Consider the following 71,496-nt stretch of genomic DNA (forward strand, 5'->3'; position numbering starts at 1 on the left):
CATATTGACATATGGGCAGCACAAAATGATATGGTTCTTAGGCTAGTGGCTTGCTAGTGAGCAGTAATTACCTGCCAAGGCTCTATATTTAGTGTACTAAGAGCCCCTCTTGGTCTGTGCCTGAGTCTAGATGAATACATGAGATGCAAGGCATGTGCCACAGCATGGACAGCATTATAGATACTGTAGCTCTGACCGGTCATGTCCATTTCAAATGACGGTGCAGGGATGGTCTCCAGCTCTTCCTCTCCGGTACAGGGTTCTCTACTCTTTGTTGGTGAGTCCAGCTTTGGAAATGAGCAGCTGAATGCCTGCTCCCAGAAATTCCTGATAAAACCATCTCCTTTTGCCTGCAAGGGGTCTAGATCATGAAGAAATTCAGTGAAGCCCTGATGCTCACTTGAATGAATTGCGAAGGAAAGAGCACCATGGAACATACCATCACAGAATGGTTGTATATTGAACATCCTGTAATAGGTGTTGCTTGTGAAATCAATTTGGGCTGTTGTAATCCACACTTTCCCAGCAGGGATTTCATAGTCAGGTAGAGCTGTTGCGGTCAACCATAAAGTACATGTTAGCCAAATGATGGTTGAGATTTCCCCATAGATAACAATGGCATTGGCGTTGCTCTTCATGAAAACCGGCACATTTCTCCACATCTCTTTGAAGAATGCCTCTACGTTTAGATTAGGAACTCTGTTTTTAGCTCTCTGCGTGAACGCTGTACAGATCCCCCTCTGGGAGAAAATGGGTTCCAAGACTTGCAAGAAGTTGTCCCCAGCTTCATTGTTTATGGCAATGAGTCCAACCCATTTCCAACCGAAATGCAGAAGTAACTGGACAATTCCCCAGTACTGAAGGGCTTCGCTGGGGACCATACGGTAAAAGGAAGGGATGTTGGATTTATCATTTGTTGCTGTTTGAAATGAGCCATATGAAAACTTTGAAGAAAAAAAGGCATTTCCTTTAGGGAAGGAATGGGATATTAAAGGTTCTCTTCCTTTTTTTTTTTTTTTTAACAGTATGATTGTTATGCATGCATTTTTTTACTCCCAATGTTGTGAATAGGAACCACCCTAGCAACCAGTGGCATAGTTAGAAGGGGTGCATAAGAACCCCGCTGGATCAGCCAAAGGCCCATCTAGTCCAGCTTCCTATATCTCACAGTGGTCCACCAAATGCCTGAGGGAGCACACAAGACCACAGACACAACCTGCGTCCTGGTGCCCTCCCCTGCATCTGGCAGTCAGGGCAGCTTGCCTCTAAGACCAAGAGCTTCCACATACCTACTATGACTTGTAACCTGTGATGAATTTTTCATGATGAACCCGTGATGAACTCAGTGCAAAGCAGAGAGCCTCACCACAGCATGCAAGTGGCCGCTCTTCTTCCCCTTCAGAGCCATTCCAGACAGGGAAGCAAAATGGAGGCATTCACTTTTGTTTTGCTCCCCCTGCCTGGAATGGGTTCTAAGGGGAGGGGCCGCTTGCCCGCTGCTGTGCGCTCCCTGAAAAACTTAGTGCTTCGTACCCGCTCTAGCCATGCTACTGCTGGCTCCTTACCCAGAATTAACAAATGCAGTTGCATTTTCCAAGCCATCAAAAACAGTCACATAAAACTGTCTTGGACATGATCAACGTATTTTCAGGGCTTTTTTTCTAATGGAACGCGGGGGGATGGAGTTCCGGCACCTTTTTGCAGGGGCCCCTCCCCTTTGGAGGCATTCCAGGAGGGGGGAGCAAAACAGATGCATTCGCTGGATGGGTGCTGGGGGGTGCAGGATGGGCGGGCACCTGGCCCCTGCCTGACTGCACAACGACCCCCTCCTGCCCCCTTCTCCAAGCTCTCAACTGAGCCCAGCCCGCCTCCCCTCCCCCCATGCTCTGCTTCCCCGCGCAGCTTCCAAGCCGGTGGAGGGCGTGGGGCACATGCACCGATGCCGAGGACGGACAGCCAGCCAGCTGCACCTTTTTCTTTACAAAAAGAGCACTGCATATCTTGTACTCTATTTTAAAGATGCAGTGCAAGTCCATGGTCATGACCTCAATACAATCATAGTTGGAAGGCACAGAAGAGATAAGTGAAGTCCACTTGTCTGATGAAGGGCTGACTTGTTTCTTGCAGACCTGTTTCTGCAGTGAGGCCAACAAGGCCTTCTTTCCCCTTGTGGGTGGATGGTGGTCAAGCACTAGGCTGACTCCCCAACCCCACCCCCAGTATGGTAGGTTAGTGCAGGCACGAAGGCTGGAGTCGGGCATTTGGTGTGCACGTGGAGCTCAACAAAAACAGGTGAGGAACCCAGTTTCCACTCCTCATTGGCTTGCCAGGATAAGCAATAGGTGGAGTAGCTCCAGGCCTGGTTAACAGAGAGCATCTTAAAGGCTTCCCAGCTTGAGGGGGCCTGTGTGGCCCAACTGCCTCTGCCCCTTACAGAGCCGTAATCCATGGGTTGAATTCCAATTGTGTGCAGACCCCAAGAAAAGAGCCTGCTGAATTAGAATAAGGTAAGCAGGGAACCAGCCATGTGCTGAAAGAGTGCCCTGCCCTGCCCTGCACTGGAAAATTGTACCGGTCGTCTCTCCGAATATTAAGACTGGCTGCTGTGCAAGGCTCAGACAGTGCTAGACGGCCATGTCATACCTCCCCTATTTGCAGCATCCAATGGAGTAAAAGCCCCATTGACTGGCCACTTGCATGAGTGGCGCTGCAGGGATCGGGATTCCCCTTGACACACACCTTGTTAGATCTGTCCACCATCACATTTCATGCATTAATGTGCTTACTCGCTACTGACATGTAGATAATATCAACCCATCTATCAATTCCAATATCACACACACACAAAATCCTCCCTCTCATTCTGAGCCACATAGTTTTCAAGATGAGAATAGCGAAATATATGTGAGATTAGGCAAAATATCCCTCCACCCTGCATAGATCTCACCTGTGGAATCTTGTAAATACTCAAGATGTCTGCCATATATGAGGAGATATCAGAATCAAGTCCCCCAATGGTTCCCACTACATTTTTGAGGATCCCACATTTGTAGTTGGGGACAGTCTTCTGTGATTTGAAGAGAAGGTCCAGAGTGGCTCGGTAGGTCATCCTTGCATCAGAGTAGCTGTCACAGATGTGGAACCCAAGAGTGACATTGGGCAAGATCTCAGGGTTCTCATTGGTCTCATCTACAGCAAACGCCAAGGCTAGGGTATGTTGGTAGAGCTTTGTCACCACACTGCAAAGACAAGTGTACAGTTGCAGTTGTACAAGGAGAAATTCATGGTGCTTGAAATCACTAACTGTCCGCTCTGGACTTAAGGATTCAACTGACTTGCTATAAGGCAAATGGGCAATCCAGCATAGTGAGTCATGGTCGAGTTCCACCAGAAACAAGCTCATGACGATCGTTTGCTGATAACTGTTCCCACATATTTGCATACCTCAAAGTCATTTCTAAAGTCAGGAACAAAACCATCTCCATTACAAATCATGTCTAAAATATATCAAAACATAAACCAATTGCAAAGTCGTCTACACCAGTTGTTTGGGAGTCACGACCTGCCAGCCTGGGAAGCACTGGCCAATGCCCCTGGCAGGAAGGGAGGAAGGCAGCAACACATTCCCCAGGATTGTACTGCTGGCAGAGACGGGATGGGGGTTTTCTACTTACTTGCAGCCAGCGCTGCAGTCCTGGGGGGTCCAGGGGGTGCAGGGAGCGCTCCTCAGGGCTTCCCATGCCTTCAAAAGTGTAAAAAAAGAAGAAAAAGAAAAGAAGGGAACTTCCAGTTTTGTCTTGAAAATCAGAAGTGCCGCTTTTAATTTTTTTAAACACTTTTGCAGGCATGGGGAGCCCTGCGGAAGGCTTCCCGCACACACCCCCTGCCCCCCAGAACTGCAGCGCTGACGGCAAGTATATAGAAAAACTCCTTCCCATCCCCAGCAGCAGCCCGACCCTGGGGATCACGTTGTTGCTTCCCCCCTCCCCCACAACAACTCACAGTGGTCCCAACTCCCTTGTAGGAGTTTGGGAAGCACTGACGTATGCAGAATGGGATTAAACATTCTGGAGGGTGAGCTTTAGGGTAGACATAGTGCAGTTATGTTAATCCTGATCCATATATATTACCTATCATGCATGGTAAAAAAAAAAAAGTATACTTCTAGACCAGGGGTGTCAAACCGAGGGCCGAATAGCATTCATGATGCCTGCTGAGGGTTGGAAGTGATGTTATTAGGCAGGAATTGATGTCATTAAACAGGTCATAATAAAAAAAAAATAAGCACTTTTTTCTTACTTAGGAACTCATTAACTGCAAACAACAGAAAATACACAAATCTTGATCATATTTCAAGATATGAGAGAGTCTGATTTTCACGTTGGCTGCCCTTTCAGCAGTTACACCATAGCACTGCTCAGCAGATGAGAGTCTGAGGGCCAGATAAAAAGCTTCAGCGGGCTGCATCCAGCCCCCGGGCCTTATGTTTGACACCCCTGTTCAAGACAGAAAGGACATATATTGGATATATGCAAATTAGGACAGTTTCTTAAACAGAACAATAAACAGTCAATATATATATTGACTCTGCAGGAACAGCACAATCCTGTATACACTTACTATGGAGAAAATGTGTTTTGGATTGTGCTGTAGGTATAGGCTATACCAGATCTGTAGTTGGGATAGTTCTAAGAAGCCTGTTGGTCCCAGACCTAGGTTGGGATAGGTGTTCCAGTTATGGTGGATGCCAGCACTGCTGAGATTCACCCCATCCCACCCCTGATCTGCCCCAGATTCCAGCCTTCTGCAGGTGGTTTCTTCTCTGCTGGTGCCTTCTTCTGGCCCTATATCAGGAGTGTGACACAGTCTGTTGGAGCGGCTGCTTTGATGATAGACCTCATGGTATGCCAGTGTATCAAGAGGAAAGGACAGGGCTATTAATGTGGTTCTCCGTATTTCATTAATTAGAATTCAATCAGTCATTTCATTCACTGATTTATTTCCCTTAAATAGTCCCTCTTCTTTCAAAGCAATCAAATAGTCCACATCCCCACAACTATAAGAAGCGTGGAACTAAAATCAAAAAGTGAACTCCAGGACGAGAGAGGAAGGAGAGTTACTTACAGTAGAAGATTCTTCACCCATTCCTGAGAAGGGTGTTTCTTGAAAGGGCATTTGGGTAACACGTAATAGATGTGAGATGCAATCCCCCCAATGAGAAAGTCACCTGGCTGGTCCCACTGTTGTGGAATGTGCACAGGATCATTTCCAGTGCACTTAGCAGTATATACCTTGCCAGTATATACCATTTGAGGGAGCAGCAGCAGCAGCAAGAGGAACAGCACAGACTCCGTCATGCTGATCAAAAACATTTCCCCCAGTGCTTGAATCTACAGTGTCTATCTACAGCATCATTGCTAGCGTTGGTCTGGTTTGAGCATGGTGGTATGCGTGGCAGCTGACCTTGGCACTGCACACCTTCAAAGACTAGGATCTGCCTTACCCTAATCTCAACTGGGTTAGAATAGCAAGCCTGGAATCCTAGAAGGGAGACAAGGATTTGAAGCCTGACATACACGGCAAGTGGGAAGGGGTTCAAAGAGACAGAGTCCTGCCCACCTCTTAACCCCTAATATTAATTTTTAATGGTTCATGGGGGTATTTATAGGTATTTCAAACTGGTCCTATGTTTACATTTTCCTGGCCCCTTCTTGGAAACCACTGGATTTTGGCCAAGTGAGCTGATTATAGTGTTGGGATAATTACAGAGTGGAGAATAGATTCTGTTTTGTTCTCCTTGTGACACCTTCAGTAGAAGGACTGGATGAAGCAAACATGTTTGTCTGAAGTGGTGGCTCCTTCTCGCTGCTCCATATTGGGGTGGAAAGTAGTAATAAGATCAAAATGTTCAAAGTGATCTTCATGCATACAGTTTTTGTGGCGTGCATCCATGGAAACACAGTGGCAGGCATTGTTCATTCAGTTTTATTAGAATATCTAAAAATATCTGAAGACATGGTGTGTACAGCCTTTTGCCAGCCCCAGAGGCCTCTGCCTATATTGGAGAACACTGTCCTTTCCAAGTATCCTAACTACATGGCGAGAGCCCTCTGTGAATTAAGTTGGATGTAGGGGGGAGGGTTGAGCTTCCATATCAGTTACCAATTTGTTAATAATTGCATATAAAAATTGTTAAAATGCATGTCCTACCCTTGTTAAAAGAGTCTTTTATACTACATTGCCACCAAGTTAAAAAAAACCCAACATCTAGATACTTCATATTTCAGGTACACAGACACCTTCTTGGACAAGGATTTTCTTCCGTTATATATAAAGAAGCCAAGTTCTATGTGAATGTGCACCGAGGTGGAGCATGGAAAGGGAGCAGGGTGGGAGGAGATGGGATTCTGGGACTGATGGAGCTCTGGGACTGGTGGATTCAGAGCCCCTGCACCTGTATGGTCTGGTATGGGAGGAGGTCCATCAAGGGGGTAACTCAATGAGCTCACACCAGGTGATGCAAACCTGAGTGATACCTCTAAGAGCAGGGACTTCATTTCTGATTTTTCTTTGAATTCCAACTGACCATGGTCTATTTCCCATACTTTGTCCACTGCCTTTTTTCTTCAGGAATTCCCTTCTATCCATTCAGACCAACATACCTATATGTCTAGCAGGAAAGAGCTGAGAGTTATTTTCTTCCTCAGATAGACAGTTTTGGGTCTACCACTGCAAGGATTTGACATGCAAATGAGTATTTTGAGTAGGGTGTAGGCTCAGGAGCAAAGGGCAGCATGGTCAGTTTTGGCCCTGAGGTAATTTAAAGGGGGGGAGGGGTAGGACTTTGACTATTCTACAGTTCTATGGAAAAGTTCAATACTATTATTATAGAAGGAAACTTCTGTTTTCTATTCAGCATTTCCCATCAAAAAAGAGACAGACAAGGCAAAAAGTTCTAAAATAACAGACAATTGTAGATATTCCCTGAATGTGCTACCTCCAGATGCAAGGGAGGGCACCAGGATGCAGGTCTCTTGTTGCCTTTTGTGCTCCCTGAGCCATTAGGTGGGCCACCGTGAGATACAGGAAGCTGGGCTAGATGAGCCTATGGCCTGATCCAGCGGGGCTATTTTTATGTTCTGGTTTAGATTATTGTTATGGTTTTAGGCTTTAAGGATCTCAGACTCAAAAGTAACCAGACACCTTTACTGAAGTAGTTCACTGAAGAGATAAAGAGAATATTCCAATGGAAATTCTTAGATACTTTCCCCCCCCCCCCAAATATGTCACAACTAAGCCACATGAAATCAGCCCTGACTATTCATTGGAAGAACAAATGCTGAAACTTAAATACTTTGGTCATCTCATGAGATGGGAGGACTCTCTAGAAAACACCCTGATGCTGGGAAGAATGGAAAGAAAAGGAGAAGGGGACGGCTGAGGGTGAGATGGTTAGATAGCGTCACGGAGGCAGTGAACATGAATTTGGACAAACTTTGTAAGTTAGTGGTAGATATAAGAACATAAGAACAGCCCCACTGGATCAGGCCATAGGCCCATCTAGTCCAGCTTCCTGTATCTCACAGCGGCACACCAAATGCCCCACGGAGCACACCAGATAACTAGGGACCTCATCCTGGTGCCCTCCCTTGCATTGGCATTCTGACATAGCCCATTTCTAAAATCAGGAGGTTGCACATACACATCATGGCTTGTAACCCATAATGGATTTTTCCTCCAGAAACTTGTCCAATCCCCTTTTAAAGGCGCCCAGGCCAATCGCCATCACCATATCCTGTGGCAAGGAGTTCCACAGACCAACCACACGCTGAGTAAAGAAATATTTTCTTTTGTCTCTTCTAACCCTCCCAACACTCAATTTTAGTGGTTGTCCCCTGGTTCTGGTGTTATGTGAGAGTGTAAAGAGCATCTTTCTATCTACTCTGTCCATCCCCTGCATAATTTTGTATGTCTCAATCATGTCCCCCCTCAGGCGCCTCTTTTCTAGGCTGAAGAGGCCCAAATGCCGTAGCCTTTCCGCGTAAGGAAGGTGCCCCAGCCCGGTAATCATCTTAGTCGCTCTCTTTTGCACCTTTTCCATTTACGCTATGTCTTTTTTGAGATGCGGCGACCAGAAATGAACACAATACTCCAGATGTGGCCTTACCATAGATTTGTACAACAGCATTATAATATTAGCCGTTTTGTTCTCAATACCGTTCCTAATGATCCCAAGCATAGAATTGGCCTTCTTTATTGCTGCCGCACATTGAATCAACACTTTCATCGACCTGTCCACCACCACCCCAAGATCTCTCTCCTGATCTGTCACAGACAGCTCAGAACCCATTAGCCTATAGGTAAAGTTTTGATTTTTTGCCTGGCGTGTTGTGGTCCAGGGGGTCATGAAGAGTCGGACATGGCTTAACGTTTGAACAACAAGTCACATGAAGGAAGAAAGCAAAAAGCAGTGCACTGGCAAGGATTGGATACATTAGACGTCCAATCAGAAGCATTATTTTACACATCACATCTGTTGATTAGGTTGGGACTAACAAGAAAAGATTGTTGAATCTGTTCAGACAGGAGCATGGGCTCATTTCACAGCCTTTTCCACAGAAGACAGCTGTGTAAAATAGATTGATTACACAGGCCAACACATTTGCTTCTTTAAATGTTACACCAATTCCTGGGTATATCTGGGGTGCTTATTCCAAAAATGGCATCTGTTTTGCCCTATCACATATAGTTTTGGAGACATGGCATAGCCTCTTTAGTGAATGGTTCAAGAAGCTTCCTCATGAGGAAGCCTACACCATGGCTGGTGTAAAAAGTCTGGTTTCTTTGTAGCTATTTTAATTCCTTATAACTAAATCTGCAGGTACAGAATCCATGGATATAGGAGCACCACAGTACGTCCACATACTACTACTGACACCTTAAAGCTTTCTTCTTCCTAGCTGCTCCCTTTTGTTCAAATCAGGCCTCAGTACAATGATGTAGCATTTGGGAGAGAAGATGCAGCCCAGAAGTCCAGCACTGGAGGCCAAGATGGAGAAGATCTCCACAGCCACCATGGCTTTTCCGCTTGTGCTCAGGTAGGTTGGCACAAAGGACAGCCACACACTGCAAAAGACCAGCATGCTGAAGGTGATGAACTTGGCTTCATTGAAAGTGTCTGGCAACTTCCTGGCTAAGAAAGCCACAGTGAAGCTGACCGAGGCCAGAAAGCCCATGTAGCCCAGAACAGAGTAAAACATGACAACTGATCCTTCATTACATATCACAGTGATTTTTTCAGGCACTGAGAACATGTCCAAATCTGGGAATGGAGGAGAAGTGACCAGCCAAAGAGCACAAATGCTGACTTGAAGAAGAGAACAGGACAAGACAATAACATGTGCTAATCTTGTTCCCACCCACTTCCGGAAAATGTTGCCTGGCTTGGTAGCCATGAAAGCCACAATCACTGTGGTGGTCTTGGCCAAAACAGAAGCAATAGCCATGGAGAAGATAGTGCCAAAAGCTGTTTGCCGGAAGAGGCAGGTCAACTTATTAGGCTCTCCAATGAAGAGCAAAGAGCAGAGGAAGCAAAGGAGAAGAGAGATGAGGAGAAGGTAGGTGAGGCTGCGGTTGTTGGCTTTGACAATGGGAGTGTCCTGTTTCTTGATGAAGATTCCCAGCACCAGAGCTGTGATAGCAGTAAAGAACAGAGTCAAGGCAGTTAATGTGATGCCCAGAGGTTCTTGGAAAGAGAGAAAACTTGGAATCTTGGGAATGCACTGATCTCGACCCTGGTTTGGATATTGATCTTCTGGGCAGCGGATACAGAAATCCATGTCTGAAAGAGGAACACATTCCCACTTTAAATATACAAGAATATACAAGAACAATGACTTGAATATTGATCTTTTGGGCAGTGAATACAATAATCCATATCTGAAAAAGGAACACATTACTCTTTAAATGTACAATACTAATACTCGTCAGCTTGTCCTCTGTTTCAAGAATATGCCATTCTTGAAAGTGTGACTAGCAACAAATTTTTAAAACTTTCTTAGGCTTAGAAGAAAATCCCAGATCTTCTGAGAAGAAACAGTTGAGAGAAAGGACTTACTGAAATTCTCTTACTTCCTGAAGTACCGTACTGCAGCGGTTCCCAAAGTCCAAGTAGTCCAAATAAGTCCTGGCTGCAGTGGGGGTGACTATTATGTAGTGGGTTCATGCGAATAAAGGAAAGTATAGCGATAACAGCTCAATACGTTTATTCCATCTTCAGAACAGGACCTGGCAATGAATCTGAATGCATCTGACTCAAGACAAACACCCCTGGCATTTTATAGCCTATAGCTCCTCCCAGACTTCCCATGATTGGTACAGTTGAAACATTAACTAGAGGGCCAATCGGATGGTAGGATTTCGATCCGTCATCCGATTGGCCAGCAATAAGTCTGATTTCGATCCTGCATAACTGGCATACATAACAGTAATGATGCAATCCCCAGGGGTGCACTGCTACTGGGGCCAGAGGGAGGCTGTTTTTGCTCACAATAGCAAGCGCTGGCGACCTGGGGATGCAGGGACCCCTGTGGACACCTCCACAGAGCTCTTCAAGCCTATAGGGAAAAAGTGTGATTGCAGACCATGTCCACAATCCACTTTTTTTCTAATGTAAAGAGGTTGTGTTTCCCTTGGCTATAATCTTTGATAGAGGTATTACAACACGGTTTGTTTCACTGCAGTCTGCATGAAATTCCTCAGTGAAATTCCTCAGTGAATATAACATGGTGGTATGGTACGAAAATACCAAGATTTTCACAATTTTGACCAGATGTGGTGTCACCCCACCCAAGTGAGTCACCCAGTGCAGCCCTTACCCTTATTTATTTATTTATTTATTTATTTATTTATTTATCGTATGGCATAAAATAGATGGACATGTATAAATTAGACTAGATCAAATGTCATTGAGCTTGACTGTAATTGATCTACAGGCCCTTACCTTGTAGCGATGCCACTGCCAATTGGCCATGCTCTCTTTTTGTTTCCCTCCAGTCAAATCCAGCAATTTCTGACCATCTTTTCCTTATCTGCATCCCTTCCCCATTTGGTTTAATTCCATTTTCTTTGGATTTAATGGTTGCCATCCTTCAGTCTCGAAAGACTATCGTGTAAGCCTACAGCACCCCGTATTCCGAGGCGGTCTCCCATCCAAGTACTAACCAGGCCCGACCCTGCTTAGCTTCCAAGATCAGATGAGATCGGGCATGTGCAGGGCAACGGTGTGATGCCAATAAACTGGCTATATCTTGACATTCTGCCTGCCTTCTCCATGCTTACTGGTAAATTAGCAGGCTGCCATGTCTGACTGCTCAGAGCCATTGCTATAACTTAGGTTTAAATAAGAACCACTGGGTTCTTTGTTCTCCAGAAAGGGAAGGTTATCCCAGATGTCGTGTCCTCTGCCTGGTTACTTGAGTCTGGCATGGTGACTGTGAATACTGACCAATTTATTCTGATGTTTCTCACTGATCCACTAAGGGTGCAAACCTGACTGCGCCTTGGACTGGCACATGTCCCTTGCGTTGGCCCAGGAGGGTTGCAAATGTGCCGTAAAGCATGTTTGCGCCTCCTTGAGAGTTGGCTGGGCCAGCGCAGGGAAGCCTGCTGGCCTGCAGAGGTTGAATCCAGCCTCCGTGCCTACTCGGGCAGGGAGGGTTGCATTGGCCAAGCTCGTCTGATGCAAGTATCTGGTGAGGGTGAGAAGGAGGTAGGAGAGAGGTATTCTAGGGTTGGGGGAGGACAGGACGGTCCCGGGGATGGGTGGGCGGGGAGTGGGAGGCGGGGCTGGAAACTGGGCGTTATGTTGGATCCCAATCCTGTTCCCCGAGTAGCGTGGAGTGGCTTCAACCTCCGCTCCACCATCTCTGCTGCTACCTCTGCTCCACTGCTGCAACCTTATGCCATGTCCAGAGGTGGAGGAGACCCAGAGGAGGAGACCCAGAGGAGGCACAAGTCAGAGGAGACCCATTGCGGATGTGGTAGCTTACCCGGGGGTAAGGGGAAAAGTTTCCCCTTGCCTCCGGCTGAGACACTTCTGGTTCCAATTTTGCCCTGGATATAGGGCAGGCCTATAGTGCTTGCCTGTTCCAGCACTAAACAGGATTGTGCTGCACATCAGTGAAACAGAGAGTAAGAGGGGTGTGCCAAGGACTAAACCTTGTACGCAACTTCCCTTGGTCATTCTCCAGGTTGCAAAGAGTATGAATACCATTTGGTTTTTCTTGTTGCTAATTGGTGATTAACATTCATTCATTCTCATTTATTTTGAATATGTTTCTATCTAGAAGCTAGACAAAACAGATGGGCAGCCCGTTCCTAACCAACGCTGTCTAATCAGGGCCACACAGTTGTATCCAGTGCTGAGAAGGAGCAGGCTGGAGGTCTCCTTGGATCAAGGAACATTTGTTCCCTTAACCCATCTAGAGCTCCAGCTTGAGCAATGGGGCTACTTCGATCTGGTGCATGCCTGAGAAGCCAAAATTCAGGCCCAGCACAGGGAATAGGATTCAGCATATTGCATACCATATAGACAGCCTTAATGCAGTGGTGTCACTGGGGTTGGGTCACCCTTATTCACTTTGTTTTTAAATATATAACAGTTCAGGTTACCCATCAAATCAGTAACCAACATAACACCAGTGGCCACCTTGATGACACTCACACACCTTGATGACACTCACAATAAGAGTTCTAGCTCTAATGCACGGAAATGAAAGCTGAGTCATCCAAACAACTTATTGGTTCCCTGCTGTGTCATAATAACAGCTCATTGGCTCCCAGAACAATCAGTCTCATTGGTCGGTTTTGAATTGAGTAAATCTGTTTTTTGTGACATAAGGCATTTGTGTTTTTGTTTTCTGCTTAATTGGCCATAATCTTTGATACAATACAGGTAATACAACATGGTTTCTCTCATTACGTTCTGCATGAACCTTCCTTTCCAATGATATATAACATGATGGGATTTTTCATTAGTACACATTTTCCCAAAGGTTTCTAAAATTTTGGCCACTAATGGCCACTAATGGCTAAAATTTTGGCCACTAATGGCCAATAATGGCCACTAATTTTGGCCACTAGTGGCCACTAATTTTGGCCACTCCTCCAAGGGTGTCAACTGGTGTGGTCCATGCCCCCTGCACCCACTACTTACCCCACTAGGCTCTGTCCTCCATGCCCCCGACTGGACACTGGCTGAACTGGCACTTTTCAATTGGACACTTTGTTCCTGTGTAATGATGTGTCTGCATACGTGAAGGGTACATTACCTTCTTGATCTGCGATCATCCCTTCTGCACAGGAAGCACAATCATAGCAGCAAAATTTCTGCCCTTCCTTCCTTTCTCGATGGGAACCAGGGTGGCAGTGCTCATTACAGATAGATAAGGGAGGCACCTATTGATAAACAAAGGGACATGTTTTTTTTGTTTTTTTTCCTGGGAATTTTGCTATATCAATGTTTTGCTGGTTAAAAAGAGTGATTATGGCATTAAATAATAACATCTGTGATCTCAATCGTGGCACATTCACTGGGAAAATATGTATTATAGTCTGCATAAATACAAATGGACAATGATTACAATTTTCATTCATTGACAGACCAATGCTACATCTAGATGGAAACAGTGCTAGAGAAATACCTTTGAGAAGTTCAAAGGCAAGATATGGTGGAAAAGAATATCTGTTGCCTCGTAGCCACCAACTCTTGGTGGTCAGAGATGATCCATACTAAGCCCACACTAAGCCCACACTAAGGCCATACTAAGCTTCCTTTGATTCTATAATCACCTTTGACTCCATGCTAAGAGCTAATCTTTGCACAGGCATCCACTCTGTATAATCATTCAGTTAACAAATACGCACATCTGTTCTTGAGCTACCCTTTATTTCAAAGGTGAGTGCACAAGAGGGGGTTCCAATTTCCAAGTATAGCTGTACATAGTCAGCCCAAAATCATTATTGGTCTAGATTGGGGTGCCCAAACCCCAGCCCGGCGGCCACTTGCGGCCCTCGAGGATCTGGCCCACGGGGAGCCCCAGTCCCCAATGAACCTCTGGCCCTTGGTAGAATTGCCAGAGCCTGCGCTTGCCCGATGCAACTGCTCTCAGTGTGAGGGCGACTCTTTGACCTCGCACATGAACTGTGGGACAAGGGCTCCCTCCACTGCTTGCTGTTTCACTTCTGTGATGCAGCAGCAAACAAAAGGCTGGTCTTGCTTTGTGCAAGGCCTTTTATAGGCCTTGCGCTATTGCAAAACCTTCATTCATTCATACAAGTTCCATCTCTCAGATATCCATTTATGCAAATTTATTCAAATTTGAAATGTAAGTTAATTCTTTTTTATTCCCGGCCCCCGACACAGTGTCAGAGAGATGATGTGGCCCTCCCGCCACAAAGTTTGGACACCCGTGGTCTAGAGCAATGATTCCCAAACTCCTCCAAGGGTGTTGGGTCCATGGTGGGTTGTTGCAGGGGTGGGCGGGAGCAGGGCGGGTACCCCGACAAGGCTGCAACGACAGTGGCTGCAGATTGGCCCTGAAAGAGGCTGCTGGGTGGCCCCTTCAGCGCTATGGAGTTCCAGAGACATCCCTGGGTATCTGATCGTGGAACTCACTCTGCGATCAAACAAAATGGAAGTGAGCTCCGAGAGCAGGTAAGAGCTCACTACAGATATGTGAAGGGTTTCAGAGATTGCTGCAAGCCTCCAGGACCCTCCAGCAGGCTGCAGGATGACCCCAGGTATGAGGGGATGTCCCTGGGTCTTGTGGTGCTGTGATCACTGTGTCGCTGTTGGGGACCCATTCTTGGGCCACTCCCCTTAAGGGGGAATGGCCCATTTCCCATTCCCCTGGTGGGTCGCGGCCTACCAGTTTGGGAAACACTCGTCTAGATCAAAAGAGTGAAAATTGGAGTTGTCCTTTATGAAGCTTGCTAGGAGGTGGTGCCTTCACAAACATGTACATTCCTCATAACTCATTGAGAGATTACCCTGATAGTGTGTTCACCAGTCTCACTTGATTAGTGATATAATACATGGGCAGCCCAATCCTATCCTACTACCATGGGCCAATGTAGCAGGGTCAGCGTAGCCTGTGCCACATCCTATGCTTGGGCTGCCTAAGCTGGAGGTCTCCTTTAGGTAAGGGGACATTTGTCCCCTTACCCTGGGGTAAGCCTCAGGATCTGATATGAGGTTACTTGGACCTGTGCAAGCTCTACAAATGGCACAAGTGCACATTGCCTCATGTTGGTGGATCGGGGACAGGACAGGGGATAGAACCAGTGTGTGTGGCTGCCATCAATCCTGCTCTCTCCTGGGCCCAGTCCTACAAACTCCTGCCCCCAGCACCACTCTCCCCAACAATGTTAACCCACTCTGCACCTTCTCCCGACCTCTCTTCTCCCTTGCGCTGCTGAGCATGGAGCTCACCTAACTTAGCACTTGTCACTCCTTGACCCACGAGCTTGGGCTAGTTAAAGCCTTCACATTGGCCTCAGAAACTGCTACGCCATTGCCAAGCACTTTGCAACAGTTTCACAACGGCTTGCACCGGAACACCACACTGGCACCGGTCTTGTTATGTAGTATTCACATTCATGTACTCAACGGTGCCATGATATTCCTACCTGAGTCAACTGTTCATGCCACTCAATTCTGTCCTCATTAATGATGAGCTCTTTCCCTGAGCTCTTTCCATGAGTCTGAGGATCCAGCCTTCCCACTTTGACTCGGACGTACGAATCGTTCTCAAAAGTGATCAAGTTTGTAATATCAAATCCACCTGCTAATTCTCCATGTTCATTGAACCTAATTTCATCTCCACAACTGTTGTTGAATGAGATCCTCAGAAGACGTGAGTGGAGCTAGGTGGAAAGACAAAGAGAGTCAATGAACATATAAAACATTATGGTATTCCTGCTATGATTTTCCCTCAAATGTTCCCTTATCCAGGGATAAGCCTCTGAGTCTCCAAGCCTCTGAGGCCTGGCTGGGCCTGCCTGCATCGGACAGAAACCTGTGTGGCTTCAGGTCAATGGATTGTGTTTGGGAACAGAGCCTAGAATTGGCAGGAAACACTGCACACAAACCCTCTCAGTTCGTGTGCCTAATCCACTCTCCTCCAAGCTTGATTGCCACCCCATTCTGCCAAGCCCCCACTCTATTCCCACAGTCCCTTGAACTCCCCGTCCTCCTCCTCCTACCTCACCCGGTGTTTTACCCGGGTCAGCGGATCTTCCCCGGTCCACTGGAATATGGCTCCAGGCGCCCCGCTAATGCTCTGATAGCGCATGACTTCATGTGCTGCTGGAGCACCTTTTACAATTGCTGTAAAGCGGTTTACACTGGCAGAATGCCTACTAGCAGGGCAGCCCAGTATAGGGCTCCCCAAATATAAGACCGCAATCCCATGCACAACAACCTGGAAGTAAGGGCAAATTCCTATAGTCACCCGGTGCTAATTAATACACTGAATAACTTCCAAACATAAATCCATGATTTCAACCTATATTTATGAAAACGATTGTCCTGACAGACTCATCAATGCCCAGCACTCATCCCCACACATGCAGACTCCAGTCTGCCTGTGTCTGGCTGTGCTTGCTTACTGTTTCTGTGGCGTGGAAAACCATATGGTGCCAGCATTGCAATGGGGCGAGGAGCAGGGTGTTTCGACCAGGAGGCAGGAAATGGTTAATGTGAGCAAAAGGGGGAGGGGGGACTAGACTCTCTGATCTCATCTCTGATAGGAAGGAATGAACAGATGATCACTAGACAAAGGATGGGCATTCTGATATTTCCATTGGCTGAGGGAGGAGCTGAGGGGGTTCTTGCCTTACATATGATTTGAAAAGCCCAGGGAGACAGAGGAGTCAGGGAAGGGGGGGGGGCAATTCAAAGTGATCATATTTTGCATGGCATGGCTGGTGGGAAGGGGTAACCCTCATGGAATGACCGGCTGCAGTGGGACTACTTCTGAGTAGGGCTGCCAAGGATCGGGTCATCAACTCGAGTCACCCCTAACTTAACTCGAGTTAAAGGGGGTGGTGACTTGGCGACTTGACTCGAGTCAAGTCACACTGGGTTTTCCTATCCCTGGTAATAATTACCTGCCAGGGCTCCATACTCAGCCTGCCAAGATACCCTATATTCCTGTGTCTGGGTCCAGATGAATACATGAGGTGCAGGGCATGTGCCAAAGCATGGACAGCATTATAGATGCTGTAGCTGTGGCCTGTCATGTCCATTTCAAATGAAGGCGCAGGGAGGGTCTCCAACTCCTCCTCCCCAGAACAAGGTTCTCTATTCTTTGTTGATGAATCCAGTTTTTGAAATGAGCAGCTGAACACTTGCTCCCAGAAAATCTTGATAAAACCATCTCCTTTTGCCTGCAAGGGGTCTAGATCATGAAGAAATTCAGTGAAGCCCTGATGCTCACTTGAATGAATTGCGAAGGAAAGAGCACCATGGAATGTGCCATCACGGAATGGTTGTATGTCCAGCATCTTGTAATAGGTGTTGCTTGTGAAGTCAATTTGGGCCGTTATAATCCACACTTTCCCAGCAGGGATTTTATACCCAGGAAGCATCATAGGGACAATTATTCTTTCTGCCACCCATAAAAGATCTGATAACCATATAATGGATGTTATTTCCCCATAGATCACAATGACATTGGCTGTGCTCTCCATGAAAACTGGCATCCTGTTCAAGACTTCTTCAATGAATTTATTTACTCTAATATTAGGAATTTTATTGATAGCTCTTGCAGTGAAGGCTGAGCAGAATCCCATCTGGGAGAGCATGGGTTCCAGAACTTGCAAGAAATTGTCCCCAGCTTCATTATCCATGGTGATGATTCCAACCCATCTCCAGCCGAAATGCAGAAGTAACTGAACCATTCCCCAGTACTGAAGGGATTCATTGGGGACCATGCGATAGAAGGAAGGGAAATCAGATTTATCATTTTTGGCTGGTACAAAAGAGCCATATGAAAACTTGGAAGAAGAAAAAAAGCAGAAGTTCATATTAGGGAGGAACCGGGATTATCAACATTTCACTGTGTTTATTTTATAACTATTGCTAGGTGTTAATATCTTTGCTAACTTTACTCTACCTTTCCATTTTGTTCTGAGAAACCCTTTTGGCAACTTGCACAGGCTTAAAAACAGAATTGTATTTTCACACATATCAAAATATTCCTATAAAAGCAGTTTTGAACACAATCTATGCAGATCTTCTCCATTTTAGAAAGCACAGTGCAACTCCATTGTTACAAGAAATAAAAGGTAATTGTTGAGGGGGCGCAGAGGAGGCCATTTTGTGCAAACTCAAAATTTCTATGGCTCAACTTGTATATACACTTTGTTTAATGTAACCCCATAGTGAACGCAATGGGACTTATAACCGAGTAGAAATGAGTAGAATCTAAAATCAAAAGTCTATGTTTTATTTTAAAGCCTCAATCCTAAATATACTTAATTCAGAAGACAATGGTCATTTAAATAATATTTGTGACCAAATAATCATGTCTTGCATAGCAACATTAAATAAAACTTGAATTGAGGTTTCTCTTGCAGGGTTTTCTAAAATGTAACTTTTTTATGAGGACCAAGAGTGGGGAAATGTTTTGATATATCAGTTCACAGTTGCTATTCCATTGGTCAAAAGATGAACATTTAAGAGTTGCATGAAAAGAATACTTTACATCAAGATATGCTCATTAAAAAAAAAAAAAAAAAAAAAACTGTTCAGATGATGTCTGGAATCAGGACTGCATGATGAACTTGTCTTGATTATATTTGATTTCCCTTAACACACACCTTATTAAATAAGACCACCATCACATTTCATGCACCAATGTGCTCACTGTCCACTGACACAGAATCTATCCAATTTTTACTAGAATTATTACATTATTTGAAATATTTATATCCTGCCTTTCCCAAACTGAAGCAAATGCCCAAGTCAGCTTGCAAAATTCATTAATAAAATATACAATGTATTCCAACAATGAGTGGTCTGATCTTTCTATCACCCATGTTTCATTGGAGGCTGATCTTTCCATCACCTGTGTTTCATCTGCACAGTGCTTTTTTTGTAAAAAAAAAAAAAAAAAAAAAAAAAAAAAGCTGCAGGAACTCATGACTTGTTAATCTTTTATTTATTTATTTATTTATTCATTCATTCATTCATTCATTCATCTCATTTCTTTCTCTTTAAATCCCCATTCCCCAACTACTTAAGAACTAGAAAATGAGGGGAGATCTTCAAGGGAGAAGAACATAAAGAGACAGACAACCTCAGGAGCGCACACCAAGGATTATATCACGGCTTGTTGCATGTATTTGCAAATATGTAACAACCCAAAAAATTAATTAAAACTTTTAAAACATTTAATAAATATTGATAAAACAATTGATGAAGGCAAAATATAAAAAAATGATTACACATTACATCACTCTACAGATTTGTTTGAACCCAAATCAATTAGCACACAGGGGAGAGGGGGCACAAAAGATGGGTTAATGAATTGGTTAATAAACAAGTTATGGATCAAAAATCATGTGGTCACATACCCTCTATTGGTTCAAGACATTGAAACATGATTGGTGCAAAAAAAAAAGAGTAATATGTGATCAGATAACAATGAATGCGCAATATAAGCACACAAGGGGGGGAGCAGAAGAATAAACACAAAAGATGAATTGTAAAATAGATAAATTATATAATACCAGAATATAATATATTTTACAACTCATCTTGAACCAATAGAGGGTGTGTTACCACATGATTTTTGATTCATAACTTCATAACTTAATCAATTCATTAACCCATCTTTTGTGGTTCCCCCCTTTACCCTGTGTACTATGTCCCCATTATAATAATAGTGATTAAATATAGTCTAAAAAACCAAAAATTAATAGACAACAGTGATCTGACCTACTGCACAGAGGAATACATATTTCCTAAGTGTAATTATAATGCAGCAAGGACACTTAAGCTTCCCCATTTATAGTTAAAAACCTAAATCTCCTGTTGATGACATTACAAAGCTACTAAATTATTAGTAATAATTTTTGCTTAATTAATTTAGATCAGCCAAGCCTTATATTAATAACTATAAAAATGAATGAATTACTTGCTTCTGAGTAGACCTGCATAGGCTTGGGCTGCAATCCCATCCATATTTTCCTGGGAGTAAGCCCCACTGAACACAAGGGGACTTACTTCTCAGTAGACATGCCTAGGCTGTCTCAGGTGCAGGGGCTGCACCAGCCAGCTTCCTTCCCCCCTCTTCTGCCAAGCCAGTACCTGGATGCTGCAACCCATCTCCCTGGCTGGCTGTCCCTCGCCGTCCTCCTCCTCCTCCTCCTCAGCACATGTCCCCACGCCCTCACCGGCTTGGTAGCTGTGCGGGAAGCAGAGCGTGGGGAGAGGAAAGGCGGGCTGGGCTCAGGCGAGAGCTGTGAGTGCGGTGAGGCAGGGGCAGTGCTTTTTTTGTTAAAAAAAAATAAAAGTTGCAGGAACCCACTTACAAGAACAAGGTTAAGATTAACAAGTGTAATCTTTTATTTATTTACCTCCCCACCTAAAAAAAAAAAAAAAAGAAGAATAAAAAAAATCATTCCTTATTGGGATTTGAACCCCCAACCTCTAGCTCCATAAACCAGTACTTTAACAATTGAGCTATAGAAAGTCTTAAGCTTGGGGTGTTTGGAACTAATACTTGGGGCACTGATAGCCACCAGGTGGGCTCAAGACTTATATCTTAGTTCTGAACACTTTAACTCTAGGCTTTCCTATGGCCCAATGGAGAGGGTGCTGGGCTTTTGGGCACAAGGTTGGAGGTTTGAATCCCTCCCTAACCAGCAGTGCTGGGCAGCGCAGGGAGGGAAAAAAAGGTGGGGGCCAGCAGGAGGGGGGAAAAGGTGGGGGCCAGGAGGAGGGGAAAAAAGGTGCCGGAACGCCGTTCCACTGTGTTCCATTACAAAAAAAAGCCCTGCATCTGCAGGACCCACAAGAAATCAGGTCACAACCCATCAGGAAGGTCCCAACCCATAGTTTGAGAAACCGGGTGCAGTCCTAACCTCTTATGTCAGTGCTTTCCAGCAGTGGCATAGCAGTGCCAATGGGACATGGGCTATATCTGAGTTTCAATCACGGAGGCCTCCTCAAAGTAAGGGAATGTTTTTTGTTTTTTCCCCCCCTTACTTTAGAGCTGCATTGCCCTTATGTCAGTGATGGAAAGCACTGACATAAGGGGTTAGGATTGTGCCCTAAGTTGATCATTAAAGTATGAAACCAAAACTATCGAATCTTTTGGGTGGGGGGAGAGATAACTGTTTGGTTCAGAGAGAAGCTGCCAAGTCATATCACTATTAACAGAGTCACAGAGGAGAGACATCAACCTATCCCCCAAACGTCAGACAAAATAGATAAAATTCCTCCCTCTTATTCTGAACCACCTAATTCTAACAAACTGGATAAAGGAAATTATTTTGAGATCAGGCAAAACTCCCATCCCCTCCCAGGTCAAACCTGTGGAATCTTGTAAACACTTAAGATGTCTTCCATATATGCAGAGGTATCACGATCAAGTCCCCCAATGGCTCCCATCACATAGTTTTGGACACCACATCTGTAGTTGGGAACAAATCTAGCTGACTTGAAGAGAATGTCCAGAGTGGTACGGTAGGTCATCCTTTCATTCAGGTGGCTGTCATAGATGCGGAACCCAAGACTGACATTGGGCAAGATATCAGGGTTCTCATTGACCTCCTCTACAGCGAATGCCAAGGCCAGGAGATGCTGGTAGAGCTTAGTCACCACACTGCAAGTAAAAGTGTATGGTTGTAGTTGTACAGAAGAAATTTATGATGCCTATGATCACATAATTGTCCATGCTTGGCCTTAAGGATTCAGCTGCCTTACTCTAAGGCAGAGGAGCAATCCAGCAGAGTGGGTCATGACTGCGTTTCACTGGAAACAAGAGAAATCTGTCACAGTGATCAGCTGCTGAAATTTGCCCCCATAGATTTGCCAGTTCAAAAAAAAATGTCATAGTCATTCATAGTCCTTCACTTCAGTGCTGCCTTGGGTGCTCTTCAGGAAGAAAGGCAGAGTATAAATAAATAAATAAATAAATAAATAAATAAATAAATAAATAAATGGGGACTAGGACTGCAATCTTATACACCATTACCAAGAGGAAGTCCAATTTAATGCTTTCTTTTGAGGAACTGAGTGTTGTGCCATAGATGTATTCTAATGTGGTTTCTAGAATTTCATCAGTTTCTATCCATTCATTCATTTCTTTTATATTGCATCTCTTCTTTAAAAAAAAAAAAATCAAATGTTTACATTTACACAACTACAAGAACCACAGAACTAAAATCAAAACGGACTCCATGAAGAGGGGAGAAAGGGGAATTCCTTACACTAGAAGATTCTTCACCCGTTCCTGAGAAGGATGTTTTGTGAAGGAATAGCTGGGCACCATGTAGTAGATGTGAGATGCCATCCCTCCAATGAGAATGTCACCCGGCTGGTACCACTCTCGTGGAATGTGTAGGGGATCGTTTCCAGAGCACTTAGCGGCGCGTCCTTTGTACCCCATATGAGGGAGCAGCAGTAGCAGCAGTAACAGCAGCACAGGCTCCATCATGCTGCTCAAAGGTCTTCTCCCTGGTGCTGGAATCTGCCAGATGGCTCTCCACAGCTTCGTATGCAGCATTTACCAGGTTAGAGCATGCCGGTGTTCACGGCAAACAACTTGGCCACTGCATGTCTTCAGAGGACAGAGATCCACCTTATTCTAATCTCGGTTGTGTTAGAAAACAAGCCTGGAATCCTGGCAGGGAGACAAGAATTTGAAGTCCTACATATATCTAGTGGGAAGAGGTTCTAGGAACAGAGTCTTGTCTGCCTCTTAATTCCAAATCTTAATTGTTATTGGCACATGGGGATATTTATAGGTTTTTCCAACTGGCCTGATGTTTACATTTTCCTGATGCCTTCTTTGGAACCACCAGATTTCGGCCAAGCGAAATAATTATAGCATAGGGAAAATTACAGAGAAGAAAACTGGTTCTGTTTGGTTCTCCCAGTGATGTAATTGGTTGAAGAACTAAGATGAAGCAAACATGTTTGTCAGATGTGAAGGCTTCTTCCCACTTCTCCTTAGTGGGATGGAAAGTGGTAACAAGGTTGAAATGATCAAAGTGTCCTTTGTGTATTCATCTATCCAAGCAGCTAGTGGCAGGCACAATCTACTGTTTAATTCAAATATGCCAAAAAGACCCTAAATTATCTCAAAAGACTCTGTGTGCACAACTGTTTGCCCTGTCCCAGGGGCCTCTGCATATATTTGAGAACTGTGACATATCCAAGTACTCTGAATGGATGAAGAGAGCCATTTGTGCATAAAACCGGACATGGGTGGGACTTTGTGGAGCTTCCCTTAATAAAGTATCTTCAAAATTATAGAAAAATAATTCTATTTCTTCAAAAAATAGAAAACTTAAAAGAATATGGGGAAGTAGCAGGCCTAAAAATAAATTACCAGAAGACCAAAATGATACGTAAAAATATAAAAGACAACGATATAGAACGATTAAAAGAATTTGGACTACAGATAACAAACAAAGTAAACTATCTAGGAATTATAATTACCAAAAAGGCAAGCACATTAATGGAAGACAACTATATTAAATTAATGAAAGTAATAAAAAAGGATTTGGAGAAATATAATAAATTGCAACTATCCCTAATGGGAAGAATAGCTCTATTGAAAATGAAAATATTACCAAAATTAATGTTTTTATTCCAGATTATTTTGAAGAGAACTTTTTTTGAAGAATGGATAAAATTACTACAAAATTTGTCTGGCAAGGTAAAAATATCGAGAATAAGACTGAAATTACTTCAAGAGGATAAAAAAAGAGCAGGGTTTGGATTACCAGATTGGGAATTATATTATCAAGCAGCAGCTTTAAACTGGATAAAAGATTGGGGACTCATACCAAATTCAAAAATTTTAACACTAGAAGCACATGACCTACAAATAGGCTGGCACACATTCCTGTTTTATGATAAAGTCAAACAGCATGGATATTTTAAACAACACATTTTAAGAAGATCTTTAATCTGGATATGGGATCAGATAAAATACAAGATCTATTCTAAATTACCCAGATGGATAAAACCGCTTGAAATAGCAACTTATCTGAACTGGATTAAAAAAGACCAAAATAAATCATATAACGATCTGCTGAATATTAAAGGACAGATCCTAAGTAAGTCTGAGTTAGAAGAGAAAGGAATAAAATTGGACTGGTGGAACAAAATGCAAATAAGAACAAGATCATGAGCAGACCAAAACATAGGTTTTTATGAAGAAGACATAAGTTTTGATAAAATATTTTTGATTGATGAGGAGAAGTATATAAAAAAATGTATAATTTTCTCCTTGAGATAAGAATGGAGGACGAGACAGTTAAAGATGCAATGGTGTGTTGGGCAAAAAAAATTCAGATATATCGATGGATGACTGGAACCAAATTTGGAATACAAATATTAAGATAACTAAAGCAGTGTCATTTAAAGAGAATTTATATAAAATGTTTTATAGATGATGATGATGATGATGATGATGATGATGATGATGATGATTACTATTATTGTTTATATACCACTTTTCAACTAAAAGTTCACAAAGTGGTTTACAGAGAAAAATCAAATAACTAAATGGCTCCCTGTCCCAAAAGGGCTCACAATCTAAAAAACTGCAAAAGAATACCAGCAGGCAGCCACTAGAACAGACAGTGCTAGTGTGAGGAGGGCCAGTTACTCTCCCCCTGCTAAAAAAGGAGCACCCACTTGAAAAAGTGCCCCTTACCCAATTAGCAGGGGTTATATGGTAGCATTAGTTAGATGGTATCTAACTCCAGAGAAATTAGCAAAAATAACTTATCAAATAACTGTTGGAAATGTAAAGAAGTTGAAGGAACTTTTTATCAGTTCCTTTTTATCAGTTTGGGCAGGAGGTCTGGTCTAGAGGGTAGAGCCTCCATTTGCCTGAAGATTAACATCCACAAGGTCGCCAGTTCGAGGCCACCGGCACCGTGCGACCTTGAAGCAGCTGGCAAGCTGCAGCTGAGCTGTTCCATCTGCTCGGAGCGTGGGAGGATGGAGGCCAGAATGTTAAACCAGATCGGAGTAACACCTTGAATGTAGTGGTTCTTGAAAGAAAGAACCTTCTTTCAATTTGTAAAAATCCCTGCGTGGATTTAATAAGCCTGCCTATGTAAACCGCCTTGAATAAAGTCTTGAATAAAGACCAAGAAAGGTGGTATATAAATACTGTATATTATTATTATTATTATTATTATTATTATTATTATTATTATTATTATTATCATATGTGGTGAACATGTGAAAAAGCAAAGAAATACTGAAAAATGATACATAAATTGTTGCAAGAGATATCGCAGTGTGTATTACCATTCAAACCAGAAATATTTCTCCTAAATGTGACATCAGAAATTGAAGACCAATGTAAGAAATACCTTATTGTACATATTGCTACAGCGGCAAGAATATTGTTTGCGCAAAAATGGAAATCTACAGATGTACCAACTAGAGAAAATTTAATGGACAAAATTTATGAAATAGCAGAAATGGAAGTTTTAACAGAAAGAATGAAAGAAAGAGATCTGGAAGCCTTTTTATCACTGGATAGATAATTTCAGTTAAACATTATTGAGTGTTTCAGTAAATTAAATTTTTATACTGATAAATATGATAGCCTTTGTACTGATGATTATTATGTTTGTTTGTTTGTTTTTTAATTGAATGATGCATGTGGTAATCTAGGGCCAATACCCTCATGTGTAACCTGTGTTGTACCTGCCCTAAATATAATCCATTTTTCTTACCTGTATCTGTAATACAGATAAGACAGGGGCTCTCCTGGTTTGGAAATCCTCGATGCAGGTGCTGGACTATCGGCATGCGCTGAATGGGGTTGAACTACCTCTGAAGGAGTAGGTCTGCAGCTTGGGGGTCCACTTGGACTTGCAGCTGCTCCTGGATTCCTAGGTGGCGGCTGTGGCTAGGGGGGCCTTCGCTCAGCTTTGGCTGGTGCGCCAGCTGAGGCCGTATTTGGATCGTGTAGACCTGGCCACGGTGATCCATGCCACGGTGACATCAAGGTTAGATTATTGTAACGTGCTTTATGTTGGGCTGCCCCTGAAGATGGTTAGGAAACTGCAATTAGTGCAGAATGCAGCGGCCAGTGTGGTTAGTAGAGGTAGGCGGTTTGACTCGGTCAGCCGCTTCTCCAGAGGCTATATTGGCTGCCCATTCGTATCCGGGCCCAATTCAAGGTGCTGGTTTCGAACTTTAAAGCCCTATAGTGCTCTGGGCCAGGGTATCTTAGAGATCGTCTACTTCCGTACAATCTGGCTCGTCCTCTTAGGTAATCAGAGAAGGCCTTTTTACAAGTGCCGCCGCCTAAAGAGGTACGTGGGGCAGCGGCAAGAAATAGGGCCTTATCAGTAGTGGCACCAACATTATGGAACTCCCTTCCCCTTGACTTGAGAATGACTCCTTCTCTTGAGATGTTTCGGCAAGGCCTGAAGACCTTTCTGTTTAAACAAGCCTTCTGAGTTCATGGCCTTTTTAACAACTTTTAGTATTTTTTACTGGCCTGATTCCTCTATAATCTACTGCTATATGCTCTTTTTTACCTGACTTTTTATCTGACTACTGTTTTTTGATATCTGTTAATGTGTTATTATGTTTTTATCTGTTTGCTAAATCATGTTTTAATCTGTTTTTAACCATCGTAAGCCGCCCTGGGTCATCTTTGGGGAGAAGGGCAGGGTATAAATAAAGTTGTTGTTGTTGTTATATAATAATAATAATAATAATAATAATAATAATAATAATAATAATAATAATAATAATAATAATAATAATAATATTTTAAAACAGGAAAAGAACACTTTGTTAGCTAAAAGGTCCTATGCATCTGTTCACTTAGATATAGGTTCATTTCCTTATCCCTTAGGCTCAATCCTATGCATGTCTACACAGAAGTGAGCCCCCTAATATTCAATGTGGCTTACTTCTAGATAACCGAGGATCAGATTTCAGCCTTAGAGCCCAATCCTGAGCTTGGTGTACTGGCTAAACCACATTTGCAAGGGTTAGTGCTGACCAAGCTCCGGTGCTGGGTCCCCTTCCACTGCCTTGAGGTCTCCCAGATGTTGGGGGCAGAGAGGTTATTTGGGGTGTGGGGGTAGGTGGGGAGGAGGCGGTCTGGGGTGGGGGGAAGCTGGCAGAGGGCAGGCCCCCCTGCCCTGCCTCTGTTTCATACTCTTGCCATCCTCTCCAGCCCCCTCTGCTGGTCTCCCCAGACTGGGCTTACCCCATCTGGGCTCAGTTCCGGTGCTGCTAGGCCTAGCCTGCTCTTGAGTAGCCTCGAACATCCTTTACAGCATGTACGCGACACTTGGGAGCCAGTTTAAGGGACTTCCATGGGCTTCCAGAGAATTGTGCTGGCTTAGGGGGCAAACTAGGATTGTAAGTATGTCAGGGAGGGATTATTTAGTTGTTACCTCTGGAGCAGCCAATGAAAAAGGTAGAAACCCAGGGCCGCAATACAACAATAAAAAATGAATTGTGATCAAGAGAATATGGTTCATTTGGGAAAATGCAGGGTCAATTGCTGAAGCTGGAGGTCACTGTTCACCAGTGGAAGACATAGACTGCTTCATCCATTGAAATCATGGTCTGTTTAGAGCAAAGACTGTGTTTCTGATTTTTCTTTGAACTGCCTCTGACCATTACCCTCTATTTCCCCTATTTGGTCTGTTGACCTTTTTTCTTCAACAGACCCTTTGTAAATGTGACTGTGTGTCTGTTGGACAAGAGCTATTTTCTTGCTCTCTCATTGATAGGCTAATTTGGTCCAACCACTGAAGGGTTTGATATGAGCGTAGGATGTAAGCTCAGGAGCAAAGGTCAACAAAGCCAGACTTGGTCCTTGAGATAATTTAAGGGGAAAACTTCGACAAGTATATTTTTCCTATGGAAAAGTTCAACATTATTATTATAGCAGAAAGGTTCTGGTCTTCTATTCTGCATTTCCCATCTAAAAAGAGAGAGCCAAGGGGACAATAGTCATGAAACAATTGACAATTGCAGTTAATCCCTGAATGTGCTGTCTCTGGTTTGCATTACTGCAATGGCTTTTGGCTTTCTGGATTGGAGACTCAAAAGTATCCAGATCCTTTTATTGCAGTAGTTCAGTGAAAAGATAAGGAAGATATGGCAGTGGAAGGTCTTTCTTTAGATACTTTTTTATTCCAAAGATGTCAACACTAAGGTAAATGAAGCAAAGAGCACCACAGTAGAGAAGATTGTGTACATCAGACATCCAATCAGATGTTTTATTCTGCACATCACGACTGCTGATTTGATTGGGACAAAAGATTGTGGAATCTGTTAAAGCAGGAGTTAAAGCAGGCATTTCAAAGTGTTTTCCATGGAAGACAGCTGTGTAAAATGGGCTGACAGTAGTACATAGTCTCCTCAAACACTCTTCTGAGATGTGCCTCTATCCCTCCATGCCATTGGACCAAGGGGATTGAAATCCCTTCCTGTTGGTTCCAGAAGTCAGGCACATTGTTAAAGGTCACATCACCCCTTCTGGGCCCCAGTTTCCTCTCACTCATTTCTGGGAGGAGGTTCTCCAGGCAATCAAATAAGGAAAGAGAAGAGTATCTGAAAAGAAATACAGGCATGCCTCCGTATGCATGGGGGTTCCAGAACCCCCAGCAGTTAAGTGCAACCACAGATATGGGAGAATGCCTCCCCCACACTTTGAAGCTTAGGGGAGATCCCCATACCTCTGGATAGTCCCCTGAGCCCTAGATGTAAGAAAAAAAATCTGGTTTCTCTGTAGCAATTTTAATTCCTTATAACTAAATCTGCAGGTACAGAATCCATGGATATAGGAGCACCACAGTACGTACACATACTACTACTGACACCTTAATGCTTTCTTCTTACTAGCTGCTCCCTTTTGTTCAAATCAGGCCTCATTACAATGATGTAGCATTTGGGAGAGAAGATGCAGTCCAGGAGCCTAGCATTGGAGGCCAAGATGGAGAAGATCTCCACAGCCACCATGGCTTTTCCTCTTGTGCTCAGGTAGGTTGGCACAAAGGACAGCCACACGCTGCAAAAGACCAGCATGCTGAAGGTGATGAACTTGGCTTCATTGAAAGTGTCTGGCAACTTCCTGGCTAGGAAAGCCACAGTGAAGCTGACCGAGGCCAGAAAGCCCATGTGGCCCAGAACAGAGTAAAACATGACAACTGATCCTTCATTACATATCACAGTGATTTTTTCAGGCACTGAGAACATGTCCAGATCTGGGAATGGGGGAGAAGTGGCCAGCCAAAGAGCACAAATGCTGACTTGAAGAAGAGAACAGGACAAGACAATAACATGTGCTAATCTTGTTCCCACCCACTTCCGGAAAATGTTGCCTGGCTTGGTAGCCATGAAAGCCACAATCACTGTGATGGTCTTGGCCAAAACAGAAGCAATAGCCATGGAGAAGATAGTGCCGAAAGCTGTTTGTCGGAGGAGGCAGGTCAACTTATTAGGCTCTCCAATGAAGAGCAAAGAGCAGAGGAAGCAAAAGAGAAGAGAGACGAGGAGAAGGTAGGTGAGGCTGCAGTTGTTGGCTTTGACGATGGGAGTGTCTCTCTGCTTAATGAAGATTCCAAGCACCAGAGCTGTGATAGCAGTAAAGAACAGAGTCAAGGCAGTTAATGTGATGCCCAGAGGTTCCTGGAAAGAGAGAAAACTTGGCATCTTGGGAATGCATTGATCTTGATTCTTGCTTGAATATTGATCTTCTGGGCAGCAGATACAATAATCCATGTCTGAAAAAGGAACACATTACTCATTAAATGTACAATACTAATACTCGTCCGCTTGTCCTCTGTTTCAAGAATATGCCTTTCTTGAAAGTGTGAGTAGCAACAAATTTTCAAAACTATCTTAAGCTTAGAAGAAAAACCCAGATCTTCTGAGAAGAAACAGTTGAGAGAAAGGACTTACTGAAATCCTCTTACTTCCTGAAGTGCCATACTGCAGCAGTTCCCAAAGTCCAAGCAGTCCAGTCCTGGCTGCTTGGGATGATGGTAGCTGTTATGTAGTGGGTCCATGCAAATAAAGGAAGGTATAGAGACAACAGCTCAATACGTTTATTCCATCTTCAGAACAGGACCCGGCAATGAATCTGAATGCATCTGACTCAAGGCAAACACCCCTGGCTTTTTATAGCCTTTAGCTCCGCCCAGACTTCCCATGATTGGTGCAGTTGCAACATTAACTAGAGGGCCAATCGGATGGTAGGATTTTGATCCCTCATCCGATTGGCCAGCAATAAGTCTGAGCCAATCAGTTACGCAGGATTTCGATCCTTCATAACTTGCATACGTAACAGTAAGGATGCAATCCACAGGGTTTCATTGCTACTGGGACCAGAGGGGGGTTGTTTTTGCTCACAATAGCAAGCGCTGGAGACCTGGGGATGCAGGGACCCCTGTGGACGCCTCCACAGGGCTCCTCAAGCCTATAGGGAAAAAGTGCAATTGCAGATCCTGTCCACAATCCACAATAACTTTTGACAGAGACATTTCTACATGGTTTGTTTCACTGCAGTCTGCATGAAATTCCTCAGTGAATGATATATAACATGGTGGTATGGTACGAAAATACCAAGATTTTCACAATTTTGGCCAGATGTGGTGTCACCCCACCCAACGGAGACACCCAGTGCAGACCTTACCCTTATTTATTTATTTATTTATTTATTTATTTATTTATTTATTTATTTAGCATATGCCATAAAATACATGGACATATATAAATTAGACTAGATCAAATGTCATTGAGCTTGATTGTAATTGATCTCCAGGCCTTTACCCTATAGTGATGCCACTTCCAATTGGTCATGCTCTCTTTTTGTTTCCCTCCAGTCAAATCCAGCAATTTCTGACCATCTTTTCCTTATCTGCATCCCTTCCCCATTTGGTTCAATTCCATTTCCTTTGGATTTAATAAATGGGCTATATCTTGACATTCTGCCTGCCTTCTCCATGCTTACTGGTAAATTAGCAGGCTGCCATGTCTGACTGCTCAGAGCCATTGCTATAACTTAGGTTTAAATAAGAACCACTGGGTTCTTTGTTCTCCAGAAAGGGAAGGTTATCCCAGATGTCGTGTCCTCTGCCTGGTTACTTGAGTCTGGCATGGTGACTGTGAATACTGACCAATTTATTCTGATGTTTCTCACTGATCCACTAAGGGTGCAAACCTGACTGCGCCTTGGACTGGCACATGTCCCTTGCGTTGGCCCAGGAGGGTTGCAAATGTGCCGTAAAGCATGTTTGCGCCTCCTTGAGAGTTGGCTGGGCCAGCGCAGGGAAGCCTGCTGGCCTGCAGAGGTTGAATCCAGCCTCCGTGCCTACTCGGGCAGGGAGGGTTGCATTGGCCAAGCTCGTCTGATGCAAGTATCTGGTGAGGGTGAGAAGGAGGTAGGAGAGAGGTATTCTGGGGTTGGGGGAGGACAGGACGGTCCCGGGGATGGGTGGGCGGGGAGTGGGAGGCGGGGCTGGAAACTGGGCGTTATGTTGGATCCCAATCCTGTTCCCCGAGTAGCGTGGAGTGGCTTCAACCTCCGCTCCACCATCTCTGCTGCTACCTCTGCTCCACTGCTGCAACCTTATGCCATGTCCAGAGGTGGAGGAGACCCAGAGGAGGAGACCCAGAGGAGGCACAAGTCAGAGGAGACCCATTGCGGATGTGGTGGCTTACCCGGGGGTAAGGGGAAAGGTTTCCCCTTGCCTCCGGCTGAGACACTTCTGGTTCCAATTTTGCCCTGGATATAGGGCAGGCCTATAGTGCTTGCCTGTTCCAGCACTAAACAGGATTGTGCTGCACATCAGTGAAACAGAGAGCAAGGGGGTGTGCCAAGGACTAAACCTTGTATGCAAATTCCCTTGGTCTTTCTCCAGGTTGAAAAGAGTATGAATACCATTTGGTTTTTCTTATTGCTAATTGGCGATTAACTTTCATCCATTCTCGTTTATTTTGAATATGTTTCTGTCTAGAAGCTATACAAAACAGATGGGCAGCCTGTTCCTAACCAGCGCTGGCTAATCAGGGCCACACAGTTCTATCCAGTGCTGAGAAGGAGCAGGCTGGAGGTCTCCTTGGATCAAGGAACATTTGTTCCCCTAACCCATCTAGAGCTCCAGCTTGAGCAACGCGGCTACTTCAATCTGGTGCATGCCTGAGAAGCCCTGTGTTCGGAATTCAGGCCCAGCACAGGGAATAGCATTCAACATAGTTCATACCATATAGACAGCCTTAATGCAGTGGTGTCACTGGGGTTGTGTCACCCTCATTCACTTTGTTTTTAAATATATAACAGTTCAGGTCACCCATCAAATCAGTAACCAGCATAACACTAGTGGACACCTTGATGACACTCACACACCTTGATGACACTCACAATAAGAGTTCTAGCTCTAATGCATGGAAATGAAAGCTGAGTCATCCAAACAACTTCTTGGTTCCCTGCTGTGTCATAATAACAGCTCATTGGCTCCCAGAACAATCAGTCTCATTGGTCGGTTTTGAGTTGAGTAAATCTGTTTTTTGTGACATAAGGCATTTGTGTTTTTGTTTTCTGCTTAACTGACCATAATCTTTGATAGAATACAGGTAATACAACATGGTTTCTCTCATTACATTCTGCATGAACCTTCCTTTCCAATGATATATAACATGATGGGATTTTTCATTAGTACACATTTTCCCAAAGGTTTCTAAAATTTTGGCCACTAATGGTGACTTCCTCCAAGGGTGTCAACTGGTGTGGTCTGTGACCCCTGCACCCCCTACTAACCCCACTAGGCTCGATCCTCCATGCCCCCAACTGGACACTGGCTGAACTGGCACTTTTCAATTGGACACTTTGTTCCTATGTAATGATGTGTCTGCGTACATGAAGGGTACATTACCTTCTTGATCTGCGATCATCCCTTCTACACAGGAAGCACAACCATAGCAGCAAAATTTCTGCTCTTCCTTCCGTTCTCGATGGGCACCAGGGTGGCAGTGGTCATTACAGATAGATAATTGAGGCACCTATTGATAAACAAAGGGACATGTTTTTTGTTTTTTTTTTACCCCCCCCCCCCCCGGGAATTTTGCTATATCAATGTTTTGCTGGTTAAATAGAGTGACATTAAATAATAGCATCTGTGATCTCAATTGTGGCACATTCACTGGGAAAATATGTATTATAGTCTGCATAAATACAAATGGACGATGATTACAATTTTCATTCATTGACAGACCAATGCTACATCTAGATGGAAACAGTGCTAGAGAAATACCTTTGAGAAGTTCAAAGGCAAGATATGGTGGACAAGGATATCTGTTGCCTCTTAGCCACCAACCCTTGGTGGTCAGAGATGATCTTTATAAAGTCCACACTAAGCTTCCTTTGATTCTATAATCGCCTTTGACTCCATGCTAAGAGCTAATCTTTGCACAGGCATCCACTCTGTAAAATCATTCAATTAACAAATACGTACATCTGTACTTCAGCTACCCTTTATTTCAAAGGTGAGTGCACAAGAGGGGGCTCCAATTTCCAAGTATAGCTGTACATAGTCAGCCCAAAATCATTATTGGTCTAGATTGGGGTGCCCAAACCCCAGCCCGGGGGCCACTTGCGGCCCTTGAGGATATGGCCCACAGGGAGCCCCCAGTCCCCAATGAACCTCTGGCCCTTAGTAGAATTGCCAGAGCCTGCGCTGGCCCAATGCAACTGCTCTCAGGGTGAGGGCGACTATTTGACCTCGCACATGAACTGTGGGACAAGGGTTCCCTCCACTGCTTGCTGTTTCACTTCTGTGATGCAGCAGCAAGCGAAAGGCTGGTCTTGCTTTGTGCAAGGCCTTTTATAGGCCTTGCGCTATTGCAAAACCTTCATTCAGTCATACAAGTTCCATCTCTCAGATATTCATTTATGTAAATGTATGTAAATGTATACAAATTTGAAATGTAAATTAATTCTTTTTTATTTGCGGCCCCTGACACAGTGTCAGAGAGATGATGTGGCCCTCCTGCTACAAAGTTTGGACACCCCTGGTCTAGAGCAATGATTCCCAAACTCCTCCAAGGGTGTTGGGTCCATGGTGGGTTGTTGCAAGGGTGGGCAGGAGCAGGGAGGGTAACTCGACAAGGCTGCAGCGACAGTGGCTGCAGATTGGCCCCGAAAGAGGCTGCTGGGTAGCCCCTTCAGCACTATGGAGTTCCAGAGACTTCCCTGGGTATCTGATCTCAGAACTCACTTTGCGATCGAGCAAACCGGAAGTGAGCTCCGAGGGCAGGTCAGAGCTCACTGCAGATATGTGAAGGGTTGCAGAGATTGCTGCAAGCCTCCAGGACCCTCCCAGAGGCTGCAGAATGTCCCCAGGTATGTGGGGATGTCCCTGGGTCTTGTGCTGCTGTGATTACTGTGTCGCTGTTGGGGACTCATTCTTGGGCCACTCCCTTTAAGGGGGAATGGCCCATTTCCCATTCCCCTGGTGGGTCGCGACCTACCAGTTTGGGAACCACTCGTCTAGATCAAATAGTGAAATTTGGAGTTTTCCTTTATGAAGCTTGCTAGGAGGTGGTGCCTTCACAGACATGTACATTCCTCATAACACATTGAGAGATTACCCTGATAGTGTGTTCACCAGTCTCACTTGATTAGTGATATAATACATGGGCAGCCCAATCCTATCCTACTACCACGGGCCAATGTAGCAGGGTCAACGTAGCCTGTGCCACATCCTATGCATGGGCTGCCTATGCTGGAGGTCTCCTTTAGGTAAGGGGACATTTGTCCCCTTACCCTGGGGTAAGCCTCAGGATCTGCTATGAGGTTACTTGGACCTGTGAAAGCTCTATAACTGGCACAAGTGCACATTGCCTCATGTTGGTGGATCGGGGCCAGGACAGGGGATAGAACCAGTGTGTGTGGCTGCCACCAATCCTGCTCTCTCCTGGGCTCAGTCCTACAAACTCCTGCCCCAGCACCACTCTCCCCAACAATGTTAACCCATTCTGCACCCTCTCCCGCCCTCTCTTCTCCCTTGCGCTGCTGAGCAAGGAGCTCACCTAACTTAGCACTTGTCGCTCCTGGGCCCACAAGCTTGGGCTAGTTCAAGCCTTCTCATTGGCCTCAGAAACTGCTATGCCATTACCAAGTACTTTGCAACAGTTTCACAATGGCTTGCACCGGAACGCCACACTGGCACCGGTCTTGTTGTGTAGGATTCATGTTCATGTACTCAGCGGTGCCATGATATTCCTACCTGAGTCAACTGTTCATGCTACTCAATTCTGTCCTCATTAATGATGAGCTCTTTCCCTGAGCTCTTTTCGTGAGTCTGAGGATCCAGCCTTCCCACTTTGACTCGGACGTACGAATCGTTCTCAAAGTGATCAAGTTTGTAATATCAAATCCACCTGCTAATTCTCCATGTTCATTGAACCTAATTTCATCTCCACAACTGTTGTTGAATGAGATCCTCAGAAGACGTGAGTGGAGCTAGGTGGAAAGACAAAGAGAGTCAGTGAACCTATAAAATGTTATGGAATTCCTGCTATGATTTTCCCTCAAATGTTCCCTTATCCAGGGATAAGCCTCTGAGTCTCCAAGCCTCTGAGGCCTGGCTGGGCCTGCCTGCATCGGACAGAAACCTGTGTGGGTTCAGGTCAATGGATTGTGTTTGGGAACAGAGCCTAGAATTGACAGGAAACACTGCACACAAACCCTCTCACTTCGTAGACCTAACCCACCCTCCTCCAAGCTTGATTGCCACCCCATTCTGCCAAGCCCCCACTCTATTCCCACAGTCCCTTGAACTCCCCGTCCTCCTCCTCCTACCTCACCCGCTGTTTTACCCGGGTCAGCGGATCTTCCCCGGTCCACTGGAATACGGCTCCAGGCACCCCGCTACTGCTCTGATAGCGCATGACTTCATGTGCTGCTGGAGCACCTTTTACAATTGCTGTAAAGCCGTTTACACTGGCAGAATGCCTGCTAGCAGGGCAGCCCAGTATAGGGCTCCCCAAATATAAGACCGCAATCCCATGCACAAAAACCTGGAAGTAAGGGCAAATTCCTACAGTCGCCCGGTGCTAATTAATACACTGAATAACTTCCAAACATAAATCCATGATTTCAACCTATATTTATGAAAACGATTGTCCTGACTGACTCATCAATGCCCAGCACTCATCCCCACACATGCAGACTCCAGTCTGCCTGTGTCTGGCTGTGCTTGCTTACTGTTTCTGTGGCGTGGAAAACCATATGGTGCCAGCATTGCAATGGGGCGAGGAGCAGGGTGTTTCGACCAGGAGGCAGGAAATGGTTAATGTGAGCAAAAGGGGGAGGGGGGAGGGGGGACTAGACTCTCTGATCTCATCTCTGATAGGAAGGAATGAACAGATGATCACTAGACAAAGGATGGGCATTCTGATATTTCCATTGGCTGAGGGAGGAGCCGAGGGGGTTCTTTCCTTACATATGATTTGAAAAGCCCAGGGAGAGAGAGGAGTCAGGGAAGGGGGGAGGCAATTCAAAGTGATCATATTTTGCATGGCATGGCTGGTGGGAAGGGGTAACCCTCATGGAATGACCGGCTGCAGTGGGACTACTTCTGAGTAGGGCTGCCAAGGATCGGGCCATCAACTCGAGTCACCCCTAACTTAACTCGAGTTAAAGGGGGTGGTGACTTGGCGACTTGACTCGAGTCAAGTCAACTGGGTTTTCCTATCCCTGGTAATAATTACCTGCCAGGGCTCCATACTCAGCCTGCCAAGATACCCTATATTCCTGTGTCTGGGTCCAGATGAATACATGAGGTGCAGGGCATGTGCCAAAGCATGGACAGCATTATAGATGCTGTAGCTGTGGCCTGTCATGTCCATTTCAAATGAAGGCGCAGGGAGGGTCTCCAACTCCTCCTCCCCAGAACAAGGTTCTCTATTCTTTGTTGATGAATCCAGTTTTGGAAATGAGCAGCTGAACACTTGCTCCCAGAAAATCTTGATAAAACCATCTCCTTTTGCCTGCAAGGGGTCTAGATCATGAAGAAATTCAGTGAAGCCCTGATGCTCATTTGAATGAATTGCGAAGGAAAGAGCACCATGGAACTTGCCATCACGGAATGGTTGTATGTCCAGCATCTTGTAATAGGTGTTGCTTGTGAAGTCAATTTGGGCTGTTATAACCCACACTTTCCCAGCAGGGATTTTATACCCAGGAAGCATCATAGGGACAATTACTCTTTCTACCACCCATAAAAGATCTGATAACCATATAATGGATGTTATTTCCCCATAGATCACAATGACATTGGCTGTGCTCTCCATGAAAACCGGCAAGCCATTCAAGACTTCTTCAATGAATTCATTTACTTTAACATTAGAAACTTTATTGTTAGCTCTTGCAATGAAGGCTGAACAGAATCCCATCTGGGAGAGCATGGGTTCCAGAACTTGCAAGAAATTGTCCCCAGCTTCATTATCCATGGTGATGATTCCAACCCATCTCCAGCCGAAATGCAGAAGTAACTGAACCATTCCCCAGTACTGAAGGGATTCATTGGGGACCATGCGATAGAAGGAAGGGAAATCAGATTTATCATTTTTGGCTGGTACAAAGGAGCCATATGAAAACTTGGAAGAAGAAAAAAAGCAGAAGTTCATATTAGGGAGGAACCAGGATTATCAACGTTTCACTTTGTTTATTTTATAACTATTGCTAGGTGTTAATATCTTTGCTAACTTTACTCTACCTCTCCATTTTGTTCTGAGAAACCCTTTTGGCAACTTGCACAGGCTTATAAACAGAATTGTATTTTCACACACATCAAAATATTCCTATAAAAGCAGTTTTGGACACAATCTATGCATATCTTCTCCATTTTAGAAAGCACAGTGCAACTCCATTGTTACAAGAAATAAAAGGTAATTGTTGAGGGGGCGCATAGGAGGCCATTTTGTGCAAACTCAAAATTTCTATGGCTCAACTTGTATATACACTTTGTTTAAGGTGACCCCATAGTGAACGCAACGGGACTTATAACCGAGTAGAAATGAGTAGAATCTAAAATCAAAAGTCTATGTTTTATTTTAAAGCCTCAATTCTAAATTTACTTAATTCAGAAGACAATGGTCGTTTAAATAATATTTGTGACCAAATAATCATGTCTTGCATAGCAACATTAAATAGAACTTGAATTGAGGTTTCTCTTGCAGGGTTTTCTAAAATGAAACTTTTTTACGAGAGCCAAGAGTGGGGAAATGTTTTGATATATCAGTCCACAGTTGCTATTCTATTGGTCAAAAGATGAACATTTAAGAGTTGCATGAAAAGAATACTTTACATCAAGAGATGCTCTTTAAAAAATATATATGTATACTGTTCAGATGATGTCTGGAATCAGGACTGCATGATGAACTTGTCTTGATTATATTTGATTTCCCTTAACACACACCTTATTAGATAAGACCACCATCACATTTCATGCACCAATGTGCTCACTGTCCACTGACACAGAGTCTATCCAATTCTTACTATAATTATTACAGTATTTGAAATATTTATATCTTGCCTTTCCCATACTGAAGCAAATGCCCAAGTCAGCTTGCAAAGTTCATTAATAAAATATACAATGTATTCCAACAATGAGTGGTCTGATCTTTCCATCACCCATGTTTCATTGGAGGCCGATCTTTCCATCACCTGTGTTTTATCTGCAGGACCCACAATAAATCAGGTCACAACCCATCAGGACGGTCCCAACCCATAGTTTGAGAAACCGGGTGCAGTCCTAACCTCTTATGTCAGTGCTTTCCAGCAGTGGCAAAGCAGTGCCAATGGGACATGGGCTACATCTGGGTTTCACTCACGGAGGCCTCCTCAAAGTAAGGGAATGTTTTGTTTTTCCCCCCCTTACCTTAGAGCTGCATTGCCATTATGTCAGTGATGGAAAGCACTGACATAAGGGGTTAGGATTGTGCCCTAAGTTGATCATTAAAGTATGAAACCAAAACTATCGAATCTTTTGGGGTGGGGGGAGAGATAACTGTTTGGTTCAGAGAGAAGCTGCCAAGTCATATCACTATTAACAGAGTCACAGAGGACAGACATCAACCCATCTCCCAAACGTCAGACAAAATAGATAAAATTCCCTACTCTTATTCTGAACCACATAATTCTAACAAACTGGATAAAGGAAATTATTTTGAGATCAGGAAAACTCCCATCCCCTTCCAGGTCAAACCTGTGGAATCTTGTAAACACTTAAGATGTCTTCCATATATGCAGAGGTATCACGATCAAGTCCCCCAATGGCTCCCATCACATAGTTTTGGACACCACATCTGTAGTTGGGAACAAATCTAGCTGACTTGAAGAGAATGTCCAGAGTGGTACGGTAGGTCATCCTTTCATCCAGGTGGCTGTCATAGATGCGGAATCCAAGACTGACATTGGGCAAGATATCAGGGTTCTCATTGACCTCCTCTACATAATGCCAAGGCCAGGAGATGCTGGTAGAGCTTAGTCACCACACTGCAAGTAAAAGTGTATGGTTGTAGTTGTACAGGAGAAATTTATAATGCCTATAATCACATAATTGTCCATGCTTGGCCTTAAGGATTCAGCTGCCTTGCTCTAAGGCAGAGGGGCAATCCAGCAGAGTGGGTCACGACTGCTTTTCACTGGAAACAAGAGAAATCTGTCACAGTGATCAGCTGCTGAAATTTGCCCCCATAGATTTGCCAATTTAAAAAAAAAGTTTCAAAAATCATAAACAAAACAGTCTCCTATGCAAAACATATATAAGATGTCAAAACAAAAAATTGCAAAGTCATCTACACAGAATGAGTAAAAAAAAAATGGGGGGGGGCAGATGAATATTAGGATGGGAGTTTTTCTATTCATTTACTCCCTATCTATGGCTGTTACTTACCCTGAAATACTCACCTTCTCATTTTTATTTAACTATAGGAAGACTCAGGGCCCAATCCTATCCAATCTTCCAGTGCCAGTGCTGCTCTGCCAATGGGGCATGCACTGCATCTTGTTGTGGGGCAGCAGTCACAGAGGTCTCCTTAAAGTATGGGAGCATTTGTTCCCTTACCATGGGTCTGCATTGTGACTGCACCGGTGCTGGAAAATTGGATAGGATTGGGCCCTCGGCTTGTAGTTTTTAAAATAGTACACAATGGACTACCAATTGAAGAAAATCAATAGTCAGTCATAGTCCTTCACTTCAATGCCACCTTAGGTGTCCTTCGGGGAGAAAGGCAGAGTATAAATAAGTAAACAAACAAACAAACAAACAAACAAACAAACAAACAAACAAATAGGGATTAGGCCTGCAATCTTATGAGAATGTCACCCGGCTGATACCACTCTCGTGGAATGTGTAGGGGATCGTTTCCAGAGCACTTAGCGGCAAGTCCTTTGTACCCCATACAAGGGAACAGCAGTAACAGCAGCACAGGCTCCATCAGGCTGCTCATAGGTCTTCTCCCTGGTGCTGGAATCTGCCAGATGGCTCTCCACAGCTTCGTATGCAGCATTTACCAGGTTAGAGTATGCCGGTGTTCACGGCAGCCAACTTGGCCACTGCATGTCTTCAGAGGACAGAGATCCACCTTATTCTAATCTCGGTTGTGTTAGAAAACAAGCCTGGAATCCTGGCAGAGAGACAAGAATTTGAAGCCCTACATATATCTAGTGGGAAGAGGTTCAAGGAACAGAATCTTGTCTGCCTCTTAATTCCAAATCTTAATTGTTATTGGCACATGGGGATATTTATAGGTTTTTCCAACTGGCCTGATGTTTACATTTTCCTGGTGCCTTCTTTGGAACCACCAGATTTCGGCCAAGTGAGATAATTATAGCATAGGGAAAATTACGGAGAAGAAAACTGGTTCTGTTTGGTTCTCCCAGTGATGTAATCGGTTGAAGAACTAAGATGAAGCAAACATGTTTGTCAGATGTGAAGGCTTCTTCCCACTTCTCCTTAGTGGGATGGAAAGTGGTAACAAGGCTGAAATGATCAAAGTGTCCTTTGTGCTTTTTACACTTGCTTTTTACACTCTCACATAATACTAGAACCAGGGGACATCCACTAAAATTGAGTGTTGGGCTGCTTAGGACAGACAAAAGAAAACATTTCTTTACTCAGCGTGTGGTCGGTCTGTGGAACTCCTTGCCGCAGGATGTGGTGCTGGTGTCTAGCCTAGACGCCTTTAAAAGGGGATTGGACAAGTTTTTGGAGGAAAAATCCATTATGGGGTACAAGCCATGATGTGTATGCGCAACCTCCTGATTTTAGAAATGGGTTATGTCAGAATGCCAGATGCAAGGGAGGGCACCAGGATGAGGTCTCTTGTGATCTGGTGTGCTCCCTGGGGCATTTGGTGGGCCTCTGTGAGATATAGGAAGCTGGACTAGATGGGCCTATGGCCTGATCCAGTGGGGCTGTTCTTAAGTTCTTATGTGTATTCATCTATGCAAGCAGCTAGTGGCAGGCACAATCTACTGTTTAATTCGAATATGCCAAAAAGACCCTGAATTATCTCAAAAGACTCTGTGTGCACAACTATTTGCCCCGTCCCAGGCGCCTCTGCATGTATTTGAGAACATATCCAAGTACTCTGAATGGATGAAGAGAGCCATTTGTGCATAAAACCGGACATGGGTGGGACTTTGTGGAGCTTCCCTTAATAAAGTATCTTCAAAATTATAGAAAAATAATTCTATTTCTTCAAAAAATAGAAGACTTAAAAGAAGATGGGGAAGTAGCAGGCCTAAAAATAAATTACCAGAAGACCAAAATGATACGTAAAAATATAAAAGACAACGATATAGAACGATTATAAGAATTTGGACTACAGATAACAAACAAAGTAAAATATCTAGGAATTATAATTACCAAAAAGGCAAGTACATTAATGGAAGACAACTATATTAAATTAATGAAAGTAATAACAAAGGATTTGGAGAAATATAATAAATTGCAACTATCCCTAATGGGAAGAATAGCTCTATTGAAAATGAAAATATTACCAAAATTAATGTTTTTATTCCAGACTATTCTGATTATTTTGAAGAGAACTTTTTTTTGAAGAAATGAATAAAATTACTACAAAATTTGTCTGGCAAGGTAAAAAAACCAAGAATAAGACTGAAATTACTTCAAGAGGATAAAAAAAGAGCAGGATTTGGATTACCAGACTGGGAATTATATTATCAAGCAGCAGCTTTAAACTGGATGAAAGATTAGGGACTCATACCAAATTTGAAAATCTTAACACTAGAAGCACATGATCTACAAATAGGCTGACACGCGTTCCTGTTTTATGATAAAGTCAAACAACATGGATATTTTAAACAACACATTTTAAGAAGATCTTTAATCTGGATATGGGATCAGATAAAATACAAGATCTATTCTAAATTACCCAGATGGATAAAACCGCTTGAAATAGCAACTAATCCGAACTGGATTAAAAAAACCCAAAATAAATCATATAACGATCTGCTGAATATTAAAGGACAGATCCTAAGTAAGTCTGAGTTAGAAGAGAAAGGAATAAAATTGGACTGGTGGAACAAAATGCAAATAAGAACAAGATCACAAGAAGATCAAAAAATAGGTTTTTATGAAGAAGACATAAGTTTTGATAAAATATTTTTGATTGAAGAGGGGAGGTATATAAAAAAAATGTATAATTTTCTCCTTGAGATAAGAATGGAGGATGAGACAGTTAAAGATGCAATGGTACATTGGGCAGAAAATTTCGAATATAATATATCGATGGATGACTGGAACCAAATTTGGTATACAAATATTAAGATAACTAAAGCAGTGTCATTTAAAGAGAATTTATATAAAGTGTTTTACAGATGGTATCTAACTCCAGAGAAATTAGCAAAAATGTATTCTGGGTTATCAAATAACTGTTGGAAATGTAAAGAAGTTGAAAGAACTTTTTATCATATGTGGTGGACATGAAAAAGCAAAGAAATACTGGAAAATGATACATAAATTGTTGCAAGAGATATCGCAGTGTGTATTACCATTCAAACCAGAAATATTCCTCCTAATTGTGACATCAGAAATTAAAGACCAATGTAAGAAATACTTTATTGTACATATTGCTACAGCGGCAAGAATATTGTTTGCGCAAAAATGGAAATCTACAGATGTACCAACTAGAGAAAATTTAATGGATAAAATTTATGCAATAGCAGAAATGGAAGTTTTAATAGAAAGAATGAAAGAGATTTAGATAGAGTAAGAAAATACTGGAAGCCTTTTTATGACTGGATAGATAATTTCAGTTAAACATTATTGGTAAATTCAAATTTTTTAACTGATAAATATGATAGCCTTTGTACTGATGATTATTATGTTGTTGTTTTTTTAATTGAATGATGCATGTGGTAATCTAGGGCCAATACCCTTATGTGTAACCTGTGTTGTACCTGCCCTAAATATAATCCATTTTCCTTACCTGTATCTGTAATACAGATAAGACTGGGGCTCTCCTGGTTCTGAAATCCTTGATGCAGGTGCTTGACTATTGGCTTGTGCTGAATGGGATTGCACTACCTCTGAAGGAGCAGGTCCGCAGCTTGGGGGTCCACTTGGACTCGCAGCTGCTCCTGGATTCCCAGGCGGCGGCTGTGACTAGGGGGGCCTTCGCTCAGCTTCGGCTGGTGTGCCAGCTGCAGCCGTACTTGGATCGTGCAGACCTGGCCACGGTGATCCATGCCACAGTGACATAGTTAGATTATTGTAACATGCTTTATGTTGGGCTGCCCCTGAAGATGGTTAGGAAACTGCAATTAGTGCAGAATGCGGCAGCCCATGTGGTTACTGGAGGTAGGCGGTGTGACTCTGTCAGCCCGCTTCTCCAGGGGCTACATTTGCTGCCCATTTGTTTCCGGGCCCTTTTCAAGGTGCTGGTTTTGACCTTTAAAGCCTTATACTGCTCTGGGCCAGGGTATCTTAGAGATCGTCTACTTCCGTACAATTCGGCTCGTTCTCTTAGGTCATCAGAGAAGGCCTTTTTACAACTGCTGCCTCCTAAGGAGGTATGTGGGGCGGCAGCAAGAAATAGGGCCTTCTCAGTAGTGGCACCAATGTTATGGAATTCCCTTTCCCTTGACTTAAGAATGGCTCCCTTTCTTGAGACCTTTCGGCGAGTCCTGAAGACCCTTCTGTTTAAACAAGCCTTCTGAGTTCTCGGCCTTTTTAACTTCATTTTTAACATCTTTTCTACATCTCTTTTACTGGCCTGATTCCTTATGATCTGCTGCTATATGCTCTTTTTTACCTGACTTTTTATCTGACTACTGTTTTTTGATATCTGTTAATGTGTTATTATGTTTTTATCTGTTTGCTAAATCATGTTTTAATCTGTTTTTAACCGTTGTAAGCCGCACTGGGTCCCTTTGGGGAGAAGGACGGGGTATAAATAAAGTTGCTGTTGCTGTAGTAGTAGTAGTATTAGTAGTAGTAGTAGTAGTAGTAGTAGTAATAAATAAAATATTTTTAAAAAGAAAAAAAAAAAACATTGTTAGCTAAAAGTTCCTATGCATCTGTTCACTTAGATATAGGTTCATTTCCTTATCCCTTAAGCTCAATCCTATGCATGTCTACACAGAGGTAAGCCCCCTAATATTCAATGCAGCTTACTTCTAGATGACCGAGGATCAGATTTCAGCCTTAGAGCCCAATACTGGCTAAACCACATTTGCAAGGGTTAGTGCTGACCAAGCTCCGGTGCTGGGCCCGCCTTCCACTGCCTTGTGGTCTCCCAGATGTTGGGGGCAGAGAGGTTATTTGGGGTGTGGGGGTAGGGGGTAGGTTATTTGGGGAGGAGGCGGTCTGGGGTGGAGGGAAGCTGGCAGAAGGCAGTCCCCCCCTGCCCTGCCTCTGTTCCATACTCGACACTTGGGAGCCAGCTCAAAGGACTTCCATGGGCTTCCAGGGAATTGTGCTGGCTTAGGGGACAAGCTAGGATTGTAAATAAGTCAGGGAGGGATTATTTAGTTGTTACCTCTGGAGCAGCCAATGAAAAAGGTAGAAATCCAGGGTCGCAATACAACAATAAAAAAATGAATTGTGATCAAGAGAATATGGTTCATTTGGGAAAATGCAGGGTCAATTGCTGAAGCTGGAGGTCACTGTTCACCAGTGGAAGACATAGACTGCTTCATCCATTGAAATCATGGTCTGTTTAGAGCAAAGACTGTGTTTCTGATTTTTCTTTGAACTGCCTCTGCCCATAACCCTCTATTTCCCCTATTTGGTCTGTTGTCCTTTTTTTTCTTCAACAGACCCTTTGTAAATGTGACTGTGTGTCTGTTGGACAAGAGCTATTTTCTTGCTCTTTCATTGATAGGCTAATTTGGTCCAACCACTGAAGGGTTTGATATCAGCGTAGGATGAAAGCTCAGGAGCAAAGGTCAACAAAGCCAGACTTGGTCCTTGAGATAATTTAAGGGGAAAACTTCGACAATTATATTTTCCCTATGGAAAAGTTCAACATTATTATTATAGCAGAAAGGTTCTGGTCTTCTATTCTGCATTTCCCATCTAAAAAGAGAGAGCCAAGGGGACATTAGTCATGAAGCAATTAACAATTGCAGTTAATCCCTGAATGTGCTTTCTCTGGTTTGCATTACTGCAATGGCTTTTGGCTTTCTGGATTGGAGACTCAAAAGTATCCGGATCCTTTTATTGCAGTAGTTCAGTGAAAAGATAAGGAAGATATGGCAGTGGAAGGTCTTTCTTTAGATACTTTTTATTCCAAAGATGTCAACACTAAGGTAAATGAAGCAAAGAGCACCACAGTAGAGAAGATTGTGTACATCAGACATCCAATCAGATGTTTTATTCTGCACATCACGACTGCTGATTTGATTGGGACAAAAGAGTGTGGAATCTGTTAAAGCAGGAGTTAAAGCAGGCATTTCAAAGTGTTTTCCATGGAAGACAGCTGTGTAAAACGGGCTGACAGTAGTACATAGTCTCCTCAAACACTCTTCTGAGATGTGCCTCTATCCCACCATGCCATTGGACCAAGGGGATTGAAATCCCTTCCTATTGGTTCCAGAAGTCAGGCAAGTTGTTAAAGGTCACATCACCCCTTCCGGGCCCCAAGTTTCCTCTCACTCATTTCTGGGAGGAGGCTCTCCAGGCGATCAAATAAGGAAAGAGAAAAGTATCTGAAAAGAAATACAGGCATGCCTCCATATCCATGGGGGTTCCAGAACCCCCAGCAGTTGTGCAACCACAGATATGGGAGAATGCCTCCCCACACTTTGAAGCTTAGGGGAGATCCCCATACCTCTGGAAAATCCCCTGAGCCCTAGATGTAAAAAAAAAGTCTGGTTTCTCTGTAGCGATTTTAATTCCTTATAACTAAATCTGCAGGTACAGAATCCATGGATACAGGAGCACCACAGTATGTCCACATACTACTACTGACACCTTAAAGCTTTCTTCTTATTAGCTGCTCCCTTTTGTTCAGATCAGGCCTCAGTACAATGACATAGCATTTGGGAGAAAAGATGCAGCCCAGGAGCCCAGCACTGGAGGCCAAGATGGAGAAGATCTCCACAGCCACCATGGCTTTTCCTCTTGTGCTCAGGTAGGTTGGCACAAAGGACAACCACACACTGCAAAAAACCAGCATGCTGAAGGTGATGAACCTGGCTTCATTGAAAGTGTCTGGCAACTTCCTGGCTAGGAAAGCCACAGTGAAGCTAACCGAGGCCAGAAAGCCCATGTAGCCCAGAACAGAGTAAAACATGACAACTGATCCTTCATTACATATCACAGTGATTTTTTCAGGCACTGAGAACATGTCCAAATCTGGGAATGGGGGAGAAGTGGCCAGCCAAAGAGCACAAATGCTGACTTGAAGAAGAGAACAGGACAAGACAATAACATGTGCTAATCTTGTTCCCACCCACTTCTGGAAAATGTTGCCTGGCTTGGTAGCCATGAAAGCCACAATCACTGTGATGGTCTTGGCCAAAACAGAAGCAATAGCCATGGAGAAGATAGTGCCAAAAGCTGTTTGCCGGAAGAGGCAGGTCAACTTATTAGGCTCTCCAATGAAGAGCAAAGAGCAGAGGAAGCAAAGGAGAAGAGAGACGAGGAGAAGGTAGGTGAGGTTGCGATTGTTGGCTTTGACGATGGGAGTGCCTCTCTGCTTAATGAAGATTCCAAGCACCAGAGCAGTGATACCAGTAAAGAACAGAGTCAAGGCAGTTAATGTGATGCCCAGAGGTTCCTGGAAAGAGAGAAAACTTGGCATCTTGGGAATGCATTGATCTTGATTCTTGCTTGAATATTGATCTTCTGGGCAGCGGATACAATAATCCATGTCTGAAAAAGGAACACATTACTCTTTAAATGTACAATACTAATACTCATCCACTTGTCCTTTGTTTCAAGAATATGCCATTCTTGAAAGTGTGAGTAGCAACAAATTTTCTAAACTATCTTAAGCTTAGAAGAAAATCCCAGATCTTCTGAGAAGAAACAGTTGCGAGAAAGGACTTACTGAAATTCTCTTACTTCCTGAAGCGGCTCCCAAAGTCCAAGTAGTCCGGTCCTGGCTGCAGTGGGGATGCTGGTAGCTGTTATGTAGTGGGTCCATGAGAATAAAGGAAGGTACAGAGATAACAGCTCAATACGTTTATTCCATCTTCAGAACAGGACCCAGCAATGCATCTGACTCAAGGCAAACGCCCCTGGCCTTTTATAGCCTTTAGCTCTGCCCAGACTTCCCATGATTGGTGCAGTTGAAACATTAACTAGAGGGCCAATTGGATGGTAGGATTTCGGTCCCTCATCCGATTGGCCAGCAATAAGTCTGAGCCAATCAGTTATGCAGGATTTTGATCCTGCATAACTTGCATACGTAACAGTAGCGATGCAATCCCCAGCTTTGCACTGCTAACTGGGGCCAGAGGGGGGTTGTTTTTGCTCACAATAGCAAGCGCTGGAGACCTGGGGATGCAGGGACCCCTGTGGACGCCTCCACAGAGCTCTTCAAGCCTATAGGGAAAAAGTGCAATTACAGACCATGACCACAATCCACTTTTTTTCTAATGTAAAGCAGTTGTGTTTCCCTTCGCTATAACCTTTGATAGAGATATTTCTACATGTTTTGTTTCAATGCAATCTGCATGAAATTCCTCAATGAATGATATATAACATGGTGGTATGGTACGAAAATACCAAGATTTTCACAATTTTGGCCAGATGTGGTATCACCCCATCCAACGGAGTCACCCAGCACTGGTTTATTTATTTATTTATTTATTTATTTATTTATTTATTTATTTAGCGTATGGCATAAAATACATGGACATATATAAATTAGACTAGATCAAATGTCATTGAGCTGGATTGTAATTGATCTACAGGCCCTTACCTTGTAGCGATGCCACTGCCAATTGGTCATGCTCTCATTTTGTTTCCCTCCAGTCAAATCCAGCAATTTCTGACCATCTTTTCCTTATCTGCATCCCTTCCCCATTTGGTTTAATTCCATTTTCTTTGGACTTAATGGTTGGCATCCTTCAGTCTCGAAAGACTATGGTGTAAGCCTACAGCACCCAATATTCCCAGGTGGTCTCCCATCCAAGTACTAACCAGGCCTGACCCTGCTTAGCTTCCAAGATCAGATGAGATCGGGCATGTGCAGGGTAACAGTGTGATGTCAATAAACTGGCTATATCTTGACATTCTGCCTGCCTTCTCCATGCCTTTTTCATGGTAAATTAGCAGGCTGCCATGTCTGACTGCTCAGAGCCATTGCTACAACTTAGGTTTGTCAGCTTGAGTTCTGAGTGATGCAGAACCAAAGCTTACATGCTGGTTCAGGGAGCAGGTGTAGAGCAATGATTCAGCAGAATCAGCAAGCACCTGGGACAGGCACACCCTGGGTGTGACCAAGCCAAATACTGATTGGCTGAGCTGACTATATGAAGGTAGTCAGGAGGTGCCTCAAGGGCAGCAGTAGGGGAGTTGATGGAGTAACTGTGAGACTGCTGCCAGTGACTGAAGAGGCTGGATACTGTATGTATGTGATGTTACTGACTTATGGACTGAACCTTTGACTGTGCATTATTGGAACTGATTTGGATTTGTTATACTGGAACTGACTGCTCTCCATGCTGACTCTTGGACTGTTAAATGACTACTCTATATGTGATATCCCTTGACCAATACAACTGCTGAAAGCACTCTGCTGTAGTTGAAGTGTTGTTCTTGCAACCTGATCATATTGGGACAAGACTGGGAACCTACACCAATCCTCTTATAATTTTATACAAGGCCCCATTAAACCTTAACAAGGTTTAAATAAGAACCACTGGGTTCTGTGTTCCCCAGAAAGGGAAGGTTATCCCGGATGTCATGTCCTCTGCCTGGTTACTTGAGTCTGGCATGGTGACTGTGAATACTGACCAATTTCTTCTAATGTTTCTCACTGATCCACTAAGGGCGCAAACATGATTGCGCCTTGGACTGGCACATGTCCCTTGTGTTGGCCCAGGAGGGTTGCAAATGTGCTGTAAAGCACGTTTGAGCCTCCTTGAGAGTTGGCTGGGCCAGCGCAGGGAAGCCTGCTGGCCTGCAGAGGTTGAATTCAACCTCTGTGCCAACTCAGGCAGGGAGAGTTGCATTGGCCAAGCTCGTCTGATGCAAGTGTCTGGTGAGGGTGGGAAGGAGGTAGGAGGGAGGAATTCTGGGGTTCGAGGAGGATAGGACGGTCCTGGGGATGGTTGGGCAGGGAGTGGGAGGTGGGGCAGGAACCTGGCCGTTATGCTGGATCCCAATCCTGTTCCCCGAGCAACGTGGAGTGGCTTTAACCTCCACTCCACCACCTCTGCTGCTACCTCTGCTCCACTGCTGCAACCGTATGCCATGTCCAGAGGCGGAGGAGACCAAGAGGAGGAGACCCAGAGGAGGCGCAAGTCAGAGGAGACCCATTGCAGATGTGGTGGCTTACCCAGGGGTAAGGGGAAAAGTTTCCCCTTGCCTCCGGCTGAGCCACTTCTGGTTCCAATTTTGCCCTGGATATAGTGCAGGCCTATAGTGCTTGCCTGTTCCAGCGCAAGATAGGATTGCGCTGCACATCAGTGAAACAGAGAGCAGGAGGGGTGTGCCAAGGACCAGGGCTTTTTTTCTAATGGAACGCGGGGGGACGGAGTTCCGGCACCTTTTTGCAGGGGCCCCTCCCCTTCGGAGGCATTCCGGGGGGGGGAGCAAAACAGAGGCAGAGTAGACAGGCACAGGATTGGACTCTAAGGCTGCCATCCTATCCACAGTAAACCCCATTCACTAAAGTGGACTTCTGAGTAGTCATGCATATGATCGGGCTCTTAGGCTGCAATCCTAGGCACTTTCCTGGGAGTAAGCTCCATTGACTAGAATGAGACTTACTTCAGAGTAGACATACCTAGGATTGGGCTCTTAATCCTGGCAGAGATATATATCTGCACCCGTTTTCACATGCTAAGGGCAGGTGAAAAGGGATCCTACGTGTGTACAACATGCTGTCCAGCCTTGCCAGAGATCTTCCTCGTCCTTCCCCCACAAGCACGCCCTCCGCCAGCCAGCATTTGCAGCTCCTCTCCAGCAATGCAAAGCAGTTGCTCAGGGCAGCAGAGAACATACAACTGCATGCCAAGTGCCTTCCCAAAGACACAGAGTATTCTGATACCTGAATTAAACCATATTTAATCACTTGTTTGCAAAAATAGCTGTTTCTATGTGCACCAAAGGACCCCTCTCATGTAAGAATTCCTTTTTTGTTCTTACTCCTACAGCGGCTTAGAGTAATTTTACTACATGGAACTCATGTAAGCCATTTTTTGGAATCCATTCACTGCTTCCTCTCCTCGAAGTAGTGCCACACTACATACTACATGCTACAAGTGCACCTGTACAGTATTTTCCCCCATGTGTAGAAAAAGTAGCTAGGGGGAAGGGGATGTGGAGATGGACTGCCCAATCCTATGCATGTCTACTCAGAAGTAAGTTCATCTTTAGGGGGGAAGCACATAAAAAATATTTTATTTCTCCAATAAAAAATTGTTTATAAATAAATAAATAAATAAATAAAAGATTAACAAGTTATGAGTTCCTGCACCTTTTTTTCACAAAAAAAGCACTGCCAAGGACTAAACCTTGTTTGCAACTTCCCTTGGTCATCCCCAGTTTGCAAAGAGTATGAATACGATTTGGATTTTCTTGTTGCTAATTGGTGATTAACATTCATCCATTCTCGTTTATTTTGAATATGTTTCTATCTAGAAGCTAGACAAAACAGATGGGTAACCCATTTCTAACCAATGCTGGCTGCTAATCAGGGCCACACAGTTCTATCCAGTGCTGAGAAGGAGCAGGCTGGAGGTCTCCTTGGATCAAGGAACATTTGTTCCCTTAACCCATCTAGAGCTCCAGCTTGAGCAATGGGGCTACTTCGATCTGGTGCATGCCTGAGAAGCCAAAATTGAGGCCCAGCACAGGGAATAGGATTCAGCATATTGCATACCATATAGACAGCCTTAATGCAGTGGTGTCACTGGGGTTGGGTCACTCTCATTCACTTTGTTTTTAAATATATAACAGTTCAGGTCACCCATCAAATCAGTAACCAACATAACACCAGTGGCCACCTAGATGACACTCACACACCTTGATGACACTCACAGTAAGAGTTCTAGCTCTAATGCATGGAAATGAAAGCTGAGTCATCCAAACAACTTATTGGTTCCCTGCTGTGTCCTAATAACAGCTCATTGGCTCCCAGAACAATCAGTCTCATTGGTCGGTTTTGAGTTGAGTAAATCTGTTTTTTGTGACATAAGGCATTTGTGTTTTTGTTTTCTGCTTAACTGGCCATAATCTTTGGTAGAATACAGGTAATACAACATGGTATCTCTCATTACATTCTGCATGAACCTTCCTTTCCAATGATATATAACATTATGGGATTTTTCATTAGTACACATTTTCCCAAAGGTTTCTAAAATTTTGGCCACTAATGGTGACTTCCTCCAAGGGTGTCAACTGGTGTGGTCCATGCCCCCTGCACCCCCTACTAACCCCACTAGGCTCAGTCCTCCATGCCCCCGACTGGGCACTGGCTGAACTGGCACTTTACAATTGGACACTTTGTTCCTATGTAATGATGTGTCTGCATACATGAAGGGTACATTACCTTCTTGATCTGCGATCATCCCTTCTGCACAGGAAGCACAAACATAGCAGCAAAATTTCTGCCCTTCCTTCTGTTCTCGATGGGCACCAGGGTGGCAGTGGTCATTACAGATAGATAAGGGAGGCACCTATTGATAAACAAAGGGACATGTCTTTCCCCCCCCCCCCAGGGAATTTTCCTGTATCAATGTTTTGTTGGTTAAATAGAGTGACTATGGCATTAAATAATAGCATCTATGATCTCAATCTTGGCACATTCACTGGGAAAATATGAAAATAAAGTTTTTCCTGGGAATTTTGCTATATCAATGTTTTGCTGGTTAAAAAGAGTGACATTAAATAATAGCATCTGTGATCTCAATCGTGGCACAATCACTGGGAAAATATGTATTATAGTCTGCATAAATACAAATGGACGATGATTACAATTTTCATTCACTGACAGACCAATGCTACATCTAGATGGAAACAGTGCTAGAGAAATACCTTTGAGAAGTTCAAAGGCAAGATATGGTGGACAAGGATATCTGTTGCCTCTTAGCCACCAACCCTTGGTGGTCAGGGATGATCTTTATAAAGTCCACACTAAGCTTCCTTTGATTCTACAATCGCCTTTGACTCCATGCTAAGAGCTAATCTTTGCACAGGCAGCCACTCTGTATAATCATTTAGTTAACAAATACGCACATCTGTTCTTGAGCTACCCTTTATTTCAAAGGTGAGTGCACAAGAGGGGTTTCCAATTTCCAAGTTTAGCTGTACATAGTCAGCCCAAAATCATTATTGGTCTAGATTGGGGTGCCCAAACCCCAGCCCGGGGGCCACTTGCAGCCCTCGAGGATCTGGCCCACGGGGAGCCCCAGTCCCCAATGAACCTCTGGCCCTTGGTAGAATTGCCAGAGCCTGCGCTGGCCCGATGCAACTGCTCTGTGTGAGGGCGACTATTTGACCTCTCACATGAACTGTGGGACAAGGGCTCCCTCCACTGCTTGCTGTTTCACTGCTGTGATGCAGCAGCAAATGAAAGGCTGGCCTTGCTTTGTGCAAGGCCTTTTATAGGCCTTGCGCTATTGCAAAACCTTCATTCATTCATACAAGTTCCATCTCTCAGATATTCATTTATGGAAATGTATGTAAATTGATTCAAATTTGAAATGTAAATTAATTCTCTTTTATTCCCGGCCCCCGACACAGTGTCAGAGAGATGATGTGGCCCTCCTGCCACAAAGTTTATATATCCCTGGTCTAGTCCAATAATTCCCAAACTCCTCCAAGGGTGTTGGGTCCATGGTGGGTTGTTGCAGGGGTGGGCAGGAGCAGGGCGGGTACCCCGACAATGCTGCAGCAACAGTGGCTGCAGAGTGGCCCCGAAAGAGGCCGCTGGGTGGGCCCTTCAGCGCTATGGAGTTCCAGAGACTTCCCTGGGTATCTGATCTCGGAACTCACTTTGCGATTGAGCAAACCGGAAGTGAGCTCCGAGAGCAGGTCAGAGCTCACTGCAGATATGTGAAGGGTTGCAGAGATTGCTGCAAGCCTGCAGGACCCTCCTGGAGGCTGCAGGATGCCCCCAGGTACGTGGGGATGTCCCTGGGTCTTGTGGTGCTGTGATTACTGTGTCGCTGTCGGGGACCCATTCTTGGGCCACTCCCCTTAAGGGGAAATGGCCCATTTCCCATTCCCCTGGTGGGTCGCGGCCTACCAGTTTGGGAACCACTCGTCTAGATCAAAAGAGTGAAAGTTGGAGTTGTCCTTTATGAAGCTTGCTAGGAGGTGGTGCCTTCACAAACATGTACATTTCTCATAACTCATTGAGAGATTACCCGGATAGTGTGTTCACCAGTCTCACTTGATTAGTGATATAATACATGGATAGCCCAATCCTATCCTACTACCATGGGCCAATGTAGCAGGGCCAGTGTAGCCTGTGCCGCATCCTATGCATGGGGTGCCTAAGCTGGAGGTCTCCTTTCGGTAAGGGGACATTTGTCCCCTTACCCTGGGGTAAGCCTCAGGATCTGCTATGAGGTTACTTGGACCTGTGCAAGCTCTACAACTGGCACAAGTGCACATTGCCTCATGTTGGTGGATCGGGGCCAGGACAGGGGATAGAACCAGTGTGTGTGGCTGCCACCAATCCTGCTCTCTCCTGGGCCAAGTACTTGCAACAGTTTCACAATGGCTTGCACCAGAACACCACACTGGCACCGGTCTTGTTGTGTAGGATTCACGTTCATGTACTCAGCGGTGCCATGATATTCCTACCTGAGTCAACTGTTCATGCCACTCAATTCTGTCCTCATTAATGATGAGCTCTTTCCCTGAGCTCTTTTCGTGAGTCTGAGGATCCAGCCTTCCCACTTTGACTCGGACGTACGAATCGTTCTCAAAAGTGATCAAGTTTGTAATATCAAATCCACCTGCTAATTCGCCATGTTCATTGAATTGGATTTCATCTCCACAACTGTTGTTAAATGAGATCCTCAGAAGACGTGAGTGGAGCTAGGTGGAAAGACAAAGAGAATCAATGAACATATAAAACGTTATGGAATTCCTGCTATGATTTTCCCTCAAATGTTCCCTTATCCAGGGATAAGCCTCTGAGTCTCCAAGCCTCTGAGGCCTGGCTGGGCCTGCCTGGATCGGACAGAAACCTGTGTGGGTTCATGTCAATGGATTGTGTTTGAGAAAAGAGCCTAGAATTGGCAGGAAACACTGCACACAAAGCCTCTCACTTCGGGGACCTAATCCACCCTCCTCCAAGCTTGATTGCCACCCCATTCTGCCAACCCTATTCCCACAGTCCCTTGAACTTCCCGTCCTCCTCCTCCTACCTCACCCGCTGTTTTACCCGGGTCAGCGGATCTTCCCTGATCCACTGGAATACGGCTCCAGGCACCCCGCTACTGCTCTGATAGCGCATGACTTCATGTGCTGCTGGAGCACCTTTTACAATTGCTGTAAAGCCGTTTACACTGGCAGAATGCCTGCTAGCAGGGCAGCCCAGTATAGGGCTCCCCAAATATAAGACCGCAATCCCATGCACAACAACCTGGAAGTAAGGGCAAATTCCTACAGTTGCCCTGTGCTAATTAATACACTGAATAACTTCCAAACATAAATCCATGATTTTAACCTATATTTATAAAAAACGATTGTCCTGACTGATTCATCAATGCCCAGCACTCATCCCCACACATGCAGACTCCAGTCTGCCTGTGTCTGGGTGTGCTTGCTTACTGTTTTTGTGGTGTGGAAAACCATATGGGGCCAGCATTCCAATGGGGCAAGGAGCAGGGTGTTTCGGTCAGGAGACAGGAAAGGGTTAATGTGAGCAAAAGGGGGGGAGACAGGACGAGACTCTCTTTTCTCATCTCTGATAGGAAGGAATGAACAGATGATCACTGGACAAGGGATGGGCATTCTGATATTTCCATTGGTTGAGGGAGGAGCCGAGGGGGTTCTTTCCTTACATATGATTTGAAAAGCCCAGGGAGAGAGAGGAGTCAGGGAAGGGGGGAGGCAATTCAAAGTGATCATATTTTGCATGGCATGGCTTGTGGGAAGGGGTAACCCTCATGGAATGACCGGCTGCAGTGGGACTACTTCTGAGTAGGGCTGCCAAGGATCGGGCCATCAACTCGAGTCACCCCTAACTTAACTCGAGTTAAAGGGGGTGGTGACTTGGCGACTTGACGCGAGTCAAGTCACACTGGGTTTTCCTATCCCTGATAATAATTACCTGCCAGGGCTCCATACTCAGCCTGCCAAGATACCCTATATTCCTGTGTCTGGGTCCAGATGAATACATGAGGTGCAGGGCATGTGCCAAAGCATGGACAGCATTATAGATGCTGTAGCTGTGGCCTGTCATGTCCATTTCAAATGAAGGTGCAGGGAGGGTCTCCAACTCCTCCTCCCCAGAACAAGGTTCTCTATTCTTTGTTGATGAATCCAGTTTTGGAAATGAGCAGCTGAACACTTGCTCCCAGAAAATCTTGATAAAACCATCTCCTTTTGCCTGCAAGGGGTCTAGATCATGAAGAAATTCAGTGAAGCCCTGATGCTCATTTGAATGAATTGCGAAGGAAAGAGCACCATGGAACTTGCCATCACGGAATGGTTGTATGTCCAGCATCTTGTAATAGGTGTTGCTTGTGAAGTCAATTTGGGCTGTTATAACCCACACTTTCCCAGCAGGGATTTTATACCCAGGAAGCATCATAGGGACAATTACTCTTTCTACCAAGCATAAATAATCTGATAACCATATAATGGATGTTATTTCCCCATAGATCACAATGACATTGGCTGTGCTCTCCATGAAAACTGGCATCCTGTTCAAGACTTCTTCAATGAATTCATTTACTTTAACATTAGAAACTTTATTGTTAGCTCTTGCAATGAAGGCTGAGCAGAATCCCATCTGGGAGAGCATGGGTTCCAGAACTTGCAAGAAATTGTCCCCAGCTTCATTATCCATGGTGATGATTCCAACCCATCTCCAGCCGAAATGCAGAAGTAACTGAACCATTCCCCAGTACTGAAGGGATTCATTGGGGACCATGCGATAGAAGGAAGGGAAATCAGATTTATCATTTTTGGCTGGTATTGGCAACCTTCAGTCTCGAAAGACTATGGTATCGCGCTCTGAAAGGTGGTTCTGGCACAGCGTCTAGTGTGGCTGAAAAGGCCAATCCGGGAGTGACAATCCCTTCCACACCGGGAGCAAGTGCAGTCTGTCCCTGGTCTGTCTCCCTGGCTATGGGCCTTCCTTCTTTGCCTCTTAGCCTCAGACTGTTGGCAAAGTGTCTCTTCAAACTGGGAAAGGCCATGCTGCACAGCCTGCCTCCAAGCGGGCCGCTCAGAGGCCAGGGTTTCCCACTTGTTGAGGTCCATCCCTAAGGCCTTCAGATCCCTCTTGCAGATGTCCTTGTATCGCAGCTGTGGTCTACCTGTAGGGCGCTTTCCTTGCACGAGTTCTCCATAGAGGAGATCCTTTGGGATCCGGCCATCATCCATTCTCACGACATGACCAAGCCAACGCAGGCGTCTCTGTTTCAGCAGTGAATACATGCTAGGGATTCCAGCACGTTCCAGGACTGTGTTGTTTGGAACTTTGTCCTGCCAGGTGATGCCGAGGATGCGTCGGAGGCAGCGCATGTGGAAAGCGCTCAGTTTCCTCTCCTGTTGTGAGCGAAGAGTCCATGACTCGCTGCAGTACAGAAGTGTACTCAGGACGCAAGCTCTGTAGACCTGGATCTTGGTATGTTCCGTCAGCTTCTTGTTGGACCAGACTCTCTTTGTGAGTCTGGAAAACGTGGTAGCTGCTTTACCGATGCGCCTGTTTAGCTCGGCATCGAGAGAATGAGTGTCGGAGATCGTTGAGCCAAGGTACACAAAGTCATGGACAACCTCCAGTTCATGCTCAGAGATTGTAATGCAGGGAGGTGAGTCCACATCCTGAACCATGACCTGTGTTTTCTTCAGGCTGATTGTCAGTCCAAAATCTTGGCAGGCCTTGCTAAAACGATCCATGAGCTGCTGGAGATCTTTGGCAGAGTGGGTAGTGACAGCTGCATCGTCGGCAAAGAGGAAGTCACGCAGACATTTCAGCTGGACTTTGGATTTTGCTCTCAGTCTGGAGAGGTTGAAGAGCTTTCCGTCTGATCTGGTCCGGAGATAGATGCCTTCTGTTGCAGTTCCAAAGGCCTGCTTCAGCAGGACAGTGAAGAAAATCCCAAACAGGGTTGGTGCAAGAACACAGCCCTGCTTCACTCCGCTTCGGATGTCAAAAGGGTCTGATGTGGAGCCATCGAAGACAACAGTGCCCTTCATGTCCTTGTGGAAGGATCTGATGATGCTGAGGAGCCTGGGTGGACATCCAATCTTGGGGAGAATCTTGAAGAGGCCGTCTCTGCTGACCAGGTCGAAAGCCTTTGTGAGATCTATGAAGGCTATAAAGAGTGGCTGTCGTTGTTCCCTGCATTTCTCCTGCAGTTGTCTAAGGGAGAATACCATATCAGTGGTGGACCTGTTGGCTCGGAATCCACACTGCGATTCTGGATAGACGCTCTCTGCAAGTACCTGGAGCCTCTTTAGTACAACTCGGGCAAACAGCTTTCCTACAACGCTAAGGAGAGAGATGCCGCGGTAGTTGTTGCAGTCACCCCTGTCACCTTTGTTCTTGTACAGCGTGATGATGTTTGCATCCCTCATGTCTTGAGGTACTCCACCTTCTCTCCAGCAGAGACAGAGGATTTCATGCAGCTCAGTGACGATGATCTCTTTGCAGCATTTTAGGACTTCAGCAGGGATGCTGTCTTTTCCAGGTGCCTTGCCAAAGGCAAGGGAGTCCAGGGCCACGTGAAGTTCTTCTAGGGTTGGTTCACTGTCAAGCTCTTCCAGCACAGGCAGGCACTCAATGTTGTTCAGTGCTTCTTCGGTGACTACATTTTCTCTGGAATATAGCTCAGAGTAGTGCTGCACCCAGCGTTCCATTTGCTGCGCCCGATCCTGGATGACCTCGCCTGTGGCAGACTTCAGAGGGGCAATTTTCTTCTGTGTTGGTCCTAGGGCCTGCTTGATACCATCATACATCCCCTTGATGTTGCCCGTGTCAGCTGCTATCTGTATCTCGGAACAGAGCTGGAGCCAGTAGTCGTTAGCACATCTCCTGGCAGTCTGTTGGACTTTGCTGCGAGCAGTTCGGAGGACCTGCAGGTTGCGCTCACTGGGACAGACCTTGTATGCTGCTTGAGCTCTCCTCTTTTCCTCAATGACTGGTGTCAACTCCTCAGAGTGGGCTTCAAACCAGTCTGCCGCCTTGTTGGTCTTCTTGCCGAATATGGACAAGGCGGTGTTGTAAACGGTATTCTTGAAATGTTCCCATCTGCTGGATGCGTTTGCGTCGGCCGGGCCTGGAAGAGATTCCTCAAGCGCTTGTGCAAATTCCTCCACTTTTCTCTGATCCCGGGTCTTGCTGGTATCAATGCGAGGTCTTCCTTCCTTTTTCGTGTGATACAGTCGCTTTGTTTGCAGTTTCACTCTGCTGCACACCAGGGAGTGGTCAGTGTCGCAGGCAGCACCATGATAACTGCGTGTGATCTTGATGCTGGGAAGGCTGGAGCGTCTGGTGAGGATCAGGTCGAGCTGGTGCCAGTGCTTTGATCTTGGATGTCTCCAAGAGACTCTATGTTGGGGCTTTGTGTTGAAGAATGTGTTGCTGACACAGAGACCGTGATGACAGCAAAACTCTAGCAGGCGTTGGCCATTTTCGTTCATCCTCCCAGTGCCAAACTGACCTAAGCAAGTGGGCCATGAACTGTTATCAGCACCAACTCTAGCATTGAAATCGCCGAGGATGAACAATGGCTCTTTTACAGGGATTTTCTTGACAGTGGTGGCCAGGTCATCATAGAATTTGTCTTTGGCTTCTGCTGGAGACGACAGAGTCGGTGCATAAGCACTGATGAGAGTGATAGGTCCTGCTGATGACTGGAGCTGCAGGGACAAAATTCTTTCACTTCCCACAGTAGGTGGGATGATGGATTTCAGCAGGGTATTTCTGACCGCAAAGCCAACGCCATGTTCCCTGGTTTCGTTTGGTGGTTTTCCCTGCCAGAAAAATGAGAAATTTCTCTCCTTGACAGATCCGGAATCTGGCAGCCTAGTCTCTTGAAGGGCGACGATGTCCATCTGCAGTCTGCTCAGCTCCATGTCGATGACAGCTGTTTTGCGTGCGTCGTCTATTTCTTGCAGGTCATCAGAGAAGCCAGGTGTCATTGTCCTAACGTTCCAGGTGCCCAGCTTTAGGGCAGTAGTTTTCTGTTTTCTGTTGCATGGTGCAGAGTTGTCGATCCGCTTGTCGGTTTTCACCCTAAACCCCACGCACCCCATGAGGTTAACGGACCGTGGCGAGGCAACACCTTACTGGCTGGGGACTGCCCAGCTTAAGGCGGGCGGTAGCTGCCCAATGAGATGCAATGATCTCTCCCACCGTCGGAAGCAGCCCCTGGCGTCATGCTCTACGCCAATCGAGCAAAGACTTATAACCGGTAAACTGCTGCTTCCCGTGTTGTGCCGACGCCGTATGGCGAAGTTGGAGTGTCCTCTCCAGTGCGCGAAGCCTGGGTAAAGAAGGTATGGAGGATAGGCTGTTACCCATGCAGCAAATCCCCCCTCTCCACGTCGCTGGAATGGTCCAATGGAAAGGCAGAAGCCAATACGGTTGGTTCCAGCGGCGTCGCAGGAGTTGCCAGAACGTGACTGTGTTCAGCCATGAACTGCCTAAGGGACTCCGGCTCCTGATTTTGCCTCGAGGTTGACTCCTGAAGCCTTTTCCAGAACTGGATGTAGCCACAAGGCAGTGGAGGTTTGGGATCAGAGTTTCCTTCTCTTAGATGAGCTGCCTTCCTAGGCTGACGAGTCCCATCTACCCGGTGGCTGTTTAGTCGCCTCTTACGACAAGTACAGCCAAACTGAGGGCCTATTCTTGGCCCCCAGCCCCCAGGGGTACAAAGGAGCCATATGGTACATTTTGGCTGGTACAAAGGAGCCATATGAAAACTTGGAAGAAGAAAAAAAGCAGAAGTTCATATTAGGGAGGAACCAGGATTATCAACGTTTCACTTTGTTTATTTTATAACTATTGCTAGGTGTTAATATCTTTGCTAACTTTACTCTACCTCTCCATTTTGTTCTGAGAAACCCTTTTGGCAACTTGCACAGGCTTATAAACAGAATTGTATTTTCACACACATCAAAATATTCCTATAAAAGCAGTTTTGGACACAATCTATGCAGATCTTCTCCATTTTAGAAAGCACAGTGCAACTCCATTGTTACAAGAAATAAAAGGTAATTGTTGAGGGGGCGCATAGGAGGCCATTTTGTGCAAACTCAAAATTTCTATGGCTCAACTTGTATATACACTTTGTTTAAGGTGACCCCATAGTGAACGCAACGGGACTTATAACCGAGTAGAAATGAGTAGAATCTAAAATCAAAAGTCTATGTTTTATTTTAAAGCCTCAATTCTAAATTTACTTAATTCAGAAGACAATGGTCGTTTAAATAATATTTGTGACCAAATAATCATGTCTTGCATAGCAACATTAAATAGAACTTGAATTGAGGTTTCTCTTGCAGGGTTTTCTAAAATGAAACTTTTTTACGAGAGCCAAGAGTGGGGAAATGTTTTGATATATCAGTCCACAGTTGCTATTCTATTGGTCAAAAGATGAACATTTAAGAGTTGCATGAAAAGAATACTTTACATCAAGAGATGCTCTTTAAAAAATATATATGTATACTGTTCAGATGATGTCTGGAATCAGGACTGCATGATGAACTTGTCTTGATTATATTTGATTTCCCTTAACACACACCTTATTAGATAAGACCACCATCACATTTCATGCACCAATGTGCTCACTGTCCACTGACACAGAGTCTATCCAATTCTTACTATAATTATTACAGTATTTGAAATATTTATATCTTGCCTTTCCCATACTGAAGCAAATGTCCAAGTCAGCTTGCAAAGTTCATTAATAAAATATACAATGTATTCCAACAATGAGTGGTCTGATCTTTCCATCACCCATGTTTCATTGGAGGCCGATCTTTCCATCACCTGTGTTTTATCTGCAGGACCCACAATAAATCAGGTCACAACCCATCAGGACGGTCCCAACCCATAGTTTGAGAAACCGGGTGCAGTCCTAACCTCTTATGTCAGTGCTTTCCAGCAGTGGCAAAGCAGTGCCAATGGGACATGGGCTACATCTGGGTTTCACTCACGGAGGCCTCCTCAAAGTAAGGGAATGTTTTGTTTTTCCCCCCCTTACCTTAGAGCTGCATTGCCATTATGTCAGTGATGGAAAGCACTGACATAAGGGGTTAGGATTGTGCCCTAAGTTGATCATTAAAGTATGAAACCAAAACTATCGAATCTTTTGGGGTGGGGGGAGAGATAACTGTTTGGTTCAGAGAGAAGCTGCCAAGTCATATCACTATTAACAGAGTCACAGAGGACAGACATCAACCCATCTCCCAAACGTCAGACAAAATAGATAAAATTCCCTACTCTTATTCTGAACCACATAATTCTAACAAACTGGATAAAGGAAATTATTTTGAGATCAGGAAAACTCCCATCCCCTTCCAGGTCAAACCTGTGGAATCTTGTAAACACTTAAGATGTCTTCCATATATGCAGAGGTATCACGATCAAGTCCCCCAATGGCTCCCATCACATAGTTTTGGACACCACATCTGTAGTTGGGAACAAATCTAGCTGACTTGAAGAGAATGTCCAGAGTGGTACGGTAGGTCATCCTTTCATCCAGGTGGCTGTCATAGATGCGGAATCCAAGACTGACATTGGGCAAGATATCAGGGTTCTCATTGACCTCCTCTACAGCGAATGCCAAGGCCAGGAGATGCTGGTAGAGCTTAGTCACCACACTGCAAGTAAAAGTTGTAGTTGTACAGGAGAAATTTATGATGTCTATAATCACATAATTGTCCATGCTTGGCTTTAAGGATTTAGCTGCCTTGCTCTAAGGCAGAGGGGCAATCCAGCAGAGTGGGTCACGACGGCGTTTCACTGGAAGCAAGAGAAATCTGTCACAGTGATCAGCTGCTGAAATTTGCCCCCATAGATTTGCCAATTTTAAAAAGAAGTTTCAAAAATCATAAACAAAACAGTCTCCTATGCAAAACATATATAAGATGTCAAAACAAAAAATTGCAAAGTCATCTACACAGAGTGAGTAAAAAAAAAATTGGGGGGGGCAGATGAATATTAGGATGGGAGTTTTTGTATTCATTTACTCCCTATCTATGGCTGTTACTTACCCTGAAATACCTTTTCATTTTTATTTAAAAATAGAAAGACTCAGGGCCCAATCCTATCCAATCTTCCAGTGCCAGTGCTGCTCTGCCAATGGGGCGTGCACTGCATCTTCTTGTGGGGCAGCGGTCACAGAGGTCTCCTTAAAGTATGGGAGCATTTGTTCCCTTACCATGGGTCTGCATTGTGACTGCACCGGTGCTGGAAAATTGGATAGAATTGGGTCCTCAGCTTGTAGTTTTTAAAATACTACACAATGGACTACCAAGTGAAGAAAATCAATAGTTGGTCATAGTCCTTCACTTCAATGCCGCCTTGGGTGCCCTTTGGGGAGAAAGCAGAGTATAAATAAATAAATAAATAAATGGGAACTAGAACTGCAATCTTATACACAATTACCAAGAGGAAGTCCAATTTAAAGCTTTCTTTTGAGGAAGTGAGGGTTGTGCCATAGATGTATTCTAAAGTGGTTTCTAGAATTTCATCAGTTTCTATCCATTCATTCATTTCTTTTATATTGCATCTCTTCTTTCAAAAAAAAATCAAATGTTTCCATTTACACAACTACAAGAGCCACAGAACTAAAATCAAAAGGGACTCCGTGAAGAGGGGAGGAAGGGGAATTCCTTACACTAGAAGATTCTTCACCCGTTCCTGAGAAGGATGTTTTGTGAAGGAATAGCTGGGCACCATGTAGTAGATGTGAGATGCCATCCCACCAATGAGAATGTCACCCGGCTGGTACCACTCTCGTGGAATGTGTAGGGGATCGTTTCCAGAGCACTTAGCGGCACATCCTTTATACCCCATATGAGGGAGCAGCAGTAGCAGCAGTAACAGCAGCACAGGCTCCATCAGGCTGCTCAAAGGTCTTCTCTCTGGTGCTGGAATCTGCCAGATGGCTCTCCACAGCTTTGTATGCAGCATTTACCAGGTTAGAGCATGCCGGTGTTCATGGCAGCCAACTTGGCCACTGCATGTCTTCAGAGGACAGAGATTCACCTTATTCTAATCTCGGTTGTGTTAGAAAACAAGTCTGGAATCCTGGCAGGGAGACAAGAATTTGAAGCCCAACATATCTAGTGGGAAGTGGTTCAAGGAACAGAGTCTTGTCTGCCTCTTAATTCCAAATCTTAATTGTTATTGGCACATGGGGGTATTTATAGGTTTTTCCAACTGGCCTGATGTTTACATTTTCCTGGTGCCTTCTTTGGAACCACCAGATTTCGGCCAAGTGAGATAATTATAGCATAGGGAAAATTACAGAGAAGAAAACTGGTTCTGTTTGGTTCTCCCAGTGATGTAATCGGTTGAAGAACTAAGATGAAGCAAACATGTTTGTCAGATGTGACGGCTTCTTCCCACTTCTCCTTAGTGGGATGGAAAGTGGTAACAATGCTGAAATGATCAAAGTGTCCTTTGTGTATTCATCTATGCAAGCAGCTAGTGGCAGGCACAATCTCCTGTTTAATACGAATATGCCAAAAAGACCCTAAATTATCTCAAAAGACTCTGTGTGCACAACTATTGGCCCAATCCCAGGCTCCTCTGCATGTATTTGAGAACTCTGACATATCCAAGTACTCTGAATGGATGAAGAGAGCCATTTGTGCATAAAACCGGACACGGTTGGGACGTTGTGGAGCTTCCCTTAATAAAGTCAAAGATTGTTTATTGTATTAGCTAATAGCCATCACAATAAGATAAAACATGTAAATCCAAAAATACATCAAGATACAAACAATGATAAAATGAGAAAACTAGGTCAAAATCAAGCACAAAAGTCACCTACACCCATCATATTAAGGAATCTCCTTTACAATCTACCGCTATTTCCCCCAGGTAGTTGGCACAAATAGTTCTGGCAGCTTTAGCAAACAACGCCACACTATAGGTGACCAATGGGTCACAATCAGAAAGTAACCAGTACAATTTTGTAAGTGTGTTCTCCCCTTGAAGGGTAGCCAAAATAGGCTCCAAAAATCTTACCCTAGGATTTTGATAAAGCTGACAATGAAGCAGGTAATGTACAATATCTTCAATCTGCCCTGCTCCGCAAATACAAAGCCTCAAATGCCTGGGAATGGACATATATCTCCCATCTAGAACTGCAGTTGGCATAGTTTGAAAATGCAGTTCAGTGAACGCCTTTCTCAAGGAGGCAAAGGTAAGTGAATATAAATATTGCACTCTTGAGTGACTTGGTTTCAGAAAACAGTACAACTGGGAAAAATCTGAAGATCTTACTATATCTAAGTCCTCATCATTATCCAGTTTAAACATCCATTCCCTTAGCATTTGTTTTATTTCAGAAAAGACAAAAATGTCAGTAGAAAGAGCTTTAGATTTTAGGAGCATTTGCACCAGAGTGGCCCAGCCTCCTCTTCTCCACTGCTCGGCCAAACAGAGTTTAGGAAGACGATTTTCCGGCATGCCCAGGACTCTTTTGTAATAAGAAATTATAGCTACGGCAGCCCTGGCCTTAATAGATACCATACCTGTCTCTGTTCTAAGAAAAGCTGCCGGAGTAGATGGTGGAACAGCTAAAATGTGCCTCAAAAATTTATTTTGAGCAACTTCAGGAATATAATTGTTGTTCTGTTTAATACCCCAGATCTCTATACCATATAACATTTGGGAAATTACTCTCCCCGAGAAAACCTTTAAAGCTGGAATTACCAAGTTGCCTCCTCTAGAATGGAAAAATTTTAATAAGGCATAACTTGATTTTTGTGCTAATGTTTTAACATTCTGAAGTTGGAATTTCCAGCTGTTTCTTTCGTCAAAGAATACACCCAAATATTTAAAGGCAGGAACTTGTTCAATCTTGCGATCACCCAAAGTCCAACTAAATTTTGGAGCACGCTTGCCAAAAACCACTATTTTGGATTTGGCATAATTCACCTTCAATTGTCCCGAATCACTGAAATCTTGCAGCTTATTTAGGATTCTCTTAAGCCCTTTCCTATTCAAAGATAATAAAACAATGTCGTCTGCATAAATGAGGGTTTCAATCTTATGATTTCCAATTGAGGGGGGAAATGATCTGCTTGAGTTAGAACATTTACAGTGTTGTTGATATAAAGATTGAAAAGAAGTGGGGCCACACCACTTCTAACACCTTTGGTAGAACAAATTTCCTCCGTCAGTCTACCATCTGCACTTATCCTTACCCTCAAGGTGGTATTGGTATATAATTCTTGCATTAAAAGCAGCAACCTCCTATCAATATTAGTCCCAGCAAGCTTATTCCATAGACAATCCCTAGGGACTGTATCAAATGCAGAAGAAAAATCTATAAATGCTGCAAAGAGCCATTTAAATGGCCTACTTGTATATTTACAGATTAAATGATGAAGGACAAAGATTTGGTCCACTGTACTATGGCCTTTCCTAAATCCAGTTTGTTCTTGATGCAAAATATCATTTTCCTCAACCCATTTAACCAACTTCAGAAGGAGATAACGACAATAAATCTTAGAACTAATATCCAGTAGACTGATTGGGCGATAATTCTGGGGTTTGGAATTATCCCCTATTTTATAAACTGGAAAAATAATACTCTGTCTCCAGCCTTCTGGGAAAAGTCCTGTGGCATTAATGTAAGTAAACAATTTGGCAAGTAAAGGGCCCACCATTCAATATTGGTCTTATACACCTCAGGAGGAATCATGTCCTCACCAGGTGCTTTTCCTGTTGCTAAAGCATCTATAAGTTCACCAACTTCCTGTTCCCTGACTGGGGGCCATTCCGGTGTTAATGCCAAAAGCAACTGACTATTGCTAACATTATTTTGCCTGGCATTGGCGTCACTGTCAAATATATTACTAAAACTTCCCTTAATAAAGTATCTTCAAAATTATAGAAAAATAATTCTATTTCTTCAAAAAAATAGAAGACTTAAAAGAATATGGGGAAGTAGCAGGCCTAAAAATAAATTACCAGAAGACCAAAATGATATGTAAAAATATAAAAGACAACAATATAGAACGATTAAAAGAATTTGGACTACAGATAACATAGTAAAATATCTAGGAATTATAATTACCAAAAAGGCAAGTACATTAATGGAAGACAACTATATTAAACTAACGAAAGTAATAAAAAAGGATTTGGAGAAATATAATATATTGCAACTATCCCTAATGGGAAGAATAGCTCTATTGAAAATGAAAATATTACCAAAATTAATGTTTTTATTCCAGATTATTTTGAAGAGAACTTTTTTTTGAAGAAATGAATAAAATTACTACAAAATTTGTCTGGCAAGGTAAAAAACTGAGAATAAGACTGAAATTACTTCAAGAGGATAAAAAAAGAGCAGGATTCGGATTACCAGACTGGGAATTATATTATCAAGCAGCAGCTTTAAACTGGATAAAAGATTGGGGACTCATACGAAATTTGAAAATCTTAACACTAGAAGCACATGATCTACAAATAGGCTGGCACACATTCTTGTTTTATGATAAAGTCAAACAGCATGGATATTTTAAACAACACATTTTAAGAAGATCTTTAATCTGGATATGGGATCAGATAAAATACAAGATCTATTCTAAATTACCCAGATGGATAAAACTGCTTGAAATAGCAACTAATCCAAACTGGATTAAAAAAGACCAAAATAAATCATATAACAATCTGCTGAATATTAAAGGACAGATCCTAAGTAAGTCTGAGTTAGAAGGAATAAAATTGGACTGGTGGAACGAAATGCAAATAAGAACAAAATCACGAGAAGACCAAAAAATAGATTTTTATGAAGAAGACATAAGTTTTGATAAAATATTTTTGATTGAAGAGGGGAGGTATATAAAAAAAATGTATAATTTTCTCCTTGAGATAAGAATGGAGGACGAGACAGTTAAAGACGCAATGGTGCATTGGGCAGAAAATTTCGAATATAATATATCGATGGATGACTGGAACCAAATTTGGAATACAAATATTAAGATAATTAAAGCAGTGTCATTTAAAGAGAATTTATATAAAATGTTTTATAGATGGTATCTAGCTCCAGAGAAATTAGCAAAAATGTACTCTGGGTTATCAAATAACTGTTGGAAATGTAAAGAGGTTGAAGGAACTTTTTATCATATGTGGTGGACATGTGAAAAAGCAAAGAAATACTGAAAAATGATACATAAATTGTTGCAAGAGATATCGCAGTGTGTATTACCATTCAAACAAGAAATATTTCTCCTAAATGTGACATCAGAAATTAAAGACCAATGTAAGAAATACCTTATTGTACATATTGTTACAGTGGCAAGAACATTGTTTGCGCAAAAATCAAAATCTAAAGATGTACCAACTATTATTATTATTATTATTATTATTATTATTATTATTATTATTAACAACAGTATTTATATACCGCTTTTCAACTAAAAGTTCCCAAAGCAGTTTACAGAGAAAAATCAATAACTAAATGGCTAGAGAAAATTTAATGGACAAAATTTATGAAATAGCAGAAATGGAAGTTTTAACAGAAAGAATGAAAGAAAGAGATTTAGACAGAGTAAGAAAATACTGGAAGCCTTTTCATGACTGGATAGATAATTTCAGTTAAACATTAATGAGTGTTTCAGTAAATTCAAATTTTTTAACTGATAAATATGATAGTCTTTGTACTGATGATTATTATGTCTGTTTTTTAATTGAACGATGCATGTGGTAATCTAGGGCCAATATCCTCATGTATAACCTGTGTTGTACCTGCCCTAAGTATAACCCATTTTCCTTACCTGTATCTGTAATAAATAAATAAAATATTAAAAAAACAAAAAACAACAACACATTGTTAGCTAAAATGTCTTATGCATCTGTTCACTTAGATATAGGTTCATTTCCTTATCCCTTAAGCTCAATCCTATGCATGTCTACACAGAAGTAAGCCCCCTAATATTCAATGCAGCTTACTTCCAAATAACCGAGGATCATATTTCAGCTTTAGAGCCCAATCCTGAGCTTAGTGTACTGGCTAAACCACATTTGCAAGGGTTAGTGCTGACCAAGCTCCGGTGCTGGACCCGCCTTCCACTGCCTTGTGGTCTCCCAGATGTTGGGGCAGAGAGGTTATTGGAGGTGTGGGGGTAGGTAGGGAGGAGGCAGTCTAGGGTGGGGGGAAGCTGGCAGAGGGCAGGCCCCCCTGCCCCGCCTCTGTTCCATACTCTTGCCATCCTCTCCAGCCCCTGCTGCTGGTCTCCCCAGACCAGCACAACTTACCCCATCTGGGCTCAGTTCCGGTGCTGCTAGGCCTAGCCTGCTCTTGAGTAGCCATGAACATCCTTTATGGCATGAATGCAACACTTGGGACCCAGCTCAAGGGACTTCAATGGGCTTCCAGGGAATTGTGCTGGCTTAGGGGACAAGCTAGGATTGTAAGTATGTCAGGGAGGGATTATTTAATTGTTACCTGTGGAGCAGCCAATGAAAAAGGTAGAAACCCAGGGCCGCAATACAACAATAAAAAATGAATTGTGATCAAGAGAATATGGTTCATTTGGGAAAATGCAGGGTCAATTGCTGAAGCTGGAGGTCACTGTTCACCAGTGGAAGACATAGACTGCTTCATCCATTGAAATCATGGTCTGTTTAGAGCAAAGACTGTGTTTCTGATTTTTCTTTGAACTGCCTCTGCCCATAACCCTCTATTTCCCCTATTTGGTCTGTTGTCCTTTTTTTTCTTCAACAGACCCTTTGTAAATGTGACTGTGTGTCTGTTAGACAAGAGCTATTTTCTTGCTCTCTCATTGATAGGCTAATTTGGTGCAATCACTGAAGGGTTTGATATCAGCGTAGGATGTAAGCTCAGGAGCAAAGGTCAACAAAGCCAGTCTTGGTCCTGAGATAATTTAAAACTTAGAATTTCATCAGTTTCTATTTATTCATTCATTTCTTTTATATTGCATCTCTTCTTTCAAAAAAAAAAATCAAATGTTTTCATTTACACAACTACAAGAACCACAGAACTAAAATCAAATGGGACTCCATGAAGAGGGGAGGAAGGGGAATTCCTTACACTAGAAGATTCTTCACCTGTTCCTGAGAAGGATGTTTTATGAAGGAATAGCTGGGTACCAAGTAGTAGATGTGAGATGCCATCCTGCCAATGAGAATGCCACCCGGCTGGTACCACTCTCGTGGAATGTGTAGGGGATCGTTTCCAGAGCACTTAGAGGCACGTCCTTTGTACCCCATACAAGGGAACAGCAGTAGCAGCACAGGCTCCATCATGCTGCTCAAAGGTCTTCTCCCTGGTGCTGGAATCTGCCAGGTGTCTCTCCACAGCATCATTTCCAGCATTTGCCAAACTAGAGCATGCCAGTGTTCTTGGCAACTGACTCGGCCACTGCATGTCTTCAAAGGACAGGGATCCAGTCTCAGTTGTGTTTGAAAACAAGCCTGAAATCTTAGCAGGGAGACAAGAATTTGAAGCCTGTCTTACACAAGGCTAGTGGGAAGGGGATCAATGGAACAGAGTCTTCTCTGCCCTTAATTTCAAATCACAATTGTTATTGGCAAATGGGGGTATTTATAAGTATATTCAACTGGCCTGATGTTGAATATCATCTCCACTAAATCCAGGAGGGTGCCTGCATGGCTAACAAGCCAAGTTAGAGAGGCTGTAAAGGGCAAGGAAGCTTCCTTCCATAAATGGAAGTCTTGCCCTAATAAGGAGAATAAAAAGGAACATAAACTGTGGCAAAAGAAATGTAAGAAGGTGATAGAGGAGGCCAAGCGAGACTATGAGGAATGCATGGCCAGCAACATTAAGGGGAATAATAAAAGCTTCTTCAAATATGTTAGAAGCAGGAAACCTGCCAGAGAAGCGGTTGGCCCTCTGGATGGTGAGGAGATAAAAGGGGAGATAAAAGGAGACTTAGAGATGGAAGAGAAATCAAATGAGTTATTTGCATCTGTCTTCACGGCAGAAGACCTCGGGCAGATACCGCTGCCCGAATGGCCCCTCCTGACCAAGCAATTAAGTCAGATAGAGGTTAAAAGAGAAGATGTTTCAGACCTCATTGATAAATTAAAGATCAATAAGTCACCGGGCCCTGATGGCATCCACCCAAGAGTTATTAAGGAATTGAAGAATGAAGTTGCAGATCTCTTGACTAAGGTAT

At 43.8% G+C, this 71,496-nt stretch overlaps 4 protein-coding genes and 1 pseudogene across 4 annotated transcripts in view; all 5 read right to left on the minus strand.

Annotated features, from left to right (window-relative positions):
• LOC136653709 (vomeronasal type-2 receptor 26-like) overlaps positions 1 to 881 on the minus strand; it is a 7,852-nt gene extending 6,971 nt beyond the window's left edge. Inside the window, exon 1 of the mRNA XM_066630592.1 lies at positions 72 to 881. Within this exon, the coding sequence (XP_066486689.1) occupies positions 72 to 881 (810 nt within the window). The remainder of the gene's footprint in view (positions 1 to 71) is intronic.
• Positions 882 to 8,939: 8,058 nt separating this feature from the next.
• LOC136653710 (vomeronasal type-2 receptor 26-like) lies at positions 8,940 to 17,997 on the minus strand. The gene is made up of 4 exons (XM_066630593.1): positions 17,173 to 17,997; positions 15,691 to 15,927; positions 13,332 to 13,458; positions 8,940 to 9,841 (listed from the first exon to the last, which is right to left on the minus strand). The coding sequence occupies exons 1-4, from the start codon at positions 17,995 to 17,997 to the stop codon at positions 8,940 to 8,942; spliced, it is 2,091 nt and encodes a 696-aa protein (XP_066486690.1).
• A 10,208-nt stretch (positions 17,998 to 28,205) lies between these two features.
• Positions 28,206 to 39,675, minus strand: LOC136653711 (vomeronasal type-2 receptor 116-like). The gene is made up of 7 exons (XM_066630594.1): positions 39,514 to 39,675; positions 37,016 to 37,903; positions 35,642 to 35,765; positions 34,519 to 34,568; positions 33,178 to 33,304; positions 29,606 to 30,027; positions 28,206 to 28,223 (listed from the first exon to the last, which is right to left on the minus strand). Exons 1-7 carry the CDS (start codon positions 39,673 to 39,675, stop codon positions 28,206 to 28,208), a joined length of 1,791 nt encoding a protein of 596 aa, XP_066486691.1.
• A 7,078-nt stretch (positions 39,676 to 46,753) lies between these two features.
• On the minus strand, positions 46,754 to 57,070 carry LOC136653712 (vomeronasal type-2 receptor 26-like). The gene is made up of 4 exons (XM_066630595.1): positions 56,246 to 57,070; positions 54,769 to 55,005; positions 52,508 to 52,634; positions 46,754 to 47,655 (listed from the first exon to the last, which is right to left on the minus strand). Exons 1-4 carry the CDS (start codon positions 57,068 to 57,070, stop codon positions 46,754 to 46,756), a joined length of 2,091 nt encoding a protein of 696 aa, XP_066486692.1.
• Positions 48,882 to 49,006, minus strand: LOC136654540 (5S ribosomal RNA; annotated as a pseudogene).
• Positions 57,071 to 71,496: the final 14,426 nt, after the last annotated feature.

The sequence above is a fragment of the Tiliqua scincoides genome, chromosome 5 (genome assembly GCF_035046505.1).
Source record: "Tiliqua scincoides isolate rTilSci1 chromosome 5, rTilSci1.hap2, whole genome shotgun sequence".
Classification (NCBI taxonomy): domain Eukaryota; kingdom Metazoa; phylum Chordata; class Lepidosauria; order Squamata; family Scincidae; genus Tiliqua; species Tiliqua scincoides.

Bases quoted from the DNA above. Each gene is read 5' to 3' on its own strand.
- LOC136653711 (XM_066630594.1), bottom strand. From the start codon at position 39,675: ATGACCTACCGTACCACTCTGGACATTCTCTTCAAGTCAGCTAGATTT. The intron at 33,305-34,518 runs GTGAGTTCTGAG...GTTTATCAATAG, and splicing joins CCGGTTTGCTCGATCGCAAA to GTGCCTCAATTATCTATCTG. The intron at 30,028-33,177 runs GTAATGTACCCT...TTCCTTTTTCAG, and splicing joins GATGATCGCAGATCAAGAAG to ACATGGATTATTGTATCTGC.
- LOC136653712 (XM_066630595.1), bottom strand. From the start codon at position 57,070: ATGGTCCCCAATGAATCCCTTCAGTACTGGGGAATGGTTCAGTTACTT. The intron at 55,006-56,245 runs GTAATTATTATC...CTTTCCACCTAG, and splicing joins TGAGTATGGAGCCCTGGCAG to CTCCACTCACGTCTTCTGAG. The intron at 47,656-52,507 runs GTAATGTACCCT...TTCCTTTTTCAG, and splicing joins GATGATCGCAGATCAAGAAG to ACATGGATTATTGTATCCGC.
- LOC136653710 (XM_066630593.1), bottom strand. From the start codon at position 17,997: ATGGTCCCCAATGAATCCCTTCAGTACTGGGGAATGGTTCAGTTACTT. The intron at 13,459-15,690 runs GTAGGAATATCA...GTTTATCAATAG, and splicing joins GGCATGAACAGTTGACTCAG to GTGCCTCCCTTATCTATCTG. The intron at 9,842-13,331 runs GTAATGTACCCT...TTCCTCTTTCAG, and splicing joins GATGATCGCAGATCAAGAAG to ACATGGATTTCTGTATCCGC.